The 72,089-nt window shown below is 37.0% G+C and overlaps 2 protein-coding genes across 4 annotated transcripts in view; both read left to right on the top strand.

Annotated features, from left to right (window-relative positions):
* LOC103718099 (SUN domain-containing protein 1-like) overlaps positions 1-7,543 on the top strand; it is an 18,349-nt gene extending 10,806 nt beyond the window's left edge. The window contains exon 3 of the mRNA XM_017845458.3: positions 6,954-7,543. Within this exon, the coding sequence (XP_017700947.1) occupies positions 6,954-7,253 (300 nt within the window). The 3' untranslated portion in view covers positions 7,254-7,543. The remainder of the gene's footprint in view (positions 1-6,953) is intronic.
* Positions 7,544-20,711: 13,168 nt separating this feature from the next.
* LOC103718100 (cleavage stimulation factor subunit 77) lies at positions 20,712-71,755 on the top strand. 3 transcript variants are annotated; one of them, XM_008806765.3, is made up of 23 exons: positions 20,712-20,981; positions 21,126-21,197; positions 21,275-21,337; positions 22,969-23,078; positions 27,445-27,545; positions 28,700-28,761; positions 28,893-29,033; positions 29,423-29,551; positions 34,420-34,466; positions 39,323-39,386; positions 40,158-40,278; positions 42,857-42,915; positions 42,992-43,060; positions 43,180-43,320; positions 47,107-47,171; positions 47,364-47,460; positions 52,417-52,476; positions 59,340-59,492; positions 59,699-59,765; positions 59,851-59,961; positions 62,500-62,649; positions 70,524-70,736; positions 71,318-71,755. In XM_008806765.3, the coding sequence occupies exons 1-23, from the start codon at positions 20,964-20,966 to the stop codon at positions 71,482-71,484; spliced, it is 2,280 nt and encodes a 759-aa protein (XP_008804987.2). In that variant the 5' UTR covers positions 20,712-20,963; the 3' UTR covers positions 71,485-71,755. The 3 variants fall into 3 exon arrangements, with proteins under 3 accessions (XP_008804987.2, XP_008804986.2, XP_038973368.1); XM_008806764.3 differs by having other exon boundaries at positions 59,845-59,961; XM_039117440.1 differs by lacking the exons at positions 20,712-20,981; positions 21,126-21,197; positions 21,275-21,337 and adding an exon at positions 23,331-23,474 and having other exon boundaries at positions 23,015-23,078; positions 59,845-59,961.
* Positions 71,756-72,089: the final 334 nt, after the last annotated feature.

The raw sequence follows: 72,089 nt of genomic DNA, 5'->3' as shown, positions 1-72,089 counted from the left end.
GGGCTCTGGTAGTACATGTCTCCATATATTGCATAAAAAGGTTGAGGGGATTCCTTAATCATCTTGAGCATAGTCTTGTATATCTCAATTTGATGATCTTTCTTAGATAGATAAGGATTATGAGTCTTTAGATCCTGACTTACTCGCAATTCTATTTGATATAGATTGTGGATTCTGATGGGTTTTTCTCCAGCTTGTACCCCTGAATAATCAGTTGCTCGTTGAACTGTTTCCATCTTTTAACATAAGTCTTTCGGGTGAAGAATGGTGGAAATTAATCATTTTTTATGTTGAATTCCCATCTGAGTATCCATGGTAATCCAGTCTTAGCACAAAATCTCATGAGGTTGAATTCATTAACAGTAGAATACATTTTGGCTACTGCTTCCTTTATTTTGTCTGAAAGCATATCTGGAGTAGCTCTGAACTTTAACCATTAGTTTTGTAGAACCAAATGGGTAGGAGATTGATATGGATCTAGAATTTCATGAACCACGAGTGTTTGAATTCAAAATTTTGAACGTAGAAGACATTTATCCATGCATCCTGATAATCCCTGTAATTGAAGGGTTCGGTCCCATGATTGTTTTTTACCATTGTTTTGGTGGAGTTTGGGTTAAGGAAAGGATCCTAGCCTTTTAAAGAATAGATCTTCATTATAGAAAGTTTAGAAAAGGCATATTCACCATGACCTTTATAGGTATCATGAATGTAAGCACTTTTGGTTTGAGAGAGAAGAGCTTCATAATAAGCTTGACTCTTGTTCCCTGCTTTAGGGATGTAGAGCTTTCCTTCTGGCAAATATTTTAAGAGATCTTTAATAGTAGAGTTTAAGTCATGTAATTCCAAAGGGAAGAGTTTTTCTTCGGCTTTGGAAATGTATGGACAGGGGGAGTCCTTGATAAGTGGTGTAGATGGTGATGAAGGGGTTTTTGGGCTTTGAGATTGAGATGGCTCAGGCGAGAGGTTTGCTTGGGTGGTGATTTCTTTGGAGAGCTTCTCTCTTTTTGACTTCTCTCAATCAAGAAATAGTAGAGTTAGTTTTCATGTGAGTAAATTTAAAGGAGTAATTTTAAAATTTTGCTTGGAGGCTAACTTTTTGACATTTCTCTGTCAAGAAATAGTAGTTAGTTTCTGTGTGAGTAAATTTAAAGGAGTAATTTTAAAATTTTGCTTGGAGGCTAAAATAGGTTTACTAACCTCCCTTTTCATAGATAACCTTAAAACCTCACATGGTTGTGTTGCCTTGTGAATAGTATCTTTAGTTTTCTTGTTTAGAATTCTTCGAGACTTTATCCAATAACCTATCTTGGTTATTGAGGACCTTTGGGATTTTCTTACCATTTCACAACACTGATCTGTCCATGCTGAAGAATTCTTCCCCGAGCCATCTGTTAAGATTTTCCTATCTTTAGTTTCGTCAAGAAACTAATCAGAAAATTGAGTAACAATTTGATCACAGTTAAATCGTATCACTTTATGAGAGATTGAGATGATTCCAATGCTGGTCATCCATTTATGTCATGATGAATATTTTATTCATAATCTTTTGAAATTTAGAGGGTGCATTTTTTTTAATCTAAAGGGTATTACGTCCATTCATAATGTCCAAAAGGAGTGGTCAATGCCATTTTGTAACGGTCTTCCTCTTTTATCTGGATCCGCCAAAATCCCAATTTTATATCAAACTTAGAGTATATTTGAGAACCTTTGATCCTTCTTTTTGGGTCTTGTTTGTTAGGAATCAAATATCTTATCCATTGCAATAATTTGTTTAGAGGCTTATAGTTGATTACTAGCTTAGGGACTCCTCTTTTCTTGTCAGCCGCATTTTCAACATAGAATTCAGCACAGCTCCATAGGGAGGAGCTTTGCCTAATTTGTTTCTTCTTGAGTAAAGTTTGGATTTCTTCTTTGCATATTTCCAAAAGTCTTTTGTTCATTTACATAGGCCTGGCCTTGGCGGAACCCTTTCGTTCATTAAACTCGGGGACATAAGGTAGGCTTGATGCTTTTTCCAATACGAAAAGGTTAAGGGTAGCTCAGCACAAATGCTTTCTTTAAACTGATTTTCCGAAGCTTTTACCTTTTCTTGAAACTTAAGATTAGATAGGCCTTTAGCCAACCTAGCAATCTATATCTTGTATGGTACTTCATTAACAAACCTTTTTTTATACTCAATCGCTTCTTTTAGCTAATTGAGGAAAGATTCTTCAAGTTTTGTACAAAATTCGAATAGTACCCATTTATCTTCAATTTGAGTTGTGATAACCGTTTCTATGATGGTAAATGATTTGGTTAGGGATAAAAAGAGGATTCTTAATATAACTTGTTGTCTTAGGTTTTTAACTATTAAGACTGAAGTCTTTACTAGCTATAAATTATTTAACTATTATTAAGAATGAAGGTCTTTCCTTAGACATTCTTGTCTATATTGGAAACGCCTGTATTAGGACTTCATGCTTACTAGTTAAAAACCTAAGATAAGGAGTTATCTTATCTAATTAGACCTTTTACTGTCACAGAAAAGGGCATCACAACCCAAATTGAAGGTAAATAGATAACGTTCGAATTTTGTACTAAACCCAAGGAAGCCTTTCTCAATCAGCTAAAAGAGGTGATTGAGTATAAAGAAAGGTTCTTTAATAAAACTATCATATGATATATTGAATGCTAGGATGGATAAAATTCTGCCTAATCCTACGTTCCAAAGAAAGGTGAAATCTTTAGAAAATTAGTTTAAAGAAAATATCTGTGCTGAGCTAACCTCAGCCTTTTGGTATTGGAAAAAGCACCAACTCTACCTTATATCATTGAGTTCAATGAACAAAAAATTTCCACTAAGGCTAGGTCTATACAAATGAACAAAAGGCTTTTGGAAATATGCAAAGAAGAAATCCAATCTTTGCTTGAGAAAAAATTGACCAGGAAATGCTCCTCTTTCTAGAGTTGTGCTTCACTTTATGTTGAAAATGCGACTGAAAAGAAAAGAAGAGCCCCTAGGCTAGTAATTAACTATAAGTCTCTAAACAAAGTATTATAATGGAGAAGATATCCGATTCCTAATAAACAAGATCTAACAAGGAGGATCCGAGGATCTCGAATATACGCTAAGTTTGATATAAAATCTGAATTCTGGCAAATTCAGATAAAGGAAGAAGACCAAGACAAAACGGCCTTCACCATCCCTTTTGGATATAACGAATGGAATGTAATGCTCTTTAGACTAAAAATTGCACCCTCTAAGTTTCAAAAGATCATGAATGAAATTTTCCTTCCCTATACTGATTTTGTCATAGTATATATCGATGACGTACTAATCTTTTCAAGAAATATAAACCAACATTGGAAACACCTTAACATTTTCCATAAAATAATAATAAGAATTGGATTAGCTGTTTGTGCAAGAAAAATAAAGCTATTTCAAATAGAAATACAATTTTTAGGGTTCAAAATTAGGTATGACCAAATTGCTCTGATGAATAGAGTTATAAAATTTGCGGACAAATTTCCTGATTAAATTAAAGATAAAAAACAATTACAGAGATTTTTAGGATGCCTTAATAATGTATCAGACTTCTGTGAATCTCATGCAAAGGATAAAAAAATCTTAAATGACGAATTGAAGAAGAATCCTCCAGCATGGACTGAGCATCACACAAAAGTAGTAAGACAAATAAAGAAGGTAAAATGCCTTCCCTACCTGAACATAGTTCCCCAAGATGTATTCAAAATTGTTGAAACAAGTGCATCTGACCATAGATATGGAGGTATATTGAAACAGAAAATAAATGAAAAGGAATACTTGGTAAGGTTTACTTCTGGCACTTGGAATAATACTCAAAAGAATTATTCGACTATTAAAAAGGAAATACTTGCCATTGTCAAAATTATTTCTAAATTTCAGGGAGATCTATTAAACCAATAATTTTTCCTGCTCATTGACTGTAAAGCAGCAAAAGATGTTGAAAATTTAGTTTCTAAATAAATCTTTGCTAGATGGCAAGCAACACTTTCAAATTTTGATTTTACCATTGAATATATAAAAGGGGAAACAAATTGTCTTCCTGATTTTCTTTCTCATGAATTTTTACTGGGAAATGGAAAACAAGAAGGTGCTCATCAATCCATCATTTCAAAAACCAAACCATCAACCATAGGGAAAACTATCCCGAGAAGAAACTAAGAAGAAAACCTTCTTGGCTGAAACTCGGCAAATATCTCTATTATTTAACCTAGGAGTCTCTTTGGAAACCTATTCCATCATAAGTGGAATATGGGAAACTCATATCCTAAATAAGAAGAAAGATTTTAGAAGGGCTATGATAGCCTTTGTCCATCATTTAGCAGAAAAGGAAGAAACACTAAGAACCATCAAAGAGCAAATTAAATGGTTTGGCGAACAATCATTGAGGCAAATCAATCTCTATGGTCTATGTAACCTAACAGAGATGCCCTCAACGGTCAAGTTCAAAAGGCTGGACTCTTGGGAAAAGGCCCAAGAAGTTCTAAACAAAGAACTTCAGGATATTATTCATGACCTGGCAACACAGCCTCATGAAATCAAAAAAACTGTTCAGGGAACTAAAAATATTCCTAATGAATGACCTAAGCTTCTCCAAATTGGCCTTTCACTCCCTAAACACCTTCACCAATGATAATGAAATCAGAGCAATGAATAAGGAGCTTGTCAGGCTGATTTCGGTGGATTGCTTCGCCACTCTTAAAATGTTCCCTGCTGTAGTATCTGCTCTATTATATGAAGTCAAGAGAGAAGACTTTTAAAAGGTAGAAATTTATAGCAGGATGGAAGAAAGAGAAATAGCAGAAGTTATTCACCCATTTCAAATTTACCATATTGGACATATTGGACTCTTCGGCCATGATGAAGACATGCCAAATGGTAATAAGGGAGGAAGAAGGCCTTCTAGAAGGATTTGATCTTAGAAAATACAAGATCTCCTGATATATAGAAGTATACAACAAAGCAAAAGAATTTGAGCATTAGAGGTGTTGGTCAGACAGAAGGATTTGGGCAACCACTGAACTAGCAGCAAACATGCAGGTTGAAGAAAGCTCAGGGGAGCCTTTGCTGAACATCAATAATTCCCTAGAAGAAGTTCAATATGAGCTACTTGTCCAAGAGAGCATCAAGGAATGCCTTGCCCAAGCAGACAATTACCTCGAAGATCGCCTCTATGCCCAGAACCATCTTGACTGTATTAACTATTAGCAATATGTTAGACAACCTTCGAAGCTAGACAACTTGAGGAAAGAAAGCTACCAACAGGAAGAGACAACTCTGCAAATTCCAACAAAGAATATCAGCACTGCAAGACCAAAACAGAAAATGACTTCAGTAAAGGCAAGATGAAGCCACCCGAAGTAACACTGAAGATCAGATGTGACGACAGCAAGATTTTTTTGAAATGTCTATAGTAAAAAACTGAAGTGACATTTACAGAGATTTCCTCCAAACCATGATGCCCATGATAAAAAAACGGAAGTGACATCTACAGTGAGATTCCCTCCAGATCATGATGTCCATTGTAAAAGATTGAAGTGACGTCCACAGTGAGATCCCTCTAGACTTCAAAATGGTTCAAGTCCCGAACTTCAACGAAGCTTAAGTCCACAGGAGCTCCTCGTCTATAAAAGGCGAAGAAGGTAACCGGCCTAGGCATCCGCTGCTTTCACCTTGACTCCAGAATCTCTCTCTCCTTCATCCACTCATCCTTCTACTCATACACTATCCTTTCCACAACTCCTTGCCAACTCTCTCTCATCCCCTCATCAGCACTCCACCCAATCTCTCCTACTCTCCAGTGTTCTCTCTCCCAATCTCTTCCACTGTCCATTCTCATCCACACTCCATCTCTCCACTCAACCTTTCATCTCTCCACTCCACAACCTACTACTCTCTCTCCCTCCATACTCTCCCACCTCTACTTTTCTGAACCGTCATCTATTATTAGAGTGTTCTTCTCCTCTATTAGTGTACATTCAAGCGTAAGGAAGATCTGCAAAAACTTTGTAGCCATCGTTTCTACTTTAATATTAAGTATTTGCAGTTTCTATTTTATGCTTATCTCCATATTTACTATTTTCCTCTTCTATTAAGCCGGAATACGGAGCTAGAGCAAGGTACTGTAGCAAAACATTGTAACAATACTGTAGCAATGGAATTGTAGCAGCACTTAGCAAGCATAGTAGTGCTGTAACACGGCAAATTGCCTCTAATAGTATTACGTTTGGATTGAACTGTAACTCTCAGTTAATTCATCTATCAGATTGGATTGTAACACACAGTTAATCTATCTAAGATAATTATTTGTAGACTAGTTTTATGTTTTTTTTTGTTTTGACCGTTATTAATATGTTTTCTCTGTTTGTCTGTAATTAATACATTTGCTTAAGTTTGTAGTTAGTAACTAGTTTCCTGATAGACAAGCGATGAGGTATATACTATGCCTGCAACTAAGATATACCAATTCGCTCAAACCCAGGAAACTAGCTACTAACTACAAACTTAAGCAAATGTATTAATTACAGGCAAACAGAGCAAACATACTAATAACAGTCAAATATAAAACAAGCATAGAACTACTCTACAAATTATTATCTTAAATAGAATAACTGTGTTACAGTCTAATCCAAATGTAATACTATTTGAGCAAAATACTTCTCTTTTAAGTTTGAGCTAAAGGATGGAATTGAACATTTTATTTTCAAAATCATGTTTCCACGAAATGGAATATGTCAATTACTGCAGTTAACCTTTGGCTTGACATTTGGCAGTAGGTGTAGTAATTAGTATTACTCAAACTCTTTCTTTAGTTATATCAATTATTTATTGTCAGTTTTTTCCATCTCAGTTCTATCAAAGTGCAGATGTTAACCACATCATCATTCTTCAAACCATCACTGATGCCTCTATCTTGGTATATGTGCAGAGCGTGGCTTATGACAGGTCCAGTGCCCCCAAGGATTGTCGGGTCTCTGCATGGTTTGAATCACCTGATGGTGACCCATCCAGCCATGCCAAGATGTATCTCTTGAGTGAGTTCTCTTATGACCTTGACAAGAGCAATGCACAGACCTTTAATGTAGAGGCAGCCGACTTGGGTGTGGTCAACATGGTGCGGCTGGACTTCACCTCCAACCATGGGAATTCAGCTTTAACGTGCATTTATCGCTTCAGGATGCATGGCTACGAGCCGAACTCCTCAGCAGCTATGGCTTTGCAGGCCTGATAGAGAGTTGCAGTGTTCTTATATGTTGTGCACTGAACCTCAGCTTCTATACCCTCATCAGTTCCTGGCTGTATTGCTCATCCTAACATCCCCTTCCTCTCCTGCTTCTTCAATGGGGACTGTAAATCTTTTAATTATTTGTTGCTCCAATCATTTCTATTACACTTAATAGGAAGGTATTGAATGGTGCCATTTATGCCCAGCACCAACACCTAAACAATCTTCAGTTCCTTGATACCTTTTGCAATCATTTGATCCCTGAGTCCAGGTATTTCTGGACCTTTAAAGAATGTGATAAATTAGCCGTTGAGAGTATGGGAACTGAGAGGAGTGGGGGTGTCTTTATTAACATTCTCGAGCAGGAATTTGCGGGGGCTCCAAGCTGGCACCACGGCTTACCTAATTCCAAATGGGACGTTGTTGGAATACCGTGCATTTTCGTGCCGGTGGTCTTGCAAAGCAACATATTTAAAAACCAGGCGAATGATTTCTCTTATGTTCAAAGAATTTGCATCGTAAGCGTATAACATATTATTAACGGCAAATAACATTCTGCTATGTCAGAAGTTTAAAAAGACGTACAGTGGACAAGCGTCACAATCGAACATCAGTTATCTCTTTTCTTAGTAAAGCAGGATTTGCCTATGGTATAATGAGTGTGGACGCATCTAGAAACATGAGGTACGCTTTATCCCTAACATCCTGTGGGCAGTTGCTAGAGGAGTGATACGCCATGTGCCAAGCCACCTAGTCTGCCCTCTTTGAATATTTGAGATGCTTTAATACAGGTCGTTCTCTGGGAGATATGCCAAACATCAAAAGAGCTGTGGGCGAACATCTTAGTATGGTTGGGGCAGTTTGTTGATCTAGTTGATCACTGTTCGAGAATCATCCTCAATCCATATCAAGGCCGTATGTAACTGCAATGTAGCATACACTAACCTCTCCAAAACTGTAATAAGTTCGGCCATAGGGAGGGGTGCAAATGTGTTGGGTTAGACTGGGTCATGAGTGACCCGATTCGCCTCGATCTGGTTTATTGTTCGCATCCTAATGTTGGACCCATATCCAACCTAATAAAAGATCAGATTGGGACAGGTCAAGTCTACGGCTAAAATTTTGATCCAACGGATCATTTGGATCGGGTCCGGTCCATGTATAATCTAGTTCCAACCCAAAAAGTTCGGGTCCGGGTTAGGTTTGAGTCCGATCCAGGACACATATGTATAGTTCTAAAGTGAAAGTTTAAATTTGGATACAAGAAAATCCTAGCTTTATCATGAGATATGAATATCTTTTGGAAGCATATTATGACATATTTAGTATGAATATCCCCTATAGATTATATGAATTATTATGTTTAAAGATATTTAATAGAATATCAAATGAGTCACAATATCAATCTACAATTTAAAAGTTAAGCTTCTCATTTGATGATATAACTCAGCTATCTAGTTTGCTGCAACATCCCCTATATCATGCGAATAAAATCAAATTAAGAAGCTTGGATTGGTGGGATGATGATACCATATATTTCAAACCAATAACTTTTTGATGGATGCTACCATTATATGGGGCTAATCTTTAATCGGGACTTCAAGAAAGTAGACTATAGGCGATAGACCGGCTTAACACCTCCCTCACCTTGGGTTGACGGGTATATCAAGTTCGGATTGGTCGGGTAATAGGTTAGAAGACCCAAATTAGACCCATATAACAATCGGGTTGGGTTGGGCCAAAACTCAATAAACCTAGACCCAACCCAAAATGTGGAGTAGGTCCATATTTGGAACCTGGCCTAGCCTCATGCCTCATGGGTCCTTAAATCGGATCTAGATCAGGTTTAAGTGAGTTCTGTTGGGTCGGATCATAGGTCAACCTAACCCATTTGCGGCCTTAACCATAGGGCCATTGACATTCATCAGCCTCTTATCTCTTATAATCAAAACTTTACAAGCACAATCTCTAACAACAAAAACTACTTCTGCATCAATGCCATTCCCTAACACACTGCTATCAAAAATTTTCAAAGTGCCTTGGATTGGGGGTCCCTAGGTGATGTTAATCACGACCGATGGGATGCAAGAAAGAGAACCCTAGATTTTCATAGTCCTTGAAGATGGGCGAGAGAGAAGGTCGTTGAAGATTCTCTCTCATTCCTAGCCCACCAGATTTGGTATGCTATAGAACATCATAGCCTAATAAGATCTATAAAATTGGGATGAGAATAAAGAGCTCGAATACCTTCCACAAATTTTTGAGTAGAGGTGACCTAAACTAGGATCAGGAGAGTAGATAAGGCAAGATTCCAAAACTCCAAGGCAATCAGGCAATGGAATAAAACATGTTGATATCCTCTACCACACCCTATCAAAGATTACAATGGAATATAACTGGAACTGCCCTTCTAGCTAAAATAGCACAACAAAGAATTATATCCCATGCAATCTTCATAAAGAGAGTGAGACTTTGGGGTGTACCTTTAATTTCCGAATCCATATAGATTGGCAGTTTTGACTTTAAGATTGCTAGCATAGCTCCAACCCAACTTATCATCAGAGATCTCTCTTGGAATTAGCTTGGCTATAATCAAATAGACATTCCTTGTGGAACAATTGGCAAATGAAGTTGGCTTTCCACAGCTTTTGTTCATCAATCAAATTAACTATTGACAAGTTATCCAATTGATTAACGTCGCAGAGGCAAATCCATCTATTGATTGGCAAAGGGCTTATTCATCGATCGTTCATGATGCTAATCTTGAAGCCATCACCAATTATCCACCGGAAGTTCGACATAATAATGGGACCATGCTTATAGAGTTCCATCCACACTATAGAGCACCTTATAAGCACAATCGTGGGGAGTTGAGTGACCAAGCACCATATTTTAATTTCACTACTGATGTGCCTTAGAGCCGACTACAGCTCATACAAATGGTTGGCCAACCAAAACTCTCTCCAAAGCCTCTGGACTAGATCAGCTACGTGGTAAGCCTAGGAAGCACGCAAATGATGTTTCGAATTTCAAAATCTCCTTGCTATTGGCAACATCTTGGCCATGATCCTAGATGGTTTCCAAAACCACACCTACGAAACATACAGGTTGTGATGCGTGTGGGAAACGTTCATGCATAATTCTTGGAACATGTGGTGGCCCGTCAATCATAGCCGACCCACATGCTCGAGTCTTTCTACGAGGGGGGTTGGCTGTTGCCTATACAACCCATTCTCAAGGGGGTCTTTCAAGTAAGTGCTCTTGTGCTCTAGCGAACCATTGCACTGTTACATCTAAAAATTTCTCCTATTTCCTGAGCATCAATCTAGCTAAGGTATTGGAGGATCCCCCGACAGACACTCTCCGACAAGAGAACTTCTTTATCTTTGCTATTTTAGATCGGAGCTCAACTACGGACTCTTGGATGCAACCTGGGCTGCTCCAAAAGAACTACAACATCGCATGACTTGAGAAGCTCGCCGTCGAGCCCTCCAGCATCCTCTTCCACTTAGTTCTTTGATCAGACCGATCCTCAGCGGTAATAGATTGACACTATAGAAAGGGTCGTGATCTCATTATAAGAGGTTTCTTCTCAAAGAAGCAGACAACTCGTCACTATGAAGTCTCGAAGGACACAACCTGCACCTTCTAATGCTCAACCAAGCATGCCGAAGTAGTCTGACGACTCTTTGCAAAGCTCTCAAAAAGATCTATCCCCACCAGAACCATAAGTAGTATCAGCGGTAATATCTAAGCAATTTCAACTACTTATGTAGCAAGTTCGGAAACTGACCACAACCATCAAGAATCTGTAGGAGTCAGCTGCTGATCAGAAGCAGTAACAGGCTCGGAAGCTGAGCCATTTAGAAGTCTTGGTGTAGCTGGGTCATCACTCCCCTCCTCAGAGCTTGGGATGGGCTCAGTAGAGTCGTCATACCCATCCTCGAAGCCCTAGCAAGGTCCCGCATAGTCGTCACTCTCGACCGCAGAGTATTGCACAATATCCTCCATATCAATCCTTCGATTCCCTATCCTAGGAAAAATCAACGTCTAGTCACTCTTCTCCCCACCGGTCTGAGAGAGCCTCCAAGAGGGAGGCATACCTTGATCGCATGATGGATCATCACCTTGAGGCCCTAAGGTAGTGCCAGGCCAAGCAAGGAAGGGATGTGGAGTTCACCACCGAATATCCATTCTCGGCAAGAATAAGAGATAAACTTATCCTTATTTTAAGATGCCGCAGTTGAAGACTTATGATGGTACTACATATCCACTAAACCACTTGGAGAGCTTCAAAGGTCACATGATGCACCAAGAAGACATTGACATTGTACTATGTAGAGCCTTCCCTGTCATGCTTTGAAAGGCAACATGGTTGTGGTACATCGAGCTACAATGGAGCTTTGTTCATTTGTTCAAACAGTTTGGTAGGATGTTTGCTGCCCACTTCATGAGCAACAGGAGGCAAAGAAAGGGTTATGACACCTCTTTGCCATCAAGTAGAGGGAGAGGGAGTCAATATGGGACTACGTTTGCCACTTAAAGGAGGCCACATTTGAAGTCTGCAATCTGAATCACTTGGTCGCTATATCCACCATGAGGAGTGGATTGAAGACACCTCGGTTCCTTTTCTTCCTAGAGAAGAGGTACTCGAGCAACTATGCCAAGCTCTTGACTAGAGCAGACAAGTACATTGGCACCAAGGAGGCTATGATAGCTTGACTCAGCCCCCATCCTAGCTCCTGCTAAATACTATTAGATTTGATTACTCAGATCTATATTGAACCATCTGTATCCTAGTTCGAGTATGATTTGATAAATTTCACTTTGATCAGACTGGCCGGGGGTATTGGGCACTCCTGCTTAGTAAGCCCTGTGAGGGTATTGTAATTTAAGTTTTCTATTTTTTAAAATAATTATGATGAAAATTTAATGAAAAAATATTTTTTGGATATTAAGCTCTAAGAAAGATTTTTGGGATTAATTAGATCTGTTAGATGGATTGAATTCGCAAGGTAAGTAATGCTTCACTTTTTCTAAATTTACTAGTAATCATTAAATTATTATATTCATGACTTATGAGTGGTATTATTTATAATGCACGAATTTGATGGACAGTATATTGTTATAAAATATGTTATTTTGGAATATTATGTCAATATATGATCTTATTATTAATATAATTTATTGATTTTGACACCGCATAATTTTAGAACTGAAATATGAAATCTAAAACTATTTGAATTTCAATCTGGCTATGTTGAGGACTCTACCAATGGAGGCTAATACGCTGGGACATAATTTGTCCTGAAGGTTGTGTCCAAGATGATGAGCGATATACTGTAAGCAAATACATGGTCTTGAAGGACTTTACTGCAAGATAATGCACGAACCACAAGACGATTAGCTGTTGTTATGACCCTACTATAGAAAAGATTTGATCATAGCTCAAGATTGGTAAGATGAATTGAATATTTGAAAGAATTTGAATCTATAAACAACAATTTAATATTCTAAGAAAGATTTGATTCGTATATTAGTACTGCATATATATTTATTTTCTATAAATTATTATCTATTTGATTGCTTAAATTGTTTAGCTAAGTGATCACTACTTATTAGGTTGTCTAGCTCATTATATGATTTTTTTTTTTATAGATTCAGAGAACTAGCCTGATCGGAGTTTTAATATGGAAGAGCGACTAGCAGAACTTTGGCATAGATTATCTTAGATTTGTTTTATTTAAATTGATGTACTACCTTAAAATATTGTTAGAATCATGAGACAATTAAATATTGAGCTAGTTATTGAAATAAAGTTTGCATTATTATTTAAATTATTCCGCTGCATATTTATGATATCATATTGAAATGCCTTGCATGCTTGTAGGAAGAGTTTTCTATAAGTATGAGATAGTTGACACGACCCTCGGTTCATAAACTCAGGTCAGAGGTGCGATAGTGTTAGATAAGTTTCTTTGGAAAGTAGAAAAGGCTTAAGGCAAGATGTTCCTACAAGATGGAATTCAACTTTTTTGATGTTAGAGAGTGCTCTTTTTTACCACCATATCTTTCTTCATTAGAAATTAAGTAACTCTAATTACAAGCATTGTCCATCCAAAGAAAATTGCGGCAAAGTTGAGAAGATTAGAAAGTTATTGAGTATATTCTATGATGCTAGTTTGGTATTTTTAGGTGTTAAATATCCTACATCAAACTTGCATTTTTCTTATTTTTTTTGATTAAGTTTACTTTGAGGCAAGACATACAAAGTATAGATGCTTTCATGCAAAGAATGGTACAACAGATATATGAAAAATTTGAAAAATATTAGTTAGATCATAACTTAATCTTGGCCATGGCAGTCATTTTGGATCCTCAAACAAATTTTAGTTTGTGGAGTATTGTTATAAGAAGTTGCATGGATATAGTTGTATAGAGAACATGTGCATCCTCGATTTTATGTTTTCTCTATTTAATCATTATACTTGCTTCTTCTAAAACCCCTATTACTAGCATACCAACTCATGGAGACATAGAGAGTGTGTTACATCTTATGAGGATCCCGAACCATTTAGAACAGCGAATATTTTTAAGTTATATGATATTGTTTTTTATCAATAACTCATTTTATGTTTCCAATAATGTAGGATTTTAATTCATTTGGAAGCTTTGATTTTGTGAATGTTGCACAAAAGTCTCAATTGGAATTATATTTAGATAAAAAGTCCAATTTGGATATTCTTGAATTTTGGAAAGCAAATCAGTTTCGATATCATGAACTTTCTCTTATGGGATGTGATATTTAACTATTCCAATATCTATAGTCGTTTCTGAATCTACTTTTAGTGTTGCTGGGTAAGTACTTGTTAAGCATCGTAGTGCATTTAAAGCAAATATTATCGAGGCCTCGATCTGCACTCGAGATTGGATACTTGGAGAGAAAGGTATATGTCTATTAATTACATTGCTATAATTTTTTGAAAGAATTTATTCTTATTTATTACAATATTTTAATATAAATGTTTTAGAATCTAAGTTAGATGAGATTGTAGAAGATGTTATGAACTCAAGTTTCTACAATGAAGCAAAATCAACTCAAAGCTCGACCACTATTGATGCCAATGCAGAGACCTTAGGGAGATGAATCATGGTTTACCAATTAATACTTGCTCATATTTTCTAGTTTCATGTTTTTCAATTATTTGTCTTTACTAACGGTTGAATTTTGTTATTTTGGCTTATAGGTTCTCCTAAATTTGGGAAGTTGAAGTAGGAAATAATGCAAAGGGAAAGTTGATCATGGTCATGGATACTTTTTATGGACTTATGTTGCTCATGTATTTTTGTTGGATTGAAATATGCTATGTTGCATTTTATTTGGGACTCTTTTGTTTTGGTTTGACTATGGTTGTTAGTTATTAATTACTCAGTGGTTGATATTTATAGTTTCTTTTGATATTTATATAAGATATTTCTTTTACTAGGTTTTTTTTCTTGGACAGGTTAGTGTTGTAGTCATGAATAGGATTTATGTTCTTGTTTCACGAGGGATTTAATTTCAAGTATGTCCTGATTATAAGTTCAGGTTATCTATTTGTGTCATATTCATTCTATAATTCAAAGCTTCCTACCGCCACTAACCATGTATTCTTTGCTCGACAATGCATTTCATGTGTTGGGCATTTCACACCTTGCAACCAATAGCTCTCGATCAAACCTAACATTTACACCTCCATATAATTTCGTTTCTATTTAATAAGTATATTAATAAATAAAATAAAAATTTGAGGAAAGAACCATTGTATTCATTATTAAGCTAGTATCAATGATGAGTAACAAATAGATTATCCCTCAATACATGGGTTAATGTTCTTTTGATGTAAGGATTTGAAAAACTTGATCTTAGTACTAAAGGCAAGTAACGATAAATCATAATATAGAAAAGAGAAAGAAAAATAGTTGACAAATGGTCAACTATTTTAAGGGATGAAATTATTGATCAATAACACGAAAGAGGATGGTGGGGGAGGGAGGGGGGGGGGAGAGAGATGGAAATGAAAAAAAAAAAAAAAAATTCTTGATTTGTTACATAGGAGAAAATTGAAATATCTGAAGATTTTAAGGGACCAAATTTCAATATAAAAATTTTAGGAGGATTGAAGACGTAGCAATTTCTTTTTTCTAGATAGGGATGGCAATTGATTGGGTAGGTTATTACCTATATATGTCCCTCCTTGTCTTGGGGCAGAGTGGGGCGATTGAGTTAGATGGAGCGGGTTGGACGGATTGGGTCGGATAAAGTTACAAAAATATTTTTTTGAAATACAAATCAAACAAATAAAAAATATAAAAATAAACTTTAGTATTTCATATAATATTAAACCAAATAAGAGTCGAATATATAGAATATAATAAATCAAATTTTCAGAAATACAAAAAATAAAAAAAAATATTTTAAAAAATCAAATGTTTCTTGAACTAAAAAAAGCAATCAACTAAAAAAATGAACAACTAAGTATTATTCATGGCATGTAACTGTTAGGATCTCATACATGTCGCAGAAAAATTTCAAAAATTTTCATATCTGCAGCGGAAGGGCATGCGCGGATCCCATTTATCGCATGAACGTATTTTTAAAACATCGTTTGTAGATAGATTAGGATTAAATTCTTGTGAACCATTTTTAAGTCATTAAGAAGATCAGATCTTCACCTTGTGCGGGTAGATGGTTTCCGCAAATCTGATTTACATGGATTTGTTGAAGGTTTGATGGAAGCCGCACACGCATCTGGCCTCTACGGGTATCCACACGAGGTAAAGCACCGATCGAAGCTTTTGGATCTCCCCGGGATGCTAGCTTCCTTGCAGAAATGCCTTTTGATGGCTAAGATCCTCTCCTTTGAATCACTCTTGATTGCCTTGAGAGGAGGAAGAAGGAGGGATGTAGGAAGAAGAATGTAAAGCCTGCAGCCTTTTCTTTTTCCTTTCGCGTTGGAACCAAAGAATGGAAGGAAGAAGGGCCACGCCACAAGCCTTTTTTTTTCTTGCTTTCTTGCGGCTGAAAGGAGGGATGGAAGGAGGTTCCTTGCTGCCAAAAATCCTAAGGAAAAACCATCAAAAATTCGTAGCCCCTTTGAACCCCTCTTTTATGGTATGTGGATAGAGAATTTAGGAGCTCATCTCTATCCCTTTGTGAATTCAAAATAGGAGGGGCGTGGCCCCTCCTTTTTCCTTCACGCCACCAGCCAAGGAAGGGGTGTAGGCCCCTCCCTCTTCTCCTATTTGGTTAGCCCCTACTTAATCTAATTAAGTGGGGAGGGTTGGGTCCAAGTGCTAGGATTCAATCCTATTCAAAATAGGATTTGCACCCATTTCAATTTCCTCCAAATCCTAATCTAATTAGGATTTAATTGAACAATAACTCAATTGAACTCTTCAATCCTAATCCAATTAGGAGTCATTTAATTAATTAGATTAAAATTAATTAGGACTTAAGAAAATTCTAATCTAATTAGGACTTATTAAATTTCAGCCCTAAGGCAATTAGGACTTTAGAAATCCTACTCCAAGTAGGACTCTAATTTAATTTGAAATTCTAATCTAATTAGGACTCCAAGAATCCTACTCCAAGTAGAACTCATGATCAAGTCTAATTAATTAAATCCAATTAATTAAATTAAATTGCAATCCGATTGTAATTATTCCTTCTTCAACTCACTAACTCTTAGCGTGTTAACCAATTATCAATCAAATTGATTATTTGTGATTCCTAATCACAATTCAACCATCGGATCGGTCAATACCTCTAATGTGTGTGATCCCATAGGTTCTATTCTGACTGGTAGTGAGATATATTGCGATCTCTATCACAATATCATTAAAAACTTTTTTCAATAGGTTGAAACAATTCCAACTCAACTCACCAGGGATCATCAACCATCAAGATGGTTCATGTGAGTCTCACCATCCACTAGTGACACCTAACAGTATGTAGTGGCTACCCAGCAGAATAGAATGATGAACCTCTAGGTACAGTTATCGTATGATACAGCTCTTCTATCATGAATCCCTACAGAACAGAGGTCATGGATAACTCGTCAAACCCCATCGTCTGTCATATGTCTAGATTTATTCGACTTGAGTTCGAGAGTGGAAAACTCTTTCTCCACTATATATATTGCCCTGGCCAAGGTCTTAGAACTCAGTCTTATAAATCACATAGGATCACTCCTCATCTATTAAGGTTGATAGATTCTATGTAAGTGCATACCCTACTCCTACAGTGAACCTATTGCAGCCAATCTACACTACAAGGACCCATATGACTAGAGACCATGTATACGTATAGTCAAACTACAATAACCTCACTATGAGTAGCCGAAGCATCGCAGGTCAAAGGACTAGTCACACTACTGCAACATCAAGCAAATCACTGACGAGTGGATAGACATCCAAGTGACTTCTTGTCTTGGTCACGCTCAGTACCCTTGTTCTCTAACAAGCACCTGCACTATCACTTTAGTGTCTCTACACTGTAGACTCGAGTCTCGTCCATCCATAAGGAAAGCGATCTGTGCACTGATCTCATCGGATTGATCACCGTCCTCATGATGATCCATTGATCAGGAGCATTTAGAAATTAATCACTAATGATACATGGCTCAAATTCTCAACTCTTGAGAATATGTATCATCATCTTATTAATTCCTTAGACGATTCATAACACATAATCAATATGAATGAAAAAGATGCCCATTTATTATTCAATAATAATAAAGTCAAGTACAAAATTATGTCCCAGAATTAATAATGTATCAGCCAGATTGGCTTCTAGGGCATACATCTAATAGTAACTGATGCGGGATTTGCACCCTGTCACCAGCAGAGTCCCCACCAATCCGAGCAGCGGAAGAGAAAGTGTCCCCCAGAAGGTATTGTCCGCTTTGGGTCCGATTCGGAGGTCGAGCGTACCCGGAGCCCTCCTCACGGCGCCTCACGGTTTTGCCCCACAAAAGGTGCCTCCTAAGGGAAGGGTTATTGAGCCCCCATTATATGGCACAGACCTTTCCGCTACACGATCGATGTGGGACTAAATTCGGGGAACCCCCCGTAACACAGCCCCCCCAGTGGGGAGGTCCTGTGCCCGGGTCGGCTCCTTACTGGATAGGCGGAGGGCCGAGGCCCTTCCTCTAGCGCCATCTGATGCGGGATTTGCACCCCGTCACCAGCAGAGTCCCCACCGATCCGAGCAGCGGAAGAGAAAGTGTCCCCCAGAAGGTATTGTCCGCTTTGGGTCCGATTCGGGGGTCGAGCGTACCCGGAGCCCTCCTCACGGCGCCTCACGGTTTTGCCCCACAAAAGGCGCCTCCTAAGGGAAGGGTTATTGAGCCCCCCATTATATGGCACAGACCTTCCCACTACACGGTCGATGTGGGACTAAATTCGGGGAACCCCCCGTAACAGTAACCTTTTATATGTTGAATGTTTCTCATGAGTGGAGCAACTAGAGCAAAGAATAGGAAGAGGATTTGTGAAGAGATATATATTTGGGTCTGATTTAAGATGAGATCTACCAGTACCTGTACCCTCCCAGATCTGTTGGGTATTAGATATACCCCATTCTTAGGGTTGGGTTAGGTTAGATACACAATGGGATGGAGTAAATTGCCACCCCTATTCTTTTAGAGGGGGGGTGGTGTTGGCAATTCTAAAGTTTTAAGATACTAGTATACTAGCATATAGAGAATCATGAATAGTACTTTCCAACCTCTCACTGCTTAATAAAACGCGTGGGCCTATTTTTATTGATGCAAAATGGGAAGTTAAGAAAGAAAAATTTAGAGGCTTCATAACCTAACAGTTGGGGGGGGGGGAGGGTGTGGGTGGAAATTTTAAGTTTTTAAGAGACTAGTATATAAAGAATCATTAAATCTTTTTCTTTTTCTTCTTTTTGTTTTTAAGGGCTGGGGGTAGGGATTTTGAGGAGGCAGTATAATGGCTTTTTCTAACCTCTCATTGCTTAATAAACCTCGTGGGCCTATTTTTATTGATGCAAAATAGGAAGTCAAGAAAGAAAAAATTATAGGCTTCATAACCTAGCAGTACATGGGACTTAAGGACTTCCATATTGTATATAGAAATATAGATTATACTCTTTAAGGCATAAGGAGAAATAATATTCATATGAATTATAGATGAAGTTGCTATTATACTTTTATTCATCTTTTCTTGTTAGAAATGATTTCATGTTTAGATGCAGGATATAAGAAAAAGGAAATATATTTTAGGTTTAACAAATGATGGTAGAAAAATATTAGTATCTATAAAAGTGGGATATATATGGATGTGCCTTTATTTTTATTTTTAATAGCATGCGTAAGGTCTTTTATAATTATTATTTTCTTATAACAAAGTTTTAGTTACTTTAATTTGTTAATGGAGTTTTGCTTCAATACATTGTAGAACATCTTTTCCAATCTTTTTTTCTTTGAACTTTTAGTTCTTCACTAATCACTGCATATGTTTATTTGATTATTGATAACTATAACATCTTCCACACTTCTATTAAGATTGCTAACATTTTTCACTTTTTAATTCACAAAGGTGATGTTATTTTTGTAATTTCCACTTTAAATAAAATTTTGTTATTTTATAACTCTTCATCAGACTAATTGATGTCACTAGAAATGCAACAAATGTTTTCAAAGTATTTTATATAATTAACTGCTTCATCTTAGTACATATATTAATATAGTGTTTTAAAAATTATAAACATCAGTTTCCTTGAATCTTTTATTGTTTAATTAGATATAACAATATTTTATTGTAATGCTTCAAAACTTATTTACGATACTCTTTTTTTTTTAATTTTACAAAGCTTCTTATAAGCTTCACTTACCATACTATCTAACATTAACTAAGGATGTTTTTTTGTAAATTTTAGGATAAAGTAAATTCCAATAGAAAAGGAGGAGAAGGGAGAAAGAGAGGGTGCCAAAGTAGCAAGCAATTATTGTATGATAGATTAGAGCTAAAGCTGATCAAAGGTTAATAGGAGGTGCTCGGAGGTGCCCACATTTGTGATATTGCTAGTTAGTTGTCCATATTGGGGTTATTTAAAGTATTAGAATACAAAATATAAAAAGCCTCTAAAATTATACCTTTTCCCTCATCTCTATTAATTTTGCATTTCTTTTATTGCATGGAAGCCAAAAAGCTCAAAACTTTGATAATAGAATCTATCTTATTAATATTAATTTTTATGCATGTTGTAAAGAAAGAAATCTTTGTTTTTGAATTTAACAGCTTATATGTTAATGTATATATTTGTTTAATATTTTTTTTAAAATTTTCATTAATCTTTGTTACATTGATCAATTTGACTTGCTCATCTAATCCAAATTCCATACCCAAAGCATGTAAAGATCGGTAGGGTTTAATGGTCTTTCATACCGGGTCGTGTGCGAGGGCTGGACCCAACCCTATATGCCGGCTCTCTCTCTCTCTCGCCCCACCCCATCCTGCATGGGAGAGAAGAGCCCGTCGGATCCCTCCGGAATCTTTTCAATCTTTCGCCTTGTGCTGTCGAATCGCTAATTTTTCAACCTTTCGATCTTCATGCGATCCCAGAAGCTCTAATCCCTCCCTTATGATAGTGGTATCGAATTGAAGGTTTTTGAGCTGTAAAATCTCGAATCGAGGGCGACAGCAATGGCCGAGGAATCAAAGGTAAAACTTGCCCCCTCTGTTGCTCGGCCCTTGGATTTCTAGGGTTACCGTTTCCCGTCGTTTACTTAATCTTTTTTGGGTTTTCTGATGTATTGTTCTCCACGCGATTATAATTTTATATTTCGATTCGTTTTATTGGAGCAGAAAGGTGCGGACGTTGCCATTACTGACATATACAATGTTGAAGCTGCTGAAATTCTTGCCAATGAGGCCCAGGTGAGATGGTGATGTATAGTGATATAATTCTATCTCGGGATTTTGAGTTGTCTGATCGGTTCTGATGGATTCTGCAGCATCTACCTATCTTGGAGGCGGCACCAATTTACGAGAAGCTACTTTCGACTTTTCCTACTGCTGTAAATGTTTAGCAACGACATTGCGATTTATGATTTGTATTTTCTTATTTAACTGCATTGATATGCTTGCAAACTGTCGATTGGAATTTTGAAATTTGCACTTGATTTGGACAAAAGAAGGACCATTACATGGGTGGATTAGTGCAGAAAGGAAAATATTTAATATTCTCATTTAACTGATTTGTTGGCCCCACCCAATGTGCGCTCTAGATGTTAGAGAGAAGTGATTTTGGGTGTTGATAGAAGTGGGTGATTTAAGGATTTGCTCATACGGGAACTTGATCTGGTCTTGTTGATTTTGCATCAATCCAATTATTCAATTGTATGCTAGATTTTACAATGTAAAGCCAAATATGTAGTAAATAAAAAATCATTGAACAGGCCTAGTAAAGAAATTATTAAAAACCTGTACCAAAATTTGAGTGACCGATGAATGGGGATTTATAAAACTAAACCAAAATTTTCAGGAAAAGGCTTGATGGGTATAATTTGGCCTGGGCTGGCTGTATTTATGTGAGCTTCTACTTTGTATGTCTCCAACTGACAACTTTTCTGTGGAGTTGGAGGCCAGTTTTTTGGGCCAAAACTTTGAGACAGTCTGGCTGGTCCAGCCCATTGCCATGATAATTGTAATTGTTAATTTTGTACAAGCATTGGTTAAATATCAAGAAGAACTTTGATATTAATAACATAAAACCAAGATCAGGTCCGAGATTTAGATAGCACAAAGATCACCAAGTTTTAACTTTTGACAAGTTTAAACCATAAAGGCACATTAAAAGATAGTAAACAAACCTCTAATTAGTAAGGGAACACTCTGGAAGCAGGTGCAAAGAGATTTTTTTAGGTAGTTTTCAAATCATGTAGATGACACTAGGTAGAAGTTTTTAGCTACTAAGGAGAAAATAAAGGAATAGAATGGATAGAATGAAGAATAGGGGACTAGAATGGATGGAATGAAGAATAGGGGAGTAGAATAAATGGAGTGAAGAATAGGTGAGGAAAGATGGGTGGTTAGCCACCTGAGGGGGGAGTTGCAGGGCCACTAGAAAATTGAGGGAGCATGTTAAAGCTTGGATAGACACATCGTGACCTTTATTTGCCTTTTCCTATCTTTACACATTTTTTAAAAGTTCAGTTGGATTTTCATAGGTGGGTGTCCAATGGACTTAATTGGAATACTCCATAGATTGACCCATGCAAGTGCTGGTCATGTATTGGCTTAATTGCAGATATAAATTTCCCCCATATCTTGGAAATTATTATCTTGCTAATAAAAAACTACAATTGCATAGATTGAAAAAAAGAAGAAGACTACACAACCTGTAACATAAAGGAAGTCTATGTCATAGGCTCTGCATTATGGTTGCTTCATATCCCCTATGCCACCTTAAAATGTTAGCAACATTAAATTACTATTCCCTTTGCCAAAATGCTTTAAATCGTTGCCTAAGCTACACAGCCTTGTTTTTCCGATTTGGAAATCTTATTGTTGTTTAATTGCTGGCCTATACCAGAAAAAATGCTCTTCTTCTTCCCCCATTGGGCATAACCTTGTCTAAGGCAGTCTGAGACGAAAGTCTGACTGGGCCCCCTTCTTCATTCCTGCTATTCCCCTTTTAATCTTGTAGGCAAAATACTGGAAGCAGTATGTGGAGGCATACATGAATGTAAACAATGATGAGACTACAAAACAAATATTCAGCCGGTGCTTACTAAATTGTCTTCATATTTTTCTCTGGTAAGCCTTTCTTTCTGCTAGTGCTGTATAGTAAATATTATTTCTTAGCATGCATTACATGCCCATTTACTCAATTTCAAAATTTTCAGTGGAGACATGCACCTGACATGGGTAGTTATGTGTTCGCGCTTGCACGACAATCAGTGTATTGATAGTTCAGATATAACTGCTTAGCATGACATACACATCCATCTACTCAATTTTTAAAATTTTTAGTTGTACCATGCATTTGATGCTGGTAGTTATGGACAGATTCGCCGTACCAATGCGCACCGCTCCGTACTAGCTATACTGTACTGTACCGGTGTTGAATCAAGACTCAGCACAAGGGGCATACCGAGTTTCAATATGCCGAACTAACCCCTGCACCGTGCATACTGACACTGTATCAGCATGGTATCAATACAGGATCCAGTACTGAGATTGCAAACTTTGGTTGTGAGTTTATATTGGGCTCGCAAGGCAATCAGTTTCTTCATAGTTGTGTTATGTTGAACAGTCATGCTTGCTTTACAGAGTCAAATAACAATATGGGAAACTTTATCTCCCATACATAGCTTCACTTTAGCATCCCATTTTCTCTTTTATACCACTTGGCTACTTAAAATAATGTCATTAGGATTTACCTTCACTTAAACCAAGCTTTACAGCATTTTATAATCAAGCATTGCAGCTTGCTTTGCTAGTGTGTGTCCGACTAAATCTATTTTTTATTGGCAATCCTTTGAAATGCACATTTGTATTACTTTTTGCATTAAAAATATACCTTGGAAATGTTATAATTATATTAAAAGAAATCCTAATTTATTTATTCTAATGTGTTTGAATAACTGGGAAGAAGAAATATACTTTGCATGGGTATTTGATGATGCTGTACATGTTGAGAGAGAATGGACTATGCTCCTATCTAGAGAAGAGGGTATTCAGTCTGATCCTTTTAGCCATCGGATTGAGGTTTAATTTGTCCATATTAAAGGAAATAGAAAGGGCTATTAAAAAAGCTTTCGCTTTCCATTCCCTCATCTCTTGGCCGACCAAGCACTAGTCTTCTGCTACTTGCTCTTGATCATGGATCCAAATTGTCCAGATCCCCTCCTTGGTCGTCTAACTTATTTTGTCCTATGCCAACCTGTAATGCTTTTCTTCTCCTTTAGCACAGACCTCGGTAGTCACACCACAAGGAGCCCTCCTTCGTCAATCATTCACTAGCCCTCCATCAATCGTTCACCACAACAAGTCCCAATCCTCTGTCATTACTTCACCACCACAATTGGCCTCATCCCTTGTCTGTTGGCAGTCCTAGCACCACCTTCCTTTCCTCCATTTCTCCACCACCACTAGTAAATCTCACTTCTCCACCAACCACCAACTCTTAACCGACCTTGTTGTTGATAAAATTCCCCCTTCATCAACTCTCTCCACCCATCTGGCAATCGAGTTTTACGTGGGTTGGATTGATTGCCACAACCATGGGACTATAGCTAGGAAGCTAAAGCTCACGCTTGATGGCGATAGCCACAATCCCACGACCTCTAGCCTACCTTCTTTGGTTCACCCTCTTCTCTTGCCACCTAGTAGGTCAAAAGCATTAGGCTGAGAGGTGTAGGATGAGACTGCTGAAGGAAGTGGGCAGGAGCAAGGTACGCCGTATCGATACCGGTAGGCGTATTGGTCGCCTACCGGACCGGTAGGCGTATTGGTCGCCTACCGGACCGGTAGGCGTATTGGTCGCCTACCGGACCGGTATGGTTCCAGTTCGTATCGGTTTAAATCGGTACCGAACAGATGCCATTTCCACGCGCGTGCAGGGACGCGCAGGGGTGCACGCGTCTGCACACACCCCACGTTAAATGCCACAGAGTGGCATTAATTAAATATCCCGTGCGGGGAAGCACGCGGGCGCGCTGCCCTGCGCGGGCGAGCTGCCCTGCGCAGTTCCCAGTTGGTGGGGGCAGTTTCCTGCGTGGGAAGCTGCGTGCGGCCCTGCGCTCGTGTGGGCGTTCTTTCCCGCGCGTAGGCCGATACATAGCGAAAATTGGTCGGTTCCACCTCTCAGAGGCCGTAACCGTTTTTCACGGCCGAACCATACCGGTTGGCACCGGTACTGGTACGGTACGTGCTGAACCGGCCGGTTCAACAGACCATGGGCAGGAGGGGGGGTGTTGGGATGGGTTGCCATGTGGGATGGAGGGAAAGGATGAGGGAGACAAAGAAGGAAAATAAGTTGTTATTTGAAGAAGGCATGATTAGGAATTTGGGACTCTTTGACTCTTTCGTTCTTTTTTCCCAATTTGATTTAAAAAATATGTATCAATATAGAATTTTTAATTCTAAAACTGATAACTAGAAAAAGCAAGTGGAATGATTATCTTCTTCTTTCAGAGGTCATAGTCCATCTCATAATATATACACACATATATGTAAATCTATACATGTATAGAGAGAGAAAATGCATTAAATACTATATCTTTGACAAAAGATTTAATGATTCCAAGGACAATGATTGGCCACTTAAATTAAAGATCCACACTATTGCTTCCAATTAGCTAGTTCTTTATCAACCTTATTAATCAATGTTGCCAGTCATGTTGTCTAGGGGAAGTGCGGTGCAATGGGATTCCTAGATAGGTGTTAGGCATGGAGCTATTTTTATAATTTAGCATGGAGGCAAGTTGAGGTCCCTTGTTTGGCTGCCTGCCCAAATAGGAAAGTGGGTTTTTGGAGAAACTAATGTGCAGCCTGTATGCCAGTTCATAATCATACAACTAGAATTTAATTGCTGAGATCATTTGCTGGGTGGCTTCGACAAATAGCAGGGTATCATCAGCAAATTTCGATATGCTAGTGCCTTCAGATCACCTATTTTAACTCATGTAATTATTTTGCCGATGACGTGAGCCACAAGGAAGAAGACGTCGGGTGATAGTGTGTTGCCCTATCTAAGTCCGTTGTGGGTGATGAACTGGTTCCCAGGCTGGCCATTTAGGATGATTGCAGATTTGCTGTCATGCAGGAGGGCTTGGATGAATGAGCACCATTTATCAGTGAATCCCTGTTGGTGCATCTGAGTGGATAGAAAGTCTCAACATACATTGTTGAAGGCCTTTCTGAAGTCTAGCTTTTGGCGGAACCCTTTGTGCCATTTTTTTAATGGAATATGATATTGTCTCGTGGGTGCATATATAGCTGTCGAGAATGAAGCGCTCGTGGAGGAAGGTGGATTTTAAAGTGCTGATAAGGCTGGGCATGACTGACTTCAGTTGATTGACTAGGACTTTGTGGATGATTTTAAGCCATTGACCATGATGGTGGGGCAGAAGTCTTTTGACATGTGAGGCATCTTCTTTCCTTGGCATTAGGCAGACGAAGGAGTAGTTGAGTCGACTCAAATCCACCTCCGAGTGATGGAAGCTGTAGAGTTACATGATATCTGGTTTGATGATGTCCCAAAATTTTTGGTCAATGATTGCTTTTATTCATCATTCATTAACTTTAAAATTAACTATTTGTTCAATGTGCACAATTTTTTTTTTAATTTTCTGAAAGAAATCTCAAAAACTCTTGCTAGCTTTGATTTTATCCAAGTTTAGATATGATCTAAACTTCTCTATGATTTTACAACTCAGTCCCTATCCTGGCAACATTTCTTTTCTGTTAGGGGTTGGGTCATGGTTTGATTTTGAATGATATTGTCCTCTGGTTTGTTATATTGAAGGAAATTCACTGTAGATTGTATGGTGTATCATGTAAAATTTGTCTCACTGCGGATTGTTATCTGAGTATCTAGTTGACATTTGTATCCCTAGGCTTATAAGAGACCGCTCCGAGAGGGTATCATAATTGGTAGGTTCAGGTCTTGATTTCTAGAGTAGGCGAGGATATGTTGATCTGCTTAGCCAAAGAATGGGGCTGGAGGAAACCTTGACAAAACCTGTAATCACATCCTTAGTTGAGCTGTTTGGCCTGTTGAAGAATGTCAGCTGATTATCTCAGAAAAAGGGAAAAAAATGAGACATGCTCGAATGGGACAGAAGTAACAAATTAGTGGGTTTAAGTTGACAAATGCAAAAGCACTCTGATTCAGAAGATTGACTTCGAATGTCAGGGTTTTAGGTGAACTTTCATGCACCATGTGGTTTTGACATGAAGTTGTTTAGTGATTCTAGCTTGTTCAATTTTATCTTAACCATTCAAATGCCTTATCGTTAAATTTTTTTTTTGCCACATCATTTCCATCTAAGGGATTTAGAAAGTTCTTTCAATAGTAAACATACTTGTTTGCTGTCTGTCAAGCTATTTTTGTTTTTAATTTGGTTGTTAATATCATAACCTAATCTTTTTATTGTTGCTTAAATTTGACTTGTAGGCTTTGTTACATCCGTTTCATCAAGAAAGTAAATGAAAAGAAAGGAGCTGAGGGTCTAGAAGAAACCAAGAAAGCTTTTGATTTTATGCTGAGCTATGTTGGTAGGCACAATCACTTGCAATGTTGGAATTTCTTTTTTACTTTTGGAATGTCGAACCTTCTGAATTTTCACATGGCATGCATTTCTCTTTTGTTCCAAAAATTGTTTATTTGGTGTTCAGTGATTGATTGTTGATCTTGATTTTCGTGGATGGAGAGATACAACCATTAAACATTTTTTCTGGCATGTCCATCTAGATTTGTTCCTTGCATCATCGGCACTAATGATAAGGCTAGAATAAAGAGCAACAATTTCTATCCGGTGGATGTCAGCAATTGCAGTAGTTATTGGCTTATTACAAGATGCTAATGGACATTATGACAAAAAAGGAATTTTGCTTGTCCTTTATGGTTCCTGCAGTGCGTGAACACTGTGGTCATAATTTTATTTGGTTTCCTCTTGCTATTTCAAGAACTAGCTTGAGATAGCTTGGATAATTAGTTTCCTTCAGAGCAGCATCGGCGGAACCGGTACCGGTTGCCCGATGGGACGAGTTGGTGTGGGTTCGCACCGGACCGTGCTGGGTCTGTACTGACACAGTAAAAGAGACGAGGGAGAGGGAGAACGAGAGAGAAAAAGAGAGAGAAGGCGGAGAGAGGAAGGGAGGACGGCGGAGGCCGGCGCTGATGCGGGTGGTGCAGGCTGCGATCGAACCTCTGTTTCAAACCAGTGCTGACGGCCAGCGCCGGCCCTCCACTAGCCTTCCTCCCTCTCCCTCTCCCTCCCTCCCCTATTCACTCTCTGTTTTGTTCTCTTTCCTTCTCCTTCTTCTCCGGGGTGGCGTTACGGATTCTTTGCCGGAACTGTCTTGGTAAGCCGCCGGTATGGCTCAGGACGCTCTGAACCGAGTGGTTCGGGGTGTTTCCGCCAGCCTTGCTTTAGGGTTGTATCTTTGTTTTTAACCAGTTCAGATTTGGTCTAAAACTACGGTAAAAATGCTTCAAAACTTGTAACGCAAAACAAAAGCAAATAGAATTCTGGCATTATTTTTTGTTTTGATTTGCAGGCTTTTGTAATGATTAAAGTTCCTTTTAAGTGTTCTAATTATTCTTTTTTTTTGGTAAATTAGGATGAATTCTTAGATTTATATTTAATAAATTTTAGGTGGATTTATATTGATGAATTTTAGTTCTTTGATACTAATCGATTCATTAGGATCTGACATCGCATCTGGACCTGTGTGGATGGAGTACATTACTTTCTTGAAGTCAATGCCGGTATGTCCAGTGTCTTTCCAGTCTCTGTTCTTCTGTCTTGTTTATGCAGTTTGAAATAAATTGCATAATGAGCTGTTTAAGGGAATTTCAGATATGCACACATTATATGCTTTTCTAAAATCCTCTTTCAGGTTACAACAGCTCAGGAAGAGTCGCACCGCATGACTTCTGTGCGGAAAGTATACCAAAAAGCAATTATTACTCCAACCCATCATGTGGAACAGCTTTGGAAAGACTATGAAAATTTTGAAAACTCTGTTAGCCGTGCACTGGTAAGAAGCCTTATGTACAGGAACTTTTCATAGGCACTGGTTGTTTTACTAAAGTTGAGGGTTGTATTTCCTGTGGTTCTTTTTTAAGCTGTAAGATTTCTCTTATGTCCCTTACTACCATATAGAAACTTAATTTTTAGAAATGCTCCAGAACCTTTTGTTATTTTTTGGTCAACTAAAGGTAGCAAAACCACTTTTCTTTTGAAATGCTATACGTCTATTGTTTCATAATATTATAATTAGTTTTGCTACCTTGCTTTTCCCTTTCAGCATTACTTGTAGTCACTTGGATAATTAAAGCATGCAGTCAGCCTTGCAATTCTTCACTACTAATTTATTAATTTAAGCATCTGAATCTCTATGGAAATTCATTATAATCCATTCTTTAGGCAAAAGGGCTATTATCTGAATATCATCCAAAGTTTAACAGCGCCAAGGCCGTCTACAAAGAGCGGAAGAAGTACATTGATGAAATTGATTGGAATATGCTTGCTGTTCCACCAACTGGTACCTGCAAGGTATGTTTCCTTCTATAAATTTAGAATTGTTTCCTAATCAGTGCAACACCTAAATGAAAAAAGAACTGGCTTTATGCTACTGTGAATGACAGTCTTGTATGTTGTTTGTCACATGTGAGCTTTCGCATATAGCATGCTTTTTGTACCTATACCTAGTCATTCTGATCTACCAGGTAGTCAGGCTTAAACACCCTATTCATGATGAATTAAGATAGCAAATCAACTACCATTCTAGCTTGGAATGAGAAAACAAAACAGGCATATATCATTCTCTTTGTACGTATACCTAGTCATTCTGATCTACCAGGTAGTTATGTTTAAACACTCTATTCATGATGCAGTAAGATAGCGAATCAACTACCATTCTAGCTTGGTATGAGAATACAAATCCGAGACGCTTTTTTGATCGTCCTCTTCTCATGGTTGCAGTTGATGTTTGTCTCTACTGTTTTCTTTTCTCGCTTGTTCCCTTACATTACAAAAGCATTAGATCATTACTTTGCTTATCTATCAGTTGGTAATCGGTTCAGATCACAACCCATTATTGCAATAAAAAGCAAAATGGTGGATGGGAGGTGTCAGATAAGATCTGATGCCTCTTAGGTATTGCATCATTTCACAAGTGCGATTCATAGGAGTGGTGCGCATGGGCAGGTGGGAAACAACATGATAAACCGGTACTTGGGAAACAATCTGATATATGGAGACCATGGTATGCTGAACTGATCCATACCGGCTTGTTCAGCATATACCGGACCGGTCCGGTCTTGCAGTAGAAAACGGTTCCGTCTTGTATCGGAACCGCGGTGGGCCGGAACCGAGCGATACAAAGGGCGTACCGGTGGGAATGCGGTTCGCACCGGTACAAGCCCGGTACCACCTTGTACCAGTGTGAAATAGATCGGTTCAGACCGGTACAAGCCCGGTATCGCCTTGTACCGGTGCGAACCGGACCGCTTCGCACCGGTACCCCTTCAGTTTGCCACAGCGCGTCCGGTTCGCACCGGTACACCTTCAATTTGCTACAGCGCCGCGTGCTGTGGTCAAAAAGCGGTGGCCATTTTGGCCAGTCTCTCTCGATGCCTCACTCATTTAGGAGGACAGGATGCAGCTGCAGATGACCTCGCATGTGGAGTAGAATCCATAGACGTATCAGATTTCGAGTCATATACTGGATCCTATTATCCGCAGCCTTAGGCAGCTCAGGACCCATACGGATATGGATACGGATATGAACATGGTGCGTCGGAGGCATCTTCCGGTAGCTACTACCCTATGCAACCTGGAGCATCTTACGAGTCGGATTTTGCTGCCGCTATATTCAGATGGGCCACTCCACAGTCAGAAAAGACCTCTTAGAGCCAGAGCTTGAGTGAGAGATCCGAGAGTTCTTATAACCTGGCACGCGTTCCTTCTAGGATGAGTAAACAAGACTACAACGCCACTTGGGTAAAGGGGTGGGTTGATATGTCTCCTGTTGACTATACTTATGATCCGAAAATCTACAAAAGCCATCGCCACTCATTCTGATTTTAGATATCCGAGAGTGTTTTAAAAGTATGTAATTGAATGTATATTTATTTGAAGATATTTTATGTTGTTCATTTTATGATTTGTATCATTTGGAATTGAAAGTAATAAGATACATCATCTAGCTTAAACTCTAAACATAGAAACATAAAAAAAAACATGAAAAAAACATTAAGAAAACAACAACAAAAAAATCAAATTAAATTTAAATTCATAGAAAAAGATCCAAAAGAGAGAGAATTTCCTCCCAAAAAAAACTGCGCGGTAGCCGAAACCTGGCCAAATCAGTGATACCGGTTCGGTACGGCCGGAACCAGTCCGGTAGGCCACCGGTATACATATCGGTGTTGGTTCGGTAGACATTGATGGAGAGACTAGATATTTTGGATGCCTCCCGCCTATTGCTTCGCATCCCATTGCAACTCCAGTAGGTTAGAATCTAACTTCTTCCAGCTGAAATTTGTAATTTGGTGTTTCTTCTTTCAACCCAAAAGTCTTAGACCTCATTTCTTAATCGGATTAAGTACAGGTTGCACAAGACCGGGCATTGTCCAGATTATGTACAGGTCGCACAAGGTTGGTTCATGTTATTAATTTCTGTCCTAGAAAAGTTGATATGTGAGTTGTGTAATTGGGTCAAGCATTGATCCAACATCCTAGACATAAGAGCAGTTTGGTTTAGGTTCAGGTCATGTGAGACCACAACTGCACCCAACCCATGAATTAGACTCATGAGTCATGACATTGGTGCCAAGCATCATTAACTGACCTGATATGACCAAAGTTTTCAATTGCTGCATGTAAATAAAACAGCTGGTCTCTCCCCTATGTCATTAGCTTGGTTGGCCAAGCAATTGACTTCAGTTAGGACTCTAAACAGAAGACAAACCTGTAGCTATTTAGCCAAACATTGCTTACTAAACTTCGATTCACTGTCCCTATTTTCAGCCTACTTAATGTTCTTTTAGGACTCTGCAAAACAGGTGATTATTTCTTAAAATTTGGGCATCCAAAGATCCTTACAACAATTCGTCAAAAATTAATCAAAATAAATCACATTTCAATTTGCAAATATCCTATCTAAAAGAGACTCATTCGGATGACTTCAATACCCAAGGGAAGGCCTGGTCAGAATCTTTCTTGGCTAGTTTTCTTTGACCCAAGGTATACCGAACCGGTACCGGGACCCGTCCCGGTTGGTGGTCGAAACCGGTATCCTAATTTTTTTAAAATATTTTTTAAGTTTGAATTAATAGTAATTATTTTTTTATTTTTTTAATTATTTTAAGTGTAATTTGATATTTTTGATTTTTTTTTGATATTTTTATGATCTCGATACATCCTAAATGATGCCTCTTGATATTCTAGAGTGATGTAAAATATAAACTGATTAGTGAGATGTTACATGTTAGAAGAAGCAACATGAAATATTCTAAAATCAATTAGTGAGATACAAAATATAAAATGTTACAATCAATTTTCATATATTTAAAGTAGAACATATATACTGATATCAACATACATATCGATATCGAAAATCTCGTCGAGTGGCGATGCCTCTTGTAGATATTTGGATCATTAACATAATCAGGAAGCACATCAGCCCACCCTCTCTAACCAAGCCGCGTTGTAGTCCTGTACGCTTATCCCATAAGGAATGCACTAGGTTATAACCAACCTCAGATCTCTCACTGAAGCTTTGGCTCTGAGAGATGTTCTCTGCCTGATAATATGACTGTGGCGGAGCCTATTCGAATATGCCGGTAGCAAAATCTGACTCGTAAGATGCTCATGGCTGCATAGGGTAGTAGCAATCAAAAGACGATGCCTCTGACATACCATATCCATATCCGTATCCGTATGGGTCATAGGCTGTCTGTGGTTGTTGGTAATAGGATCCAATATACGACTCGGAACCTGATATGTCTATGGTTTCTACTCCACGTGCGGGGTCATAGGCAGTTGCATCGTGTCCTCCTGAACGACCTCGAGGAGCACATCTTCTATATATAATTGTATTCTTATAGGCTTTACCAGATTGTGCACCGTGGTTCCTATCCTATGTAGCATGCGTAAACTGGAACTCATTGATGAATCGAAGACCATCTTGCGACTCTCTTTTAAATGGTGGTCTCATGTCCTTCACTCCCTTTTTAGTCATCAGATCCATGACCATCAGAACTGTCATCGCTGCTCTTGCTAGTCTTTGAATCTGAGTGAACCGACTCTTTCACGCTCTCCATCAGGGTTGCAACTGTCTTTTCTTTTTCTTTTCTGTTGCACTGAGTAACTGTCTGCTTTTCTGTCATGCCCCTCTTTGCCTAGCTACACTAGGAGGATGGATGTTGCCTTCCTGACTGAGTCGATCTGATAGCGTGGTGGCCTTGTCTAAGCAACTCTCGATCATATATCTGAGAGGATGTCTTAGACAAGGAGTCATGTGATAATCGGCTCCCTAGTGACCTCTATGGATGTGGCTGATCAGTTGGAAGGATGCGTGAAATGTTGTGATTGGTTTCGAGCGGTTTAGGGCGAGTTCCGAATTCCATAGCCGAACGACCCAGTCCTGTGCTGGTTCGGTTTGGTACTGTCCGAATCAGGCAATACGACCTGAACTAGGCAGTTCGGCCCAGTTCACCCTACTTTGACTAGTAAGGACTGGCCATAGTGCCTTGTCTGGTTGGTGCTTTGCCATTCATTGCAATAGTTATGACTCCCTTGCCTCTTTCCATCTAATCCTTCTATCAAATATAAATATGCAGTGGGGCATGTTTGGTTCAGAAATAAGAAGTGGAAAACAAACAGCTTTTCCTTCTGGAATGGTTAGTCCACCTTTTTCTGTGGCCAAAATTTCTAATCATTACTGGAATAACTCTAGGGCTAAGGTTATTTTTGTCCAATAAAAAAGTAGGAATGAAAAGGCCCTTATTCAAGGAAGTATGCTATTGCAAACCACCTTTGGAATTGTTATTCTCGGGCTAAACAAGTTTATATGGATTTCCCATTCTTTAAAGATCAGTTTGGCCGGAATAAGGCCTATCTGTTGCATTATTCCATCGTTATTCCTGAGGCCTGAGTGCTTTTCCAGAGAGGAAGTTCCATTCAGCTGCATGGAATTGTCGACATCAGATATTTACTCATACCAAGATAATTCTTTTCAGATTTTTTTTTTTAAAATCTAAGCATCCAATTTTTCTTATTTGGACTTCTCAAGATGAATTTTTCTTATGTGCTGTTGTTGGTTCCTCCTAAAATGCTACTCTTAAGCAACATATGAAACATGTAAACAATTTTAATTCTAGGTAAAATTCATGCATCTGCTAATTGTATACCTGCAGGAAGAGCAGCAATGTATGGCGTGGAAAAGGCTCTTGGCATTCGAGAAGTAAGTGATTTCATGTTCTTGTCTTCCTTGAGTATACATGCACACACCCAGAATTCATGGATGCATGCATGTATACATATGTGTATGGGATGCTAATAAAAAAGTGAGGATGAATGCACAGAGGTTCTTTTTTGATCAACAAGCAAATCAGAGGCAGATTGCATGTATATTTGTCTTCTACTAAATACAATGCAAAGGCTTACAGTCCAGCATGCTGAGGCTGGCCTCTAGGCCTTACTTGCTACTCTTTTTTCTTGATTTCCTACTTTGCTCCCTTAAAATGCATCATAAACTAGGAGATATTTTTTCAACAAAAACAGGTTATGCAAAATCTGTCTTCGGATGTTTGCTTTTGAGATATTTGTCATTGGATACTGTCATACGTAACTTTAAAAATCTGTGCTTTTTGATACATGTAAATACATCAATGACTCAAGGTCACGTTTTTTTTTTTTTTTTTTTGTGAAGTGCTATAAATTGTAGATAAAGTACGATCTTGGTTTTGGCTATTTCTTGATAAAAGGTTGTTTCTTGAATCCTCTATTTTATCTATTCATAATCTGATACAGAGAGACCATAATGGCTGAAAAGCAACCTCCTTGTTTTGTAAGATCATGACCTTTATTCACTAGTCTTCTTGAAACTGGCTTATGGAATCAAAGTTTATGGCCTGATTGATTTATGTGGAAGCATTTTATGCCTTTTGTTCTTGAAGGATTGTTTCCTTGCTAATCATGGTACCTGCTATTTTAGTAGGCTAACAGAATGGCATCTTGAGATTTTGGGCCAATGTTCCTAGATTATCTTTAGACCTAGAAGAGTTGAAAAGTATGTGTTGCAGACCTTGATGGTTGTAACTAAAGAATTGAAAGATTTCCTAAAGGATCTGTAGCCACTGAAATCTTGACCTGCATTATTGTAACTTGAAATCGAACCTATGAGATGTATAACGATGAATTTGCCTTCATCAGGTTTTACTTGTCATTAAATGGTGAGAATATTCAGTGGCATGAAAGCATCATAGACGAATTGAGGATGAACATCATGCTTTGCCTGTTTTTCTGAAAATAGAAGAATGTATATCCTATGTCAAAATGAGCTTCTTTAAGAGCCTTCTCTAGGCTTTTGACCTTTGTTAGATTCTTTAAGAGAGTGAGAAAAATATTCACTAAGAGTACCTTGGATAATCCATATCTTTATCAATGCCAAAAATCCAAATTCCTGTCAGATCTAGCTTCTTTAAATCCCTTCCCATCATTTGCATTATTGGTGTATTCATTACTTCACATGGGAAACTATCCAATTTCCCTGTGCTTTTAGAAAGAACGAGAAGTATCTGCTATATATTGGTATAAAATCCTCTATCATGTTTATTGTATTCAATTCTGTTTTGGTCATACATATCTTTCATATTTGACCCTCCAACGCAATACCATCCTCACATTCTCTACTTTTGGGCAGGCATTTGCTTGACTTCCCTGCCATACCTTTCCAATTGTGAGATGATCATCATTAGCAGTCTCTTTGAAGATTAATTGACATAAGTATAACTAACCGTAATATCATGGCACTTTCCTATAAGCATCAAACTGCATAATTTTATTAGAATTCTGTAACAAGTCTATTTGCTGAAACAATCCTTTCTCTTTGAGCTAATATTTGATCCTTACTAACTCCTATAGTCCTTGAAAGAACTGTACACTGACACCATTCAGGCCAAACAACTTGAATACCTCTAAATTCACTGAAATTAGGATATTTGACTCAATCATTGAAGTTGCTTATGCAAAAGTAAAAAAAGGTGATGATTTTCAGGCTTTCAACATGGTTCTACATAAGGTTCGCCGTCTTGGTACCAGACCCTATTACTGGTACCATGTTAATACAGTGTCGATACGTCCAGTACGGTACCCGATTCATCATACCGAATATCGGTATGCCCGCTGTGCTACGCACTGGTTTAGTACCGGTGGTAGGTATGGTTGGTATGCTTCGGTACCGACCGATATGGTAAACCTTACTTGTGGACACTCTGGAGGGAGGGAATATGTAGTCAGTTATGATTCAATGTCACTATCGACCTTTTTAAAGGCTAAAAATTTGAAAATGTTACTTGATCTAAATGGTTGGGATGAGGCATGAACTAGCATTAGAGGCTAGGTAAGGGCTGGTGGTACAGGAGGGGAAGGCTTAGGACCCCCTTGGTGTCTCGAAAAAGGATTTGAGCTTGTACTAACCATCTTGAAGGGGAGGGGGTTGGGATCTACTAGCAATTGTCACTTGAAGTGTCGTTCATTGAAGGTTTCTAGAAAACTGCAAGCATGGCTTCCAACCTGTACCTTGCTTTGGTGGCTTCTCACTAGGGCCTTGATTTGTTGTATCCAATACCCAAGGGGTTGTGAACATTATCCTTCCATCTTGTGATCAAATTGGATCAAAAAGAAAAAAGAAAGTGCTAGAGACCTAGTGTTGTAGAATACCCTGTTTTAATCCCTAGCTTCGCCCCTCATTAAAGAAAAGTAGTAGCCAATTTAAGTCTACACTAAAAGAAAGAAGAAAAACAATCTAAATAAAATTTGTTCAAAGCAAGAGATTTACATCAAGAACGAATAAGATTTTAAATATCATGGGATGGGGCTGTCCTAGTTTTTCTGTGGAATGGGATACCCTGCATATTGATACTTGGGACGATGGATGTCCATCCTATCTAGGTCCATTTCCGATTCATCCCATCCTGGCACTTGGGACAATGGCCTGTCCCGGCACTCGAGGCTGCAGGATGCCCCGTTGTCCTACCAGTATTTAAAACCTTGAGAACAAATATATTACATTATACCAACAAGGAATCAGCCAAAAGAAAAGGAAAGCTTATTGAATTCAAAGTGGATTTACTTGTAGATGCCTTTCATACGGAGGAGCCTCTAAGGGGCTGCCCCTCTTGTTCTTAGCCACTTGGTGTCTTCTCTTGCTTCAAGATCTTCTTGGGAAAACTTCTTGCTAAGCTTCCAGAATGGTAGATCTAAGAAAATTCAAGCTAAATCCATGGAATTTTTTGTTCGATCTAGGAGAAACCTTGGTGTAAGAGAGGTGAAAGAAGAGCAGAAGGGCTCCATTTTGGCAGAGTTTTCCCTCTTCTCACCATTTTCTCCAAACTTTCTAACCTAGATTTGAAGAGTGGGGCGGTGGAGGGGGAGGGGGAGAAAATGGTCAAGGGATGGAAGAAAAAATTCTCAATTCTCTCGGGGAGGTATTTGTAAGTGTAGGAATTCAAATGGAGGGTTAGTGATGGAGGCTCTCGAGAACTTAAAAGGGGAATCTATCGAGATTTTAGTGAGTTCAGAAGTGTGGTTACTTTTATGAGTGCAGTTAAGGGTCAAGTATAGGAAACTAAGTGTCAAATTAAATTTGGGGTGCAATTTGAAGGTGCTAAACAAGTCCAATTGAGGCAAAATTTTAGGAGGATGGGATTAGTGTGTAAAGAGTGCGGATTGACCAAATATGGACCTGGTTTGACTTTATCTGACCAGCGGCCAAAGCTGGTCATATAGGGTCGAGGATAAGGTTTTTAGAGGCTGAATTTGGTCAAAGTTGGCAAATTAACGGAGGGAGATGATGGAATCATGCATTTGAGTGTAGATAAGCTTGCTAGACCGAATTAGGGAATATAAGGTGGAGTTAGAGGAGAACTGAGGTTTGATCTAGTGGAGTAGTCTCAGATCTTAGCTATGAGATCTTTTGTTGAAGAGAGCATGTCAAAGGAGATGCCTTGGGCTGTCTACATTACCAGTCATATTTTAAGACATGTAGATGATACAAAAAATGCAGCTCGCGAATTAAACTATCTTTACAAAAGGAGGCTGAGCAGCTGGAATGCTGGGCACATGGGTATATCGAAAGTCAGCACCCTCTTAATATTTGAGAGCGAGTGCAATAGATAAGAGCCCTTGTGATGTTGACTCAGTGATAATGAAATAAGTTTTTGGAAGGAAATTAAACTTGATGAAAAAAGAGTAAGTATAGAAGCAGAGGTATGACCATACTTCTTCCACGCAGTGTGTTAATAAAGGGAGATCTCAAAGTAAAGGTTTAATAGTTGATTGAAAAAAAAAAGAGAAATCAATAGAAGGAAATATTTTTAATTTCTGGTCTGTGGGGTGAGAGAACTATTACAAATGAAAATAAAAGCATTATGAGATGTTGATATGAAACCAGGAAACACTTAAAAGGCTTGTTTCATGAGAAGATTCTCATTTGTGTATGAAGAAGGTTTAATATGAAATTAGCAAGCTAATTTTTGTAGAAATCAGCCTTTTAATTCTGCATGCTTAACCTCTTGCTGTAGGGATGATAGCATTTTATCTTACATAGCAATATAGCATGGCCATGGTTGAACATATTAAAAATTAACATCATAGCAGAAAACAAAATGATTTTTTTAGTATTAAAATTACAATATATTGTCAAACCAAGATCACTGTGTTTAACAAGAGAATAACAGATATCCTCTTCCCAGCCACTTAGGAAAAATCAGTGGTATAACTTCAGATTGCTAACTAACAAAAGGTCAGCCAGCTGCCTGGGCCCACCATCCTTGTAATATATAGCACTTCGGTTCTTTTTTCCATTATTGATAAGTGTGCTGATGCGTTGTCTCTGATATGATTTCTTTCTCATGGACTGTATGAAAGATAGTGTGTAATTTTAAATGGAAAGCTAACATGATAAATTTATTTATACTAATTTTATTCTTTCAAGAATATAGAGCATTCTGCTTGTTGTATTTATGACCATAGATTTTGCTTGAGAATCTTGTACCCTTTGAAGTTTGAACTCTATCTTTGCTAATTCCTGTCCAGAGGGAACCCTCAAAGGATTGATGCTGCATCTGCCAACAAACGTGTTACTTTCACTTTTGAGCAGGTATGCAGATAGTGGTTTTTGTGTTTGTCTTGTTTGCCTTTTCCTTGATTCATGTATTCAATATTTGCATTAATTGCAGCAAAACATACTAATTTGGCAGTACTGCTCTTAGGTGGAGCAAGAATTTTAGAAATATGATGTTATATCATAATTCATAATTTCACAGAAATGCCACTCACCTTTTTCTTCTTAATTTCTATTTTTTGTATAATTTCTCAAAGCTTAAGTTACAAATGAAAGTTTTTTTGTTATAATTTCATATTTTCCTGATAAAAATGGCGCTCTTGGCTTAGCAACTTCTCCTATTCAATGCTTCTTTTCTTGTGTTTGTATAAATGAAATCAGTTAGCCATGTGATATTTTAAGATCTGAATAGTGCTGTGACTGTGCTTAAAAAACCATCTTAAGCAACTCATTCTCAGCTTTAAGACTTTTAAGAATAATTTTATCCCAGGGGCACAAAGCTTAAGTTACAAATGAAAGTTTTTTTTGTTATAATTTCATATTTTCCTGATAAAAATGGCGCTCTTGGCTTAGCAACTTCTTCTATTCAATGCTTCCTTTCTTGTGTTTGTATAAATGAAATCAGTTAGCCATGTGATATTTTAAGATCTGAATAGTGCTGTGACAGTGCTTAAAAAACCATCTTAAGCAACCCATTCTCAGCTTTAAGACTTATAAGAATAATTTTATCCCAGGGGCACCCTTGTTATTTTCTATGTTTTTTCCCATTTGAATTTCAATGATGGATCTTCCCCTGTTGATCTCCAGAGTCTGATGTATCTGTATCATTATCCTGATGTATGGTATGACTATGCAACATGGCATGCAAAGAGTGGTTCCGTGGATTCATCGGTTAAAGTATTTCAGCGGGCTTTAAAGGCGCTTCCTGGTAATTGGAAGTTCTATTAATTTCTGTTTCTGCTTAAGATGTCAAGAACTTTATGCAGCAATTACTTATTCTTGGAAGTAGAAAGAGGGAATGCTAGTCCAGAAACTTGATAATTGTACTTGAAATCTAGGATTATTCTCTCTAGATTCTGTCATTTTCTTATACTGAAATATTCTTTCAATTTTTAAAGAATGCCTGTGCAATTGCAGCAGTAAAAAAATGAGGAAAATAACACCAAAATAAAAGGAAAAAGTAAAATATCCTGGCTGTAAGCGTATAAGCGAAAAATTCTAATTTTTATATTTATAAAAGCAAAATAAGTTTTTGTGTTTCGCTCTGCCCTCTCATGGGAGTTGTTAAACTTTTTATACTTTGTTTCTCATGTGCCGGAAATGAAATATGCAATGAACCAATTTAATGAACCTTAAACTTATGTTTCTCTCACATGAAAAAGGAAAAATTGCATTGGGCCATGATGTACTAAACCTTCCCCTGATTCTCTCAGATACCACATCTGGAAAAATGCAGTGCTCTTTCCCTCTCTCTGCTTCCATTTTCACCTAAATTTATTATCTTTCATATGTACCTGAAGGTTGACTACCATATTTAAAAGAATGCTGCAAGTCAAATTTGAATGATACCAACAAAAGGTGTTGTTTTTAGTGAGTTAGGATCTTTCAATTGTATGTTATTTATCCTTTGTTTTTAGATTTTATATTTCATATTCAATATTTATTTTTCAGTTTCTTTTCTTTTCGTTGTCTTGTTTGCATGGTATAATGAATATTAGTTGTTTCTTATTCTTTTTTTTGTTAATTATTTCTCTGAAGCATGCATTGCATGTTGCTACTTGCTAGTAACTATGAACCATGGACATGGATATGGGATACGGATACGGATATGGCGTAGTATGGATAGGCCAATACAACAAACCTTTAAAAAATAGGATACTGCTAAAGTGCTAATAAATATACCTATAAATATACACACACGCACACATATATATATATGTAAAAAAAATTATAAAGCATGGTAGGTTTTTAAAATGGCATAGTTTGTACTTTAGATGGTAGTATCAACTATCACAAGCTCATCATGTAATCATCAATCAAAATATCAAATCATAAACCAAAATCCATACTTCATATTTTGATATTAATGTTGTAGACTAAAACTTAACCATTCATTATTAAAAGATTAGCATTAAGAAAAGAGCGCAAATGCTCTCCCCTTCATATTTGTAAGAATTGAGGAAGTATCTTGAACCTTATCAGAAAGTATCTAGAATATTTTTTTATGTTGAAAAATAGCATACTTTATACAAATATTGGACACGTCCATGAGGGATTCGATCCATATCTGACATGGATGTGACCTAGGGTTTGAAGTATCCATGCTTTCTAGATAATTGTTACCAATTAGTAGTGCTTATATCAAATTATATTTACTGACAAGTTCAAATTTTTTCTTAAATTAGTATCATTGCTCACCTATTTGGGTTTCAACAATTATGAAACTAGAACAATTGCACAAGGGCCTAATTGGGTTCAAAGTGATAGCCTATTACGAGTCGTTTATGAACTAGACATTGTCTTATAATATAATTGTTTTATAATTCCTTTTTAAACTAATGTTGGCTAGTTTAATTTAATTAAGTGAAAATGAACTTGGTCCGAGAACCTAGCCTTTTCATGCATTATTAGTTTTATGATATTAGTTTTTTTCAAGGGTTGCTAGACCATCCGAATTAGGCAGCTTTGGGCGTACTAAATTGAACCAGCATCGTCCAAGATGGTTGAGTCTTCTGAAATGAGGCAAGAGGCAAACTGGGCTATATTGCTCCAAACTAGGCTGAAATGACTAGTTTTGCTTGGTTTCGGATGGTACCAACTTGATTCACCCAGGCCGAATTGGCCACACTTACATAAAAAACTCCCCATCCCTCGATCCTGATCTCTATTTTCTCTCCTTGTCTCTCTTTCTCTCTTCAATCTCCCATGATTGCTGTCACCAACCACCACTATTGAGTGCCTCTCCTCCCCTCCCACTCTCTTAACCCCCTCACCCGCAACTTCTTCTGTTCCAAATCCCTTTGAGATCCTCGAACCATATGTTGGCATTGCTTGTTACCCTCCACAACCTTGACACCTTCACCTTTGCTGCTTCGGCTTTGCCTCCCCAGCATCCACTTCTAGGTTACTGCCTAGGAGTACCCTCTTGCCTGCCTCCCTCTCTTGCCCTCTCTCTAGATTTGAGGGTAACAACACCTAATCAACATGGTACCATACCATACTGACTTGGTACCTGGCTGGCATGGGATATGGTACCGGTATTGCTGCCCTTTTCTCGTTATATCAGTTTTAACACTACTCAAGAATTTCCTTGCCAACCAACAAATGTGGCTTTTCTTTTAAACAGAAAGAGGACGACTAAAGTTTAGATCAATTTTTTTAATTCTTAGGTTGTACTTTTGAAGTTCAACTAATAACTGGTTGAATCTGTTCATGACATTGATGATTTTGCATTATCTTAATGTGAGGTTATAAAAGAAATCACAATTTGCAATGACTTTTGCTAGATTCTGAGTTATTAAAGTATGCTTATACGGAGCTGGAAGAGTCTCGAGGTGCAATTCAGGTTAAGTAATGGTAACGATCCTATTCATGACTCATGTAACCTTGGTAAAGTTGACTGATGGTTGGCTTTTATGCAGCCTGCGAAGAAAATATATGAGAGTCTTCTAGCTAACGATGCAAGTACAATGTCACTTGCACACATTCAGGTGGGCACTTCCTTTTTTTCCTTCACTTTCTTTAAGTTTATTTAAGTCATAATTTTCTCATTTATCTATTTTTTCTTATTGGTTGCCCTCATGATTGGAGTTTTAACTTTTTATTGCAGTTTATTCGGTTTTTAAGGAGAACTGAAGGCATCGAAGCAGCTCGGAAGTATTTCTTAGATGCTCAAAAATCACCGACCTGCACTTATCATGTATTTGTTGCATATGCTATGATGGCATTTTGTCTCGACAAGGATTCCAAGGTTTTGAAACATCTGCACTCTGGTTATTTGTTTTTGCTTTGTACTGAACGAGCATGTTTTCAAACTATACCTGAAAGAAAATGGATCTATGATTCTTCTATCTCCTGGATGGATATGTTTATAGAGCACATATAACCTGCTGTTGTAATTGTGAATTCTATAGATAATCCATGAATTAATAGTGTCTAAAATTGGTTGCTAAATTATCTTTTGGTAGTTTCACTCGCAATTGTTTGGTGCTTGGTCCTCAAAATATGAATCGAGTATAAATGACGAGTTGGTTGTGGATGATTTAATTATGCCTTTTCATCAACTATTTCAGTTCCAATATGAAAGGAGTTTTATGTGTTGTACAAATATAAGAAGATCCCAAGCCTGAAATCATGCATAGTTATCACTTACAAGGGCAAACTTTTTGATTATTTTAAATATTGGTTATTATATAATTACAATGTACATAGTAAGATACATTTAAGCAAGGTTTGCCGAACCGGTACTGAGACCCGTACCGGTCGGCCCTCGGTACAGTTCGGACCAAACCGAACTGGTAGTGCTGGTTTACGGACCGACACATCCTAATTTATATTTTTTTTTAGTTCTCTGTCCTTTCGAACTTTTTCTATAAATTTAAGCCTAATTTGATGTTTTTTTGTTATTTTCTTGATGTCTTTTTGATATTTTTTGATGTTTCTATGATCCCGGTATAAGCTAGATGATGCATCTTATTGCTTCAAAATGATACAAATCATACAATGAACAACACAAAATATTCTCAAATCTAGATACAATCAATTACATATTTTTAAAGTCCAACAACCTTACATAATGATATCTAAAATTAGGTCGAGTGGCAATGTCTCTCATAGATTTCTGGATCATTAGCATAATCAGAAGGCACATCAACCCATTCCTCTAACCAAGCGGCGTTGTAGTCTTGTATGCTCATCTCATAAGAATTGCACACCGGGTTGTAAGCACTCTCGGATTTCTCGTTGAAGCTATAGTTTTGAGAGATGTCTTTTGGTTGATAATGCGGCTGTTGAGGGGCTCATACGAATATGCCGGCAATAAAATTCAACCCGTGAGATGCTCTGGACTGCATAAGATAGTAGCTATCGGAAGATGCCTCAGATGCACCGTATCCGTATGGGTCATAGGTTGCCTGTGGCTGTGGATAATAGGATCCAGTATAAGACTCGGAACCTGATTTGTCTATGGATCCTACTCCACGTACGAGGTTATCGGCAACTGCATTGTGTCCTTCTGAATGAGCTCGAGGAGCCCGTCTCCTATATGCAATTGTACCTTGCGGGCTCTACCAAATCGTACACCGCGGTTCCTGTCCTGTGCAACATGCATAAACTGGAACTCACCCGTGTATCGAAGATCACCCTCTAGCTGTGTCTCATAAAATGGGACTCCACTCTCTCTATGGCCAGCAGATCCATGACTATCAGAGCTGTTATTGCTGCTGCTTCAGTACTTCTCGACACTCCTCATTGGGCCTTTTATTTTTCTTTTTTGTTTTGCGGGGCAGCTGCCTTCTTACTCTTCGTGCTCCTCTGCCTAGCTATGCTGCCCTCCTGATTGAGTTGACTGAGTAGTGTAGTGGCCTCGTCCAAGCATCTCTCAATCATGTCTTTAAAAAGATGTCTCAGACAAGAAATTATGTGGTGACTGGCTTTCCTGCGGCTCAGCTCGGCTCGGATCGATCAAGTACGCCAGTTTATCAATTATTTAAAATTAGCAAAATATTAATATTCTGATGATAATTTTTTATCTTAAAAAATATATCTGACTTATCTAATACATAACCCTTTTTTTTATTTTTTATTTATTTTTTATATTTTCTATAATTTCTATTTTAAAAAATATTTATATATCATAAATTCAGAAAAATATGATTTCTATCTCAGAAATTACTTCTGAATTACGTAATATGTATTACTAAGTTTTTTATAATTTTTGATGTTAATTATATATTTTAAATTATTTTTTATATTTAAAATTAATTTTTAAATATTAATAATTCAAAAAATTAATTTCAGCTCAAAGTCTTAGATTCATGTAGAACTCAATAATGGATGCTACATATATTTTTTTAGGCTCTCGAGCATGCATAAAAGATTACTTATTTCTCATTTTTTTTCAAATTTATGCCTAGACTACTATAAGTATGATCGTATCAAAATTTGAATGAATGGACACCATATTTTTATACAGAGTAGCTTGCATGGCCCTAAATACATTTCTGATTTTACATTTTTTTAATTTTATTTTTTTAAAAAATTATTTTTAATTCAAAACTATGTTTATAATTTTTAAATATTATATATAATCCAAAAATTAAAACTTTTTATGTTAGCATATACTTAATCCATAGATCTACAACATATAAAAAACTCAAGCCCAAATCAAAAATTTTGGCATAATCTCCTCTTAGTTTTGCAATTTTTGAGCTAATTTTTCACGGTCCTACAAAAAAAAAAGAAAAAAGAAGATAAAAAAAAGAAAGCACACCTTATTTACCCTTGGCTCTTTCTTCTGATAGCCTGAATCAATATTGTAGATTTTTTGTAAGAAAAAAGGTCCTGAATCCACTTGCGTGGCGTTGAGAAGGCCTTCTTCGGCCTTCTCCTTTAAGGGAGTTCGGATTTTAAAGTGGACACCATGCCACAATTGGCTGCCACAGCCAAGGTCAGAGGAACTGGTACTAGATTTCGTACCGGTTCTTCAAGGGGATGGCTCAGTACGAGCCTGCGCTGCGCCGTGCCGGGCCTGTACCGACACAACGAACAGACGGGAGAGGCCAAATGAGAGAGAAAAAGAAAGAGAGCGGGGGAGGGAGGGGATGCCAGAGGAGGGCCGATGGAGCTTGGCGGAGGCTAAGAGGGGGCTGACGCTGGGAAAGAAGGCCGCTTAAGCGGCCGACTCCCTGTTTTGTTCGAAACAGGGTTCGACCACTTAAAAAATTTGCAAATTCGTAAGTTAAGTCGTCAATCTATTTGATGAGTTTGAAAGTAGAATGCTAACATGTAAAAAATAGATATCATGCATGTGCTTGACTTTAGAAATTTATAACATGTCGTGATGCTAAAATTAAAGTTGCTAATTATAGTAAGAAAAGTTTCAGATAAAAGCTTATATCTTTCATACAGTTATATTTCCTTTTTGTTCGTTCCCTTTGTTCTTTTTTCAGTTTTTCTGTTTTTAATTACAGTTGGATAACTATCTTATATGCTGGTTCACTTATAACAAGTTCATCACATACTGCATATACAGGTTGCTACCAGTACATAATCGTACATCATCCATCACTGGCTTGCTAGCCACTACATTAATTTAGTCACTTGTGATTAAACAGTATGTTCTGTCCTCTGTGACTTGTCTGATGTCGTAACTGTAAGACACATTTAGGAATTTAGGGTTCTGCTGCACATTGATTCTTTTTTCTCTTTTTTTGGGTACAAGCACATTGATTCTTGATTTTGATGTTTGTTCCATTAGCATCTACAACTCCAGAATAGCATATCTGGGTTGTTGGCTATTCTTGCCTTGTCCGAAAATCCAATGCACATTTCTTTGTAAAACTTTCTTAATGCCCTTTATTTATATTTTGGTAGTTTTGATACCTATCAACATATATAGGCTTTGATAGCAAATACAAACTGAGCGGATTTCTATGCTGGATTAAGCTAATGAGCAACAATTAAAATGAATTTGGCTGCTGTGAACTCATCTGGGTCACTTATTTATCTTTACGAGATAACTCTATGCTTTTTGTAGGTTGCACATAGTGTTTTTGAAGCTGGATTAAAGAGATTCATGCATGAACCTAGATACATCCTTGAGTAAGTTCTCGCCCCTTTTTTCTACAGTTGATATATTGTTGGTGTTTTATGTTTCTCTTTTAAATGGTCTTCTCTGGATTGTAAAAATTTGACCTTATGGGATGTCTTAACAGCACCCAGTAAGTTGAGAGCCATCCAGTAATAGGTAATTTATAAAATTACATATTCTGAGGTCCTGATGTTCCATTACAGATATGCAGATTTCTTATGTCGTTTGAATGATGATAGAAATGTCCGTGCTTTGTTTGAGCGAGCTCTAAGCTCACTTCCCCCGGAGAATTCTGTAGAGGTATCGTAAGGTTTGTTTAATTATGTTATTTAGAAAATTGTTCTCTTCAAGACATGCTAAAGCCATATCCTTAGAATTTGGCAATTTACCATGTGTTAAAGGCTTGTTTGTATCATCTGTGAGGTTCTATCTGCTGGGTGTTGGCCACATTCTCCACTTATATGACCAGGTTGAGCTGTAGATTATACCCTACCAAATAATCTAATGAGGTTATCCCTAGAGTATTCAATATGATGCCATTCTTCTATATTGATTAAGTTCTGTTGAATCTGTGTCTAATTCAACCTGGAACTTTTTTGACATCAAATATTTGGATCTTAACAAGTCCAACCTGATCTAAAAAATAACATGTTAGAGTGCATGCAGGTAAGTATGTGATGCACAATCAAATCTGGATTGGTTCCCTTAATTGGAATCAGTTTGGGCTATAAGATCGGCGCATATCGGGGATATTGGGATCCTTTGATTGGTAAGATGCAGATACAGATCATTTTAGCACTTAGAACATATTAAAATAATTAAAACACCCATCTTTAAAATTCATTGATTTCGCCCATCTTTAAGATTCGTCGATTTCCTTGATTTTTACATTGACTAATTCATTGCTTAATGAGTTTTTAGAATATAAAATTTGCAATTTCCATAGGGTTTTCAATTCAAGAGTAAAGGAAAAGGATATTTAGTTATTTAGGAGATAAAACACTGAGTTAGATTTTTATCAATCTACAACAAAGGAGAATTGATTTGGGGGTTGTTTGGTTGCTTGCAGTTCATCTGGTTGCTAATCCAACTGCAAGAATTGGAGTGGCAAGCAGCCTTTGCAGCTGTTTAGTTGCCTATAACTTTCTTCACATTGTAATTAGGTTTGCAAAATAAAACAACTCCATAACTTGCATCTGGTCTTGCAGTAAGGAGCTGTTTGTTGCCTACAGCTGGGCAGGTTGCAAATCCAATTGCAGCAATTGGAGTGGTTGGAGGCCTTTTGAGCTGTTTCTTCAGTTGCAACTCATCTGCAAGTTGAAATTGCAAAAGAAAATGCCATTAATTGCATTTGGTGTTGCAGTTAAAATAATATTTGCAATTCTTGTTGCAACTTTGAGTTGTAAATACTATCCTAACCATTTCATATCCTCTCACTCTCTCACCTACTCAAGTTGCAACTCAATGTTATGTTGTATTAACAAAATTAAATATTAATAAACTTTATTATAATTTTTTTATGATTAGTTATTATAATTATTATACTATTACAATTATCTACTGTAATAATATATTATAATATATATACGTAGATCTAATAATATATTAATGATTATTAAATAGCATATATGGTCATATAAAATAGTTAAATATTATGTTGTATAATAAATAATTCTTTGAACTATAAAACTTAAAACATAGTATAAAAAAATTAAAAATATATTGTACTATATTATACAATGTTTAGTTGTTTTCATTGTATTATATTATAATATTTAAACATAACATAATATATTATATATATTGTGGTATGTTTAAATATTATAATAGATATCTCATACATTACAATATCATATGTTAATATCATGATAAATTATTAAAATATTATGATGGTTTATTTTTTAATACTCCTAACATTATAAGATGCAGTACTATTATTATCATTACTTTTTGTTTATGTAAAATATAAATATATTGTAGAATTATTTCCATATTATGTTTTTATATTATTATATAAATGTGAATATTGTATATTATCAGTATTATAAAAATATATCATGAAATATAATAAGAAATTATATTATGTTACAAAAAATATTGGTAAATATTATATGTTATAGATTATATATGTGATAATATAATCATACATCAGTTTTGTTATATACAAAAGAAAGTTATATAATATAATCATTTTCAACAAAAATATATAATATTTTTTATATATTGTATTATTTATCATATATGAATAGAACTTATACTATATATTATTATGTAAATATAAAACATTAAATCAGGGTTCCAATCTCGTTCTAGACCCCATACTCTATTATGTTGGTGTATTGTTGGTACACCTATTATAGGGGTCGGTTGGGTGTACTAACACTCAATACACCCTCATACCGTATATCGGCTTGGTTTAGTATAATATGGTATGCCTGTATGTACAAGTATTGCAAACCTTGTTTTAAATAGTAATAATCATTCTAAGAGTACTTATTAGCGTAGTAGTTATGTACTAATTATAATTTATAGTTAAAAACATAATATATGAATTATATACTTTTATATTTCAGATTAGATGTTATAACATAATCATACATTAATAGTATATATTAATTTTGATATGCTATTGGATTTTAATAACATAAAATGTATTGTAATTATTAAGTTATTAATGTTAATAGTTATATCATATTACTGTAACAATTATATAATAGATTTATGCAACCAAACATGGTTGCAGGATTAGGACCCTATCTTAGCATCATTTTCAACAGAATTCTTTCATATGCATTTGCAGTTGTCAGTTACAGGCAACCAAACATGAACAATTTTTGGAACTACAGAATAGAATTGTAGATGTACTATTTGCTACTGCAAATCCTTTTGCATACAAATGGAATGCGAGGTGACTAAACAGAATCTTGATGCATTTGGAGTTGCAAAACATGCCTTGTTAGTTCTACTGAAGACGAGATTAATTTGTTTGCAGAGGCTAGAAAACTTATATTGAGATGTTGAATAAGCCTTAAAAAATGTATGGGGAATAAAATTTTGTTTGTTCATCACGAGGCAAAAGGTAAGGAGGTGATTCTGCGTGTGGAACTTGATTGGAATGATGGTAATGATGATAACGAATATTCTTTATCATTTTCTTTGTTCTGTTGGCCTATGTCTATGTTAACTTTTTTGGTTCAAACTAATTTTTCCTACGGACTTAGTTGGTTTCATTTAATTGAATTGGAGAATTAAACATGAAACTTCTTTCTTAAATCGCGACAAATGCAAGATTATGATTTGTAGAAAGTGAACATATGTCCTTACATAACAATTTCCCATTCATTATTCACATAAATAACAGTTTGATCATGCTTCTTACTTTTCAAACTAGTTTAACCTTTTCTAGTGTTTGAAAGGAATAGTTTGCACTTTGCAAAGAGTCTAGGATATGATCCGATTTGACCCCATCTATGATTTATGATACAATCACAATCTTGATAGCGTTGCATGCATGCATACAGGACCAGATGATACATCTACATATGTATGTATTTAGTTCCCTTTTTCTGTCGTATGGAGTGGATACAAAATTTATATACCTTTAAATACAATTTTTGTTAAGGCCGAGTATCGACCCTTATTCACTTGTAAGGACAATGAAAGCTGCCCACTAAGGATCCGATATCTGAGTTAGTTTTGTTCCTTATTATTCCTTTTGGAAAGTAAATACACCAGCATTTGACAATGCACCAAATAATGGTTGTATAAGCCACATTCCATTTGACATTCTATTAGTAGATCAGCAGCCGAGGATTCATATTTAGTTAATGAAATATATTTGCTTGCCCTGTTTCCAAGTGCATGCATGTGCATGTTTTTGCATGCATGCACACGCAGCTTGTGCATGCACGACATGCATGTGCACGTACAGGTGCAAATGTTCTTGCATGGGTACATGCATTTGCATGTGCGAGTGTACATGTGCTTGCATGCGCAAGCCAGCACATTTGTTGGGTGCTTGCTTCTGCACACCTGCATGTGCACGTGCGTGTGCTGAGTAGATATTGGGCATTTATACAAGGCAAAACCCAAAATATGCCTTTTTAGATAGCCCTTTTGGATGACGTCTTGGTCTTGTGTTGGATGATGTTGGACCTTTTTCTTGGCAAGGATACTAGGTTTAAATGGGGGGAATATGCGACCACCCGTGTGGATGTTTGTTTAATTCCACATCAGTTATGCGTTGGGGAGATTTTCAAAACTTAGACAGGGCCAAGGAACCCAAAAAGCTACTTCTGGATAGCTTTTTGATAGCTTTTTTAGGTGAGCCCTAGGTCATTACAAAATGATATTGGAGCAGCTCCAACCCATGGCCTTTGTGTGACTAGGGGATACTATAGCATGAGCCTTTCTAGGGCCGACCACGAGCCGATCGTGGTGTTAATCATTGTGTGAGTTTATACCCATAGCTTGTTGAGGACATTGGGCTTTAAATGGAGGAATTGTGTGAGGACGCATGCAGGCTTGCATTTAGCCCCACATCTATTTGGTGCTGGGTAAATCTCGGATATTTATATAGGATCAAGAAATCCAAATAATACCTTCTGGCTATCCTTTTAGGGGATGGTCTTGCATAGTTATGGAGTGTGTATATTCTTGCATGTCATGTCTGTGCTAGTGCATCTGTGTACATGTATGCTTGTGTGGGCATGGTAGGTCGGTGCGAGCATTCCTGTATACACACATGCACTTTTATGTTTAGGAATCGACAAGGAACAATGACCTTCATCTGAAGTCACATTTTGGACAAAAGGGAAAAATATCTTTGAAGTACTATTACAAATCTGAATTAAATTAGCATTCCTTAAAGTATCCTTAAGGAACTTAACCATTTTGCAAAAAACGGTATGCTTAAGTTAGTGGAAAGGAAACCTTTTGCTTGATTGAAAAATGAAGAAACTGTATTAGTGTAATCAAAAGTTATATCCATCAGTTTAAGATCATCCTAAACTAAATAATGTATGTTCTCCATATAGTGGCCGTCAACTCACCAAGCTGTTTTATTTTTCAGTTGATCTGATCCAATACTTGTTTTATATGATTTGCTAGATCTGTATCCTATTTTTCTTTTCTTCGATCTAATATATCGATCATATATTTGCCTCATTGCATAACTTCCTAGTACTATGTGAGAACTTATGGTTGGGATTCCTTTATTTTGTCTTAATTGTTCTCATGTTGAGTCTTTACATCCAGATTTGGAAACGATTCTCTCAATTTGAGCAGACATATGGAGATTTGGCAAGCATGTTAAAGGTATGAGTCTCTTTATCCTTTATGGTTTTCTCTTTATGTAAAATTCTAATTACTTTATATATTCATTAATCTCAAGAAAATGGTCATTGATTTTTTTTTTTTTTGAAATCATATTGCTTATTCTATTTCTCTTAAAATATTTTCATTTAAAAATATACAAAGTTTGCATTATTATACCTTGATAGTAAATTTTTTATATAATAACAGGTTGGGCATAGGGCAAATTCATTATTTTCTTTTCCTTTTATTCATTTCCATTCTTTTAAACTAAGTTTGGTTGCAGAATAACTTAACCATAGTAAAATAGGTTAAGTTACTCCTAACCCCCTTAACTTCAAAATAAATTACTCCATGTAAGGTGGACTAATTTGTTCCAAGTTACAGTGGAAAAAGTAGCTTTATCTACTTTTCAAAATATCTATTTTATCCTTGGAATAAATGGACTATGAATTTTCTCGTTTGGTGAATTTAAGGGGATTAAGTGGAACAAAAGGGTCTTTATTCCAATTAACCCTCTTTTAGCCTGCAACCAAACACAACCTTAAGTGATAAACAAATTAAGACGTGATCTTACCATTTTAATAGGAAGCATGTTTTAAATTGTTTAGCATTGAACAGGTGTGTCATAAACCATAACATGTCATGTTTTCAGAAATCCTAAGAAACGTTTTTGTTAATAAAACTCATTTTGGCACCAAAAGTCATTAATATAAGATGATAATTGTATAAATGTTGAATACCATTATTCAACAAAATACTAATTGAGGGTTTGAGTTCACACAAATTTTACCTACCAGATGCAAGTCCTTACCCCTTCTGGCTGTCCCACTAATGGTCAAGAATGACATAACTTTTTTGTGAACATTGCATCAAAAATCTGTTGCTTAGCTAGAGACATCTTGGCATACTCTTCTACCTCGTGTTTTTGGGCATGTCTAATCCATCTTAGCGAACATCTCCCTGAGACTGATCTTCTTATCAATGAGGCTCTTCAAGCTTATATAATTAGTGGCATATCTGGTCGTGCCAGGCCTCAACAACTCCCTCTATATGTTTGATCATCAATGCTACATAATTAGTGGCATATTGGGTCATATGAGGCCTCAGCAACTTTCTTTGTATGTTTGATCTCACTAATGCTAGCATACAAGTATGATCATGGATGCTTCTAGCCACTCTCCATGATTGACTTCAATTTTTGCAAGTTGCCATAGCAATCGGAGAGGTATGGATTGGGTAGAGTTAGATGGGGCAGGTTGGGACGGGGTTGGATGAGTAAAATTGTAAAAAATATTTTTTTATATAAATCAAATAAATAAAAAAAAGAATATAAAAGTATATCTCAATACTTCACATAACATTCAATAAAATAAGAGTCCAAGACATAGAACATAACAAATCAAATTTTGAACAATAATAGAGACAAGCAAAAATATTGTTCTTTAGGAAGTGAACATGTCCCTTAAACTAAAAAAAAAAAAATCAACTAAAAAAAAGAACACCTAAGCACATATTGTAGTTTTGTACATGATTAATCTTTCTCATGAACGATCATAATACATTCTTCTCCCTTAAAATCATAATTGTCAAGGCTTGTATATTATGGGGTCAGGTCAGAGCAGGCATTGTCATTATCTGCACCCACCCGGATCTGCTTGAGTTTTAGAATGAAGATCCATCCCCCCTGCCAACTCTAACTGGGTCGGGTAAAACTTGCGCCATTAGGGTCAGGCCGGGTCAAGTACCCCAAGCAGTGGAGTAAATTGCCACCCCTTTCGCCAATATCCTTCAGCATGAGGTCTATGCAAGTTCAACAAGGCATCCTGAATAGATGTGGCTTCTTTAACATCAAGTCCTTTCCTATTCTCTTATACTGTTGGTGTGTTTGTAACCGCCTAAACGGTGTACTTCGTGTTGATCTTCTTAGCAGAGTCCCTCATTAGACTTGCAATATACTCAACATTGTTAATCTGTCTAGAGGCTTCCACTGAATTGTGGAATACGTATATCTGTCACATTGCACAAGAAGTTGATGATGCCCCTCTTGGTCGATGCATACCATCACACATCAAATGTCAACTTATATACATCCCACTGGCTACTAAATTAGTCGATCTAGTTCTTGATATCCTTATCTCTACATCCAAATATGGTATCTTTCATAGTGTAGGAAGATCAACACTTAAACTAGCCTTCTATCAAAAATAAGTGTTCACCAATGCGAGTGCTAGGATGTGATTGAAGTAGAACCACTAGCTGAGTGCGGTGCTCATGTTTTTCTTCTTGTCCTTCATGTAAAATCTATTCAAGGTTGCTTGGCTTTTGGATCTGGATATGCACTAGGGGCCAAGCCAGCTGCTAGGACCTCCCTAGTTTTTCTTGGTTGTGTTCTCGAAGGCATCTGCATGGATTTGATATGCCCTCGAGATTTTTAGGGCCCAAACTATTATTGGTGCTTTATAACCTCCTTATGTTGTCATTGCTCTTGTAGATTGCTCGACTACTTAGATATTATTTAGATTAGACCCCTCATCCTCATCAAATTTGGCATCCTTATGAATACATATATTGATCTATCTCATCTCTCTAGGATTTCAACTTTTACTTTCATCTCCATCAAACTCTATGAATGCTCCCTTATGTATCAATATATTAGACACCCTTTTGCATTCGGTGACATCATGCCACCCACCGTGTCCTATTTTTTCAGTCAGGTGACCCCATCTTCATTCCATCCTGTAATAGTTACATAACCACTAGTGGCGGTCCACCTCCATCTTTCCATGGTGCCATTTGATGTTGGGCTCCTTAGCCCACTTCATGCGGGGGGGGGGGGCAATGCATGTAATCCACGATAAGATGTCTAAATCAATTTAATGTTAGATTTTTAAAATTTTTAAGATTTTTTATAAGTTTAAAAGATGGGTTGAATCGGCACCGAGACTCATACCAATCAGCTATTGGCCAAGCTAGGTGTGCCGGTTCCAAATTGGAAAACAACTTTTTTTGTTTTTTTCATTTTTTTGATGATGTTTTATGAAGTTTTTGAGTGATTTGAACATTAATTTGATGTTTGTTTAGGTGTTTTGATGTCTTTAATGTGCTATTTCTTTTTTTCATGCTTCTTGTTTATAAAATGTCTATAATTTCAGTGGTAAATGCAATTAAAGTACATAAATCATTATATTCATAAAAAATAATAAAATATAGAATATAAACTCAATTTAAATACATATCGATATTTTAAATCTCGTGGAGTGGTGATATCTCTTGTAAATATTGGGGTCTTTGTATGTAGTGGGCTCAACCCAATTCTCTATCCACATGGCCCCTCACTTTTGTAAGCTTGTTGGGCCGCCATAAGGAACGTTGCTGAGATAGTTCATATACGTGTTGTGGGTGATAGTGCACTCTGGGAGGAGTCATCTCCCCAATACTGTGGCTATGGAGCGACCCTAAATATGCTGGCTGCAAATTTCAACCTCTAAGGTGCTCTAGGCTTCGTAGGAAAGTAGCCATTGGAGCATGATGTGTCTGAAGCACCATATCCATAAGGGAAGTAGCCGGTCTGTGGGTAATTGGATCCTATATAGAATTTTGAACCTGATACGTTGAGGGTTCCTACCCTATGTGCTATGTTATCTGCAGCAGCCTTATATCCACCATGACCTCGAGGATTCCATCTCCTATATGCAATTGTATCCTCGCAGTTTCTTGATCATGCACCATGGTACTTATACTGCATGGTGTGAGTGAATTGGGACTTCGGTGAATCGAAGACAATCCTTGGGCTGCGAGTCATATATGAGGGTCAGATATCCTCCTCGACCACCAGATCCATCATCGCTACTACTCCCATATGAGGGCTTCCTAGTGTTCGAATCTGACTCCACCTCTCCAACTGGGCCTTGCCTGTCTTTCTGCCTAGCTGCTTTTTTTTTTGCCTTGCCCTGCTCTGCTATAAGGATCGACTATGCCCTCCTAGTTGACTGGACTGAGTAGCGTGGTGGCCTCATTTAAGCATCTCTCAAAGTACTGGGAGGATGTCTTGGACTTGCAACCATGTGAAGATTGGCCCCCAATTGACCTTTGTGGCTGCTTTGCTGGATGTGAGTGTGGGATGTTACATTGTGGTCATTGCACTACATCTACCTAGCCTCGCCAGTTATAATGTTAATTGGTTGTTGAGGTGTTCCTAACTCGTCAAGCTTTGGCTATTGCTGCTGGTCCGCAAGCCAACCAATCACTGGATCCTCTTCATCCTAGACAAAGTCGTTATGGATCGGATCATTATACTTCAATTTTAATTCAAACTTGGGTCTATGTCACTATTGATATGATCATGCCCAAGCTTAAATAAAATGGCACGAAACTTTCATGAAGAATGGCATTCATATCCTTAAGCATACTTTTGATTTTACAGTGATTTTTGAATTTTATTTTTTTAATTTTTATTCTGAAAATATTTTTTTATTTCAAAAATTATATATTGAATGAAAATCTAAGATCTTGTTTTTATCGGATAGATCTTTTGTAGATTTACAACATATCATAAAATGACACCAAAATATGAAAATTTAACATGACCTCCCCTATTGTTCCAATTTACAGCTAATTTTTCCCTCAAAAATTTTTTTTTTTTACAGAAATGAAGAGAGGAGAGTGGCAATACCTGATTTCAAAAATTCGGGCTGAAATATGAGAAAATGGCCAGATGTGGCCGATTTTCATATTTCTTTTTAAGAAGGGGTTTTGAGGGGGTTGGAGGCGTGGAGAGCTTACAGGAGGGCTCTCACCACCATTTTCATATTTCTTTTTAAGAAGGACTTTTGAGGGGGTTGGAGGCGTGGAGAGCTTACAGGAGGGCTCTCACCACCCCCAGTTATTGGACTCATAGAAGCAGGCGGTACACATGCCCGAATCGATGCGAATCGTATGGTTCACACTGATATGACATCAAACCGCCCGATTCAGAGTGGTTTGGGTCTATATTTGAGCCGAAGTGGGGAACTGTCCTAGTTTCCTTTCGGTATGGTATTGTTTGGGTTGAATTGCCTGGTTCAGAACAAGTTCGATCGACCTTACTCTAGATAGGTGTGAATGAGGCACATGTCTATTACATGTACTTAATTCGTGCCTTCAAATTGCATAGTGAGGTGTGTTACTTTCATAAATTTTAAACTTATCTAAAAAATAGTCATTTTTAATTAATTATTGAAGTAATTACCATGATTAATATTATTAATTCAGATAATTGCCAAACTGCATCCTAAGTACCTCTAAGATTACCTCTTTATTTTATATTCTTTACATATTTTTATTAAAGTTAATTTCATGTAATGAGAATTTTAAAATTAAAACAATTTGGGGGTTTTCGTAGACAGCCCAATGGGGTACTAATTATTTTATCTCATCCAAATAAAAGTCTTTTGATTAGATAAATTTTAAACTCATGCCAATATTTGAGTATAGGTCCAGGTGCTTTTGAATGAGCCCAACATTGATCCACATGTAGGAACAGTTTAAAACATTTGTGCATTTATATTAAAAAATGCTACAATTTTTGGAAATCATTTCTATATTACTTTCAATAATTAATTTGATCCAAAAATAATATGATTTTGTAAAAATTAAATTACATATAAAACAAAAAGTATGGTGTCGTAGGTTGATGACCAACTTACAGCATAACTGAATTTCATGCCAAACGAAATTATTTTGGCATTACTTTCCCTTATTTTCTTGATTTTTGGCCAAATAAATAGCAAAAATGACAGAAAAAAGCTTACGTAATGTGCGTTATGATTGCGATGGAGAGGAAGCTATATCCAAGCATCTCCTCTCCTTTCTTCCTCTCCTTTTTCTCCTCTTTTCCTTCCTGTCCTCTCTCTCTCCCTCCCCCCCTTTTCTTTCTCATGAGAGAACCCTGGCAGAAGAAAACAAAAGAGATTAAACATAAAATAACAGTTGATCCATCATGGGGATCTCATTTTTTCCCAATTAGTATTATGCAGAATTTCATTACTTTTGGTCAAAGTGGGCTGAAATTTAGTTCTATGGTTAATTTCATCTTGGATATAGCCGGAACCAATAATTTTTGCTGGAAGAACTCAGTTTTATTTGATTTAGACCTTGGTTGTGTTCTTATGTGAACATTTGATAAATAAGCAAGTTTACATTATTGTATTAGCATTTACAAATTTAAAACTTTTTTGAAAAAACTGTATATCTTAAATCTAACTAAATTTGAGACTAATCTTGCAAAAAGGCCTTTTAGGCATGTGATTTAGCACCTGTAAGCACAGCACGATTTGAAAAAAAAAAATTCAAAAGTAACCTCAAAATGAGACCTGTAGCCTTGTATATATTGGTTCTGGTTGAATGAAACTGGTCAATTTTAGTTATCATGTTCCTGTTCTGCCAATGCCTCAAAGCTTGCTCGTGTAACCTTTTTAGATCTCCCTCCAGTGGAAAAGCATGTTGACAAAGATGATTTTGATATAGAGAACTGCATCTACCTTGAAGGCATTAAGTATTAGCCAAATAACTAAATTCAATTTTTAAATTTTGGCATGAAAATTATGTTCCCTTACTTTGACTTATCATCCTTTTCTTATTGTTTCTGACGGTCATCTCAGCTTGTTCTTTGTTTTTTTTTTAATCTTGTTCTATAATAACTCCATTAAAAACCTTTTCTATTTATATCTTACTTTATTGCATCTGCAGCTATGTATAAATAGAGAGACAATTTTACTGAATTATTATCCCATTTAAGATTCTTCTTTTCTCCCTCTAGCATGTTTAGACTTATCTTCTCCATCAAGGGAACCTGCAGAGTTTCTCATATACTTTTTTGACTATAGGTTGAACAAAGGAAAAAGGAAGCTCTATCAAGAACAGCTGAAGATGGTTCGTCAGAGTTAGAGAGTACTTTGTATGATGTTGTTTCACGTTACAGTTTCATGGATCTTTGGCCATGCTCATCTAAAGATCTGGATCATTTAGCACGACAAGAGGTACGCTTGGTCCAGTTTCTTTTTTATGTTTTTTGGTATTCCAAAATGGGTACAATATTTATTCCACACTTTATATGACAGCTTATCGTTGTATTATCCTCCTGTCATATATAATGTTATATATCTATTGCTTGTTTTCTGCTTGTGTGGCTGTGCATTGTGCAGCTGAGTTTTAGTCTAACTGCTGCATGTTGGTATATTTACAGTGTCTTGCCAAAAACATTAATAAGAAAGTTGACAAGTCAAGTCTGCCAAATGGTGCTAATATTGTAGGTATGCTTACCTCCCTTTATCTGTTGTAAAGTTGCAGTAATGTAGTCTTTGGATATAATATAATTAATGACTGTTTTAGTTTCAGAGAAGGGTTCTTTTGGACTGATAACCACCTCAAAGGTGGGTCCACCATCTACAAAACTTGTTTATCCAGATATATCTCAGATGGTTGTATATGATCCTCGGCAGGCACAAGGTAAAAATCTTTCAATTATATGTATATAATCAAAATAAATTCCTTGCAGCATGTGCTTATTGATTAGTGTGGAATGTAGATGTATCCAATCTGAAAACTGAAATGTGATAATTGCATTTTTTGGCAACATTTTAGATGTTTTTACTTTTTTAGAAGTGCTAAAACCTATGTTTATGAGCATGCTTTTGTATATGTACTTGCATGTGCATGTTTGCAGGCATATTATATACATGTCTGATGTGTATGTGTATGCATCTTTTTTACTGTTCAATGATTAATGTGTTAAAAACATCACTATAATGTAAAGATGGTCTAGGGCAAGGTTTGGTGTACTGGTCAAGATACTGTACTGTATTGGGCATGTTGTACTGTAGTAGCTCCGAACCGGTATGTAGTCTTGTACCGTACTACCAACACTTGATACACTTCGCCGTCTTATACTGTACCGCATACCGACACTGTAATAGGATGGTACCAGTATGGGGTCCGGTACCGAGACGGTAAACCTTATTCTAAGGTTTTGTGTTCTTTAGGCCATGCAAGTCTAAAAACACTTAACGTGAAAGTGTTTTAATCAAGGAGATGTTGTAAATAATACTCAAACAGGTACCCTTGTGTGCATTTTGTTTTTAAAATCTCTTACCATGGTCATTATTTTAGATATACAATGACAAAATGGCATCTTAAAGCTACTTGGATGGAGACTTAAAATTTGAAGCACCAGATTTGGCTAATATGTCTACCGTATGCCTAATGTTTCCTGGGATATGCACCTGAGAAAAATGATTCAATTTGGGTTTACCTTTATGGGCAATGTGAATTTCTTCGTAACATATGAAAAAGCATGGGACATGAGTAGAAAATGCTTTTAAATGTATTTAAATGAAAACCTGGGTCATGCCCTGGAGACATTCTCATCTGTCTCTCATGTGCTTCCCTTGTATATTTCACGTAATTCCAAAAGTATTTTTTTTTAGCAAATTATAGGCTAGTTTTATCGTTTCCTGCTTTTGTATAGTGTGTTCTAAGTGTTTTCCAATTTAAAAACTTATTGTTCTAAGTGTCAGGTAAACATAGAAACTATTTTTCTTTTGAGATAAGTAAGAGAACTAAGCTAGCTATATACTTTCTAGTAAAATTCTCATATTTGGTGGTTTAGAGCTAGATTCACCTTGATGTTTTAGCGATCATTATCTATGAGCCTCCTCTGCTAGCGTGGCCTCCTACTGGGACTATGTAGTGGCAGTAGGTTATTACTGCAAATGAACTAAACTGTTCGTATTCGGCTCAAGTTGGGCATGCTAGCAGTTTCATTCGAGCTCATTCTTCTTGGTAAAGGACCAACCTCAAACCTCATGTTAAGGCTTGGCTTATAAATGAGGTAAGCTGAACTCTGAGAAAGCCTCATGTTAAGGCCTGGCTTATAAATGTTAAACCTCAAGCCATGCCTAAACAACCCAAAGCTTCGCATGGTTCATTTACAATGCTACTACAGACCAAGAAAGTTTCCACAAGATTGACTTCTTATTTTATTAAGACTTATAACAACAGGCTTATTCTGACTAAAGAGTTCTTAAATGTGTAATGTGCTGAAACCAGCCTGTTACACCCAGTTATGTGACCTCTCAAAATAAGTGACCTTTTTGATAAGAATTTGCTCACTTTCTTCCCTCTTTTCACTCCTTTAACCTTTACTTAATTTTCTCTATGAAATTCTATCTATTTGCAAGCCCACCTACTATGTTCATGGGTGCACATGCAAATCGATCTAAAAATGCACATTCTGTGAGATGTGGCTGCCTACCTGGATCAACCTAAGTATTTTATTGAGTGATGCCTGTCCAATAAATCATTGAGGAAACATTGGGACTTGCAACTCTGGAATCATCAGTCTTGAACACAATGAGCCATGAAATTTAATTTTTCTTTTTTGAAAAATGTATCTGTTTCCTGACAAAACCAACTGTTCTCTATTGTTTTGTTTGCTAAAAGAATAGGCTATCACTTTTTAATGAAAGCTGCAAAATCTTTTCTTCCCCCATTAGGTTATTGAATTTTGAGATTCAAATGGAACACTTAGGTTTGTATAGATTAACACTTAAACTTACTCGTATTTACTATTTTAAGTAGAACTTAGTAAGCCATATTAGGGTATGAAGACCTTTTTATACAAGCTTCTCTTCTTCGTTCATTTTTAAGCATTACTCCATTTCTGTTTACCTGTTTTAATCATTCATTTTTTGGTTTCAGAGTTGTTAAACCCCATGCTTAATCTAGTGGAAATTGGTAATTGTTGCTAGAAAAGAGAAGAATGACTGTGTATCTTTTGGATGATATTTTACATACAAAAATTCTTGACAGATGCATGGTTCCAGCATTTTTGTTTGTGCTATTTGTTATTATTTTAATCGGCCTCCAGAGTTCTGTGGATGCTTGAAATCACTGTCAAATTCCCAAGCTCACCTGATTTATTTGATATATGTGTTTGGTTTCTCGAAAATGGTGTGTCACATTCTACTGTACTTTTGAATGTCACAGGCCTGGAGATCCCAGCTGTTTTGAGCTCAGCTACTTCTACATCCAGTGTAGCTCTGGTTGGCAGTGGGAATACAAAGGCAGTTGATGAGATTTTGAAAGTGGTCTCACCTGCATTGATGGCTTTCATTACACACTTGCCCGCTGTTGAAGGTATCACCAGTTGCAATCTTCTAATTTGTCTACTGAGCTGTTGTTGGCTGCTTATACAATAATGACATTTTCTTTTGTTCTTTAAGGTTGAGAAAGATGAGGAAGTACTTGCATTGTTAAGATAAAGATCCATTCACATTCATCTATTATAGGCTTCCTCATTAAATAAGTTGACTTTTCCAAAATTGGATACATATCTTTAGATTAGATTTTTAACTTCCATAACAAGTTTCACCATACCACTTAAAACCGCTCGGTTCAGGCTGTATCGAACTATACCGAGGGCGAACTGGCACAGTTCCGCCCCTCAGTTCGAAAAATCTGGTGAGGTTGGAGGAGAGGGAGAAGGAGAGAGAGGAAAAGAGATAGCGAGAGGAAGAGTGAGGTAGGTAGAGAGAGGTCAACAGAGGGAGGGAGAGAGAGGGCTTGAAAGCCCCCATCTCCTCCGTAGGCTGCAGGGGGTTGCCCCTATTTTGAAACGAAACAAAGGTGGAGCCCTAATTTTTTTTTTTGTGTGAACATTATTAAGTGAAGTCGGCAAACAAGGGTAGGGGGTCATCTCTCGGTTTGTAGACTTAAGAATTTTCAAAATTGGCGCCTCCCCTTGCGGCCTGCAGAGGAGATTAGGACTTTCAATCTCTCTCTTTTGCTCTCTCAGCCTCTCGCTCTCCCCCTTCCTCTCCCTCTCCCTCTCTCCCTCTCTCCCCCTCTCTTTTTTCCTCTCTCCCCTTCTCCCTCTCCCCCTCGTTTGTGGTTCTTCCTTTTTCAGTACAGCTCGGAATGGGTTGGTACTATACCATACCGCCGAGCAACCAATATGGGTTCTAGTATCGGTACAAATCCCGATACCAGTACCACCAACCTTGTTCTATAACTTTCCATATTGCTTTTGATCTCTACTATTAAGCATGTGTACAATAAGGAATTGTTCTGCCTTGGCCTAATTGTTCATTCTAATATGGCTTTTGATCCTTGTAATGATGTTCTACACTTCTTAGAAATTCTCCAATTATATTTAAAATTCCACCAAAAGCTTTGTGATATTATTTTTCTATTTTTCGGCTGGGTTTATATTGCTTGAATTAAGCTGCAAATTCTAGAAGTAACTTATTTTTAAAAGAATACGCCAAATAATTATGAAACCTTTCTAATTTCTTATATTCATTGGTTTGTCTTCTATAATCTCTTAATCTGTTTCTCTGCTCCTTCAAATTTTAATCTGTGATGCATTCTGGAATTCATATTAAATTCTTACTGGAAAATTAATATTTTCCTTTGGTGAAACAGTTCTTAACTCCAGATTTGTTGCTGTGCTTTTTAAAATCCCATACACCACTAATTGATTTTATAGAAATATTGGACCATCTTCATTTGATCCAATTAAACTTAGTTGGAAACCCAAATCCATTGATGTACAAACCCTTTCATAAAGATGCTCTTGAATATATTTGTATCCATAGATTTTATATAGAGTGGATATCAGCAAGAATAGAGAGGTGTCGACTTTGAAGCATATCTTTGTATTGATTATGTTGTCCGATAATTTTTCTTTCTCAAGGCCCTTATTCTCTATAGCACATCTTTTGTTTATCAACGAACTTTTTATTAATGTAGATAAGCTGTTTCCCTAGTAGTTAAAATGCACAAACTCTCTAGCACCATCTGTAAGAAGTATACAGTAAAAGAATTCTGAAAACATGTTACATGCTTAGTCCTCTGCCATAACCTTCAAAGTAAGGTCCGCCAAACTGGTACCGGGACCCATGCCAGTCGGCGGATGGGTCGATAAGATACCGGTTCGGTACTGTACCGACACTGTATGGTAGGGCATGCGGGTACAGAACCGGCACACCCATTTTTTTTGGAGTTTTTCAAGTTGATTTAATTGAAAATTATTTTTTTTGAATTTTTTTCAATGATTTTAAGTCTAATTTGATGTTTTTTTTTCTTTTTTTGATGTTTCTATGAACCAGCACGCTCTTTTTTTAGTGGACTTTTTCTAGTTGATTTAATTGGTAATCAATCTTTTTGAACTTTTTTAATGATTTTAAGTCTAATTTGATATTTTTCTAATATTTTTTGATTTTTTTATGTTTCTATGATCCTAGTTTAACCTAAATGATGCATCTTATTATTTTAAAATGATACAAATTATAAAATGATTAGTAAGATATTGCATGCTATAAAAAGCAACATGAAATATTCTCAAATCAAGTAGTGAGAAAAAATATAAAAAAAAATTAATTATATATTTAAAGTACAACATGCATACCGATATCTAAAATATCAAGTGGCGATGTCTCTCGTAGATATTCGGATCATCAGCATAGTTAGGAGGCACATCAGCCTACCCCTCTAACCAAGCGGCGTAGTCTTATATGTTCATCTCATAAAGAACGCACTCTGGGTTATAAGTACTCTCGGATCTCTCACTGAAGCTCTGGCTCTGAGAAGTGTCCTCTGGTTGATAAACTAGCTGGTAAAATGGCTGTGAAGGGGTCCATCTGAATAAGTCGACAGTAAAATCCGACCCATAAAATGCTCCAAGCTGTGTAAGATAGTAGCAATTGGAAAATGCCTCAGATGCACCATATCCATATTAATCTCTATATAGGTCATAGGCTTTCTATGGTTGCCGGCAATAGGATCTAGTATACGACTCAAAATTTGATACGTCTGGATCCTACTCCACATACGAGGTCATCTGCAGCTGCATCGTATTCTCTTGAATGACCTTGAAGAGCCTGTATCCTATATGCAATCCTGGCAGGCTCCATCAGATTGTGCACTATGGTCCCTATCCTGTGTATAATGCGTAAACTAGGATTCACAGGTGAATCTAAAACCACCCTGCGGCTGAGAGGATGTCTCGGACAAAGTGTCGTGTGGTGATCGGCTTCTCTGTGGCTGTAGCTGATCAGTTAAAAGGATACGTGAAATATTGCTCTCTGCCCATTGTCCTGCATCGACCTTAGCCTTATTGGCTACGAAACTGGTCGGTCGTAGAGGCGATCCTTGCTCATCAAGCTCCGACTTCAGTTGCTGGCCCACAAGCTATCTGATCATAAGATCATCCTCATCATCAACGAAAACACTATGAATCGGATTTGTATCATTTAGCTTCACTTCTTCTTGAATGCACTTTAGCCTCAACTTTAGATTGTAGTGAACATATACAAGATTGTTGAGGTGCTTCTGTGTTAAATGGTTTCACTGCTTGCCATGGATGAGGGTAAAGGTGGACCAGTTGTGCTCACAACCACTCAAGGAGATCGTCTGAAGAGGATCCGGATAGCTAGCTCCTTAAGATTTTTCGTGCACAAACGAAAATGAATCCACTAATTAGCTACAAAAATATTGAAGAATATTACATATAAGATAGTACCATATTAGTGACCATCTAACACTAGGTAAATATCCTCCTGATGTGTAACATATCTGGCTTCATACTTTTCTTACTTACAATAGCTGCTGAGACTTCAAAGATGTCGGTGCCTTGTCTAAATATTTTGGTTTGTGAAAAATAACCATATTGTAATATGTTAATAATTGAACATATCAATTAACTTACACATGTCATTTAAGTTAACTTACTTCTTCTAGATATAGGGCGGCAACTTTTGGATCAGGCTCTATCTTGGAAATCATATTATGCAGAGCGGCCAGAAGTTCGTCATCAATATCGATTCTAACTATGGTGTACTAAACCGAGGGTTCAGGTAGTATGCTACAGATAGTTCGTTATTGTCTTAGAAAAATTGTACAAGTATAGGAGCATGCTAATTTTTAATGTTCTTGTTTAATTGCTAGATGCAAGTCCCTATCATGGGCATATGTCAGATCTACCTCCATGATCTGAATTTTTGCCCTCCATTATGTGATACAAGAAACCCATCTAGGGATAGCTCTCGCTGTCCACGGCTCCAAACATTTCATACAATGGTCTGATAGCCTTCACTATCATAGTGGCCCGCTGCCAAAATATCCTCGATAATGCTCCGTTTAGTGCCGGCCCTCACATATCTATTTTCTTGTCACTTGGAACTGACAAACATCTGATGTAGGGTTGCTTTTTTCTTAAGAAGGCTATCAAGTGCAACGTAGTTCGTAGCAAATCATATGACTCATGGTCTCAAGATTTCTTCCCCTGCATATCTCATCAGTGAAAGGACCTATGTATGGTTATAAATATATCTGGTGATAGTTTGGGTTGTCTCCACTATTTGCTGTAGCCTACGAATCTTCGCAATATCCATCAACATGAGGTTGATACAATGTGTAGCACATGGAATTCAGAAAATATGTGGTCGCCGCTTAATCAAGATCTTCTTAGCGGCCTTATATATTGTAGCCCATTATCAATGATGATTTGCACGATATTCTCCTTTTCTACTTGATCAATCACCTCCTCTATCCTGCACATGATCAGAAGCATCAACCGACTTGTGGAAAAACATTTTTGTATCATAGTATGTTAGAAAGTTGATAATGCTCTGCTTGGTTGGATTGGTCTATCACATATCACTGTCAGTCCATATATGGGCCGCTTGCTCTTTTATGAGGTAATCTATTTCTCTAGCTCCTTATTACTGTTAAAAAGTTCACTGTAAATGTTCTTCAGGCATGGAGGATCTACACCGAGGCTGACGGTTTGTATGGCAGAAATGGCAGACCTATAGTACGCATTGTCTGCCACATTCGCTAGGATATGGCTCAAGTGGAACCATGATCTAATAGCTCGCCATATGTCTTTATCCTTCTTTAGCAATGTGTCAACCATATGCTGCTTCGAATCTCTTCTAGGAAAGGCATATGGATCTAAATCAAGGATTGCTGCTCCTAGTGAAATCTATTTGAATGACTTCTCTTTCTATCAAAAGCTCCTAGTGTAGATGTAATACGGATACCATCTCTGCTGATGGCCTCCCTGATTGAGGTCTTCCTGAACTCTGAATTTGCTCTGCTTCTTCCAGAATCGGAGCCCGACTCAGTATTGGGGCCCAAATCGAGTTCTATGCCTGGCCACCTCATCCTGTTACTACTGATAATCCAAGAGTGATAGAAAGGTGGCTCTGCCGCTCGGTGGTCCACCTCCGTTTTCTTGAAAATCCTCTCCTTCGCTGCTTTGAAATTAGCGAAGTGTTTCTTTATCAGTTGCCGAATCTCGTGTGGGCATTTTCGGAACATATATGTGTCGGGGTAAGTACCAGCTAAGTGTTGCTTCAACCTGGTTATTCCTCCTCTGTTAAACTTTGTGTAGCACCAGTTGCACTTCCAAAGGTGCCGACCGCAGAGCATTTGCTCGTGATCTCACGCTCTAGCTCCTTTTTTCTTGAGGGCTCTATTCTTGCAGGTTTATCAACTACGTCAGTTTATCAATTATTTAAAAATAGCAAAATTTTATTATGATAATTTTTTTTCGTTAGAAAATACATCTGATTTATCTAATACCTATACTATTTTTTTATTTTTTTAAATTTATTTATATATTTCTAATAATTTTTAAATTTAAAAATATGTTTAAATATCATAAATTTTAAAAAAAATATTTTCTACTTCAGAAATTACTTCTAAATTATGTAGTACGTACTACTAATTTTTTAAAATTTTTGGTATAATTTATATATGTTTAATTATTTTTAAAATTTAAAAATAATTTTTCAATATTAATATTTTAAAAAATTAATTTTAGCTCAGATTTATATAGAATCCAATAATGGATGCTACATATATTTTTTTAGGCCTATAGACATGCATTAAAGGCTATTTATTTTTTCATTTTTTTTAAATTTAAGCCTAGGCCACTGTGCGCATGATCGCATCAAAACTTGAATAAATGGGCACTAAATTTTGCTGGAGAGTAGCTTGCACGCTCTTAAATATGCTTCTAATTTTACAATTTTTTAAATTTTAAATTTTAAATTTTTTTATTTTTTAATTCAAAAATATATTTTTAATTTTTTAAAATTATATATAATTTAAAAATTAAAAAATTTATGTCTTCGTGTAGATCATCCATAAATCTACAACATATAATAAAATCAAGCCTAAATAAAATTTTTTGTATGTCTCCTCTTATTTTGCAATTTTTGAACTATTTTTTCAAGCCCTCCCCAAAAAATGATGGAAGGAGATAGGGGAGACGAAGCATCCCTTATTTAGGCTTGGATCTTTCTTCTGAATTGCTGAATCGGTGTAATTTTCGCCGTGAGGGGAAGGGGAGAAGGTGAAAAGCTCTTTGCCCCTTAGAAATGATGTTGGGAATGCATCATTTTATCACCAGTATAAAGGAGAGAGGAGAAGGCCCAGTTCAGAACCGGTTCGAACACAGTGCAAACCATTCAGTTCGAACACGGTGCGAACCATCTGGTTCGAACACGGTGCGAACCATCTGGTTCGCACTAAGTTCGAATGAAGCCGCTTCTAGGCCGGTTTCAGTCGGTACAGTCCGGTTTGGACTTTTCTGGCCGGTTTCGGCTGGTTTGGGGCCGGAACCGACTCCAATGGTCGAACCAACCCGATTTCCCACCGGATTGGCTCGGTTCGGGCCGAACCGAGTGGTTCGGGCTGGTTCGACCATCCTTGCTTGAAACATTATTATGTATGATTGCTTGCATTCAAAATTCAACATTTTAGGTTCTAGGTATTTGTCATTTTTTTAGTACTACATTACTTGATGAATTACATACACATTACTTGATGAATTACATACTAGGTCTGGTGCTCAATGCAATTTAGAAAAGAAGTTTAGAACCTTGTTTTTTAATATTTATTCTTGGATTCATTAATGGGCTTAAAATTCTACCAAGAGTTATTATTGATTTGGAACTTCTTATATAATGCCAAATTTTTAGTTAGATTTTTTTTTAAAAAAATAGATTTTTGGGTCACGAGTCTAGCTTTGAGAAGGATTAGTTTTACAAAGCTACTTATGTACCACATTGGGGAGTTTTTGAATCTTATTATTATATAGGTGGAATGATGGAGCTTTGGATTTGGTAACTATGTTACGTGGGCACTCCTTTTGGAAAATCTCTAGGAGTGTCGATACTTTTGGACGCTTGGACGTGGCATGGTAGGACTTAATGTGGTTTGGCATTTAAAGTGTCCTGCTGATATCGACAAAGAATGTTTGACATTTGATACTTTTTTTTGGAGTGTGACGCAGGGAACTCTTAGTTTTAAGTGCTAGATTCTGTAAGTGAAGTATCCTTAGGTTTTAATTATAAAGTTTTCAAGATTTTATGGACACTTCAAGAGAAGTAATTGTATGTTTCTAGTATGAAGTTCTGACAATTATATGCACAATAAGCTAAATATCATTACATTTAGAGTAAAAATGTATCACGATTAATTATCAATTTTAGTATCTCAACACATCTTAAGTAACTTTAATTGAACCTAGTGAATAAATTAGAATACTTGCAAAATCATGGCTAATCCATTAATTTGTTTGTTGGAGGTCATCTATAACTCTATCCCATTTCAAGTTTCTCAGCATCAAACACTAAAATGTGCCTGACACTTGAGAACACTTGGATATTCACTTGGCACCCATGCCAAGTGTCTAGGTAAGTTTGTGGTTATGCGTGTATATCCTTGTTGTGTGAATGTTGTGTATGTGCATGCAAGTGCATGACATGTTTATGCATGCATTTGTTCTGATGCATGTGTGTGGATATTTTCCTTATCACGATCCTATTATAGTGTTACTTGTATTTGTACTATCTATATATATTTTTTAATTGTAGTTGCAGTATCTTCAGCATGCGCCTTTTTTACTTGAAATTTAATGGAGCATCAATCAGCCAAAACCCATTACCTTTTTGTCCTTCATCCTCATTCATCTCTAATTTTTTTTGATAAATTGACAGGTCCTTCACCAGATGTCGACATGGTATTATCTATTTTGCTTCAAAGCACCACACCAATTGGACAGCTTGGTAAACCAACTACTCAGCAAATCCCAGCAGGTCCAGCTCCCAGCACAAGTGATCTTTCAGGCTCTAGCAAGACACGTTTCAATCCAAATGGATCATCTAGACTTCCTAGAGAAGGACACTCTTGGAAAAGAAAAGATCTTGACAGTATGTTCCTCTAGAACCTGCCCCTCTCTCACCCACTCCCTCCACAAAAAAAATAAAAAAGAAGATAAAAACTCTAATAGAAATTGGTGCATCTTTGTGCTTTATGTGCTAAGCTTTCTTTCATACTCTAAAGATATTTCCAATCTGGATTAGTTTGAAGAAGAAAAACTCAGTCAATTAACTGGAGCTTGGCATGCTTGATTATTCAAATCAAACCATTGATTCAATTTGTCTAACTAGATAACAGGTTTAAAGAAGGGACGTTAGCAACTTGTGAACCAAACATTGTGAAGAATGAAAAAAGGAAAGATTCTTGGAAAAACAAAAACGTCAAAACAATTAAAAAAAAGAAATAATCTTTTAATTACTTCTTGCACATCCAGTCTGTGAAAGTGAACTAGCAAACGTGTTTTGAATCATATTGAATTTGACCTGCTAGTTCCAGCTCGTAATAGCCAGAATCTTTTACCTACATGGCCACATTGGCTTCTTCAGTTGAATTTTCGTCATATGCTCAACTCCATGTTGTTTATTAAATTACTGAACTCCCATGAGAAGTTGAATTCCCTGATTTATCTCAGGGAAAGAAGATGATGAGAGCATAAGTGTACAAAGTCGGCCACTCCCACGAGATGTTTTTAGACTCCGGCAACTGCAGAGGTCGCGAGGTGTCAGCTCTTCACAGACAGGATCTGTTGTGTCTGGTGGAAGTGCATTTTCTGGCGAACAATCTGTTAGCGCTGATTGATTGTGTACAATTTCATATGTAATAGTGACTAAATTACCTTTCTATACGTCTATCATGTGTACACACACGCATGCTACTGAGGGAACGTATTATAGGAATTCTGTGATTATTGTTGAGTGGACATATCAAATAATCTCCATCGTCCATCAGAGGTACCATATTGCTCCATTATACAAGTTAGCACTCCCTTGTCAATTTTCTCAGCTCTTGTAGGATGTTTATCGCCTAGTAATGGAACCCCATGGTTGGGGACTGCTTTCCTATTTCTCAATGCTTTGGACATTAAGGTGGCAAAGTTCAAGTTCACTGATATGATAATGCAAAGTGATGAATTCCTGTAGTGAATCATTTTTTATCACCCAATTAGTTTGACACTACAACTGAAGGCCCATCTGCTAATCGGGAAGGATTATCTTTGGCATCATCTATATTAGCAACAATGCTTTTAGAAGCTGTGCATGGTCATTGCTTTTCTCAAAATCAGTGTCATTTTCGTATCTTTTTTTTTAAGCTATACTTGTTTTTTTTGACTTCCATCAACATGTATATTATTTATTTTTCTTCATGTGACTTATAAATTCTATCAGAAAAGAAGATGCTTTCTT

This window comes from Phoenix dactylifera, unplaced genomic scaffold (genome assembly GCF_009389715.1).
Source record: "Phoenix dactylifera cultivar Barhee BC4 unplaced genomic scaffold, palm_55x_up_171113_PBpolish2nd_filt_p 000222F, whole genome shotgun sequence".
NCBI lineage: Eukaryota > Viridiplantae > Streptophyta > Magnoliopsida > Arecales > Arecaceae > Phoenix > Phoenix dactylifera.
The sequence above is the reverse complement of the archived record's forward strand: the minus strand, read 5'-3'. Positions and strand labels throughout refer to the sequence as shown.

Bases quoted from the DNA above. Each gene is read 5' to 3' on its own strand.
- LOC103718100 (XM_008806764.3), top strand. The intron at 23,079-27,444 runs GTAAGCCTTTCT...TTTGACTTGTAG, and splicing joins TGTCTTCATATTTTTCTCTG to GCTTTGTTACATCCGTTTCA. The intron at 62,650-70,523 runs GTATCACCAGTT...ATAAATTGACAG, and splicing joins ACACTTGCCCGCTGTTGAAG to GTCCTTCACCAGATGTCGAC.